This window comes from Adiantum capillus-veneris, unplaced genomic scaffold, assembly GCF_014529385.1.
Source record: "Adiantum capillus-veneris isolate H3 unplaced genomic scaffold, ASM1452938v2 Hic_scaffold_901, whole genome shotgun sequence".
NCBI lineage: Eukaryota > Viridiplantae > Streptophyta > Polypodiopsida > Polypodiales > Pteridaceae > Adiantum > Adiantum capillus-veneris.
Window position 1 is genome coordinate 1 of NW_028221868.1, and position 55,272 is coordinate 55,272.

Consider the following 55,272-nt stretch of genomic DNA (forward strand, 5'->3'; position numbering starts at 1 on the left):
TGTGAGTGCAGAGAGGGGTAAGCAATGCTCTCTATAACTAATTTGGACCCTTGTGTTTGAGTTCAAGTTACTAATGTTTGAACCCATGGGTCGATGTTCAAGGCACATGCATCTAGCAGGGAACCAATCAGATGTATCTTAAACACTATGGATGAGTGCACCATCCATTGTTGTTGTCCAGATTATGGACATGATGTGTTCCAAAGTTTATTATCTTGGAGTATTTTGGACGTGATGTGCTCACAGTTCACAAATAGGTATTCTTGGATGTAGTGGTCTACAATTCAATTTTTACAAGGCAATCGATGCTCAAGATGGCATTTTTCTAAGGTAAAAAGTTGAAGGTAGCATAACTGAGGTGTATTGAGTGGAAGGTACCTCTACTGGGTGTCCATAGTAGCTTCTTCATTGACTTGGTCTTACCATTTATGTCCACTATGAGTTGCAGAGAGGGTGTTAAAGTTATGGCATCTCAAGTGAACTACCCAATGTGATCCCCTTATTTATTTTGGCTTTTAAGTATTTATTTTACTTATTTGCCAAAGTCTTGGTAGGGAAATTTACTTAGATAGTTATAGATGCAACCCATTGCCCCCACTGTATTCATCATCAGTTATTCATTGCCAAGGTTGATTGGTTCAAAAGTCTCTCTCTCTCTCTCTCTCTCTCTCTCTCTCTCTCTCTCTCTCTCTCTCTCTCTCTCTCTGGTCTCTACACACTTTCGGATCGTCGACTTTGATAGCTATAACTATGTGTACTCTTAGTTTGTAAAATCTTTAATCTCTTATCCAAAGAAGAATTAAAAAAAGTAAAAATATTATGAGTTTGTCCATTATCGATAAGGATGCACACCTTGTGCCCATTGATATATCCATGAAGATGAATTGAATCATAAGGATCCACTGGCTTCTGCCACATGGAAGTTGTGAATAAGCATTTATATGCCTCTATGCAATGAGATACTTCCACCTGAGAGAAATTAGTGAATTCACTTGATTTTAATATTTGAACGGTGCATATAGCCTTGTCTTTTCCCATTATTGCTTCTTTATTAGTGCCCTTGGCCCTATCTCAATCAACATTGCGTTTAGAGGACACTCCCACTTGGCATGCTCATTTGATAGATATTGAGGAAAACATAAGCTCTCTTATTTTCTTGTGCATTGTGGTAGATAAAGGACTATGCACACCTTTAATCATTTTTTGTAGACTCTTGTTCAATTGAATACTCCTTGCATTTGCTGTTAGCATTAGTCAAACATCTATCAAGTGCAGGGTGTTTAACACGAAGCCCTTTCTCATTAGCATTATACCTCGATGCGTCTTAAAAGGCACCTTCCAAATTTTTAGGATGAAGAAGAGTATTTTTTGTCTTGATATTAGGATGCCATCCACATGTTTTGAAACTCAATGAGACCATCTAGCTTGAGAATTACTTCTGTATAATGAGAGATATAAATAGTGAGATGAAGTATTCATAAAAAATTCAACCATGCTTGAAAATTCTTGTCATCTTTGTTATTCAAAAATATTTCCCTGTCAAACATAGCTTGAAATTGTGTCCAACTTGTAGGCTTTTGTTCAATTTTAAGTGATATCCACCTCTTGTAGGACTTGCCTTCAAGAGCTAAGCTAGTCTTGAGATAACAAAAAGCACTTGTTGTAGCACAAAGATGGTGAATATCTATCCACTCATGCAGAAAAGTAGTAACCACATATTTATTGTGTTCTTGGGCTTCATATTTATAAACCTTTAGCTTTAGATATTTCATCCATGATGAAGTAGTTTGAATCTCGGTCCCATCAACAATGTGGATAGAAGGAGATGTTGATGATGGAGGGACTCCGTCAGACTACCTATCATGAATGGAGTCTTTGAAGCCACAAGACTAAATGTGCCACCCTCCTCCTAACCACCTCCTCTTATAGGACCTTTTGACCACTATCTATAAGAGACCCTTAAGCTTAATTTTCAATTATCCTCTTGGCCTAGGACCTTGTCCCACACTACCTTAGTCTTGACATAAACCTCTCAATCTATCAAGAAGGTCATTGTTGGGTTCAAGCCCTGTAGTCTAATCCCGTGGGAACATGCCCTTATGGCATGCAGGAAAGCTTCAGTTATTTGCATGGCTAATCTCTTTTATATGTAAGGTTTCCACAAACAATTAACAAGCATAGTGTGTTTTTCCTTTTATATTGTGTCGAAGCTCTCTCTCTCTCTCTCTCTCTCTCTCTCTCTCTCTCTCTCTCTCTCTCTCTCGTTCTTCTGCCTGCTCCCTCGCCATGGCACCTCGCCATCATCCTCCATAGGCTAAGCCTAGCACTGGTATCAGATCTTGGTGCTCTTGGCGTTGGCAAGGCAAGGCAAGGCAAGCCACAGGCTGGCTAGCATCTCAAGACACTCGCATTTTGATAGGCGTTTGCTGCAGGTGCACATGCAAGAAGTAGAAGACTCAGGTGCTCCAAGTATGCAAATTTGCATGCATATCGCCTTTGTGGCGGGCATCACAGAACCTAGGTGGGTCGGCATCTCATTGGTGAGCCTCGGAGGTGGCATTTTGATAGGCAACAGTGGCATGTACTGTGAGGCAAAGCCCTAGGTACTCCTGGCGGAAAGAAGCTCTACGACTTTTTTTTTCAAAATGTTGCCTGCCTTACAGAGGTGGACGACGATTTACAGAGCGTTTTAAAACGCTGCAGTTGCCAAGGCAAATTAGCAAGTTTGAAGACAGCTTCTCAAAAAGCCTACAGTTTTTGACTAGTCATTATCAGTAGCTCTTGGCAAAGGCGAGAGAAATTGTCCACCATTTTTGCAGCATCTTGAAAAGCTGCTTGTGAAGAAGCTTTGCCAAAGCTATAACAAAGCACGTAAAGGCTTCTTGAAGGTTTCAATATGGCATTGAAAGTCGATAAGTTTAATGGATCTGGATTCCACACATGGCAAATTAACGTAAAGGGATATCTCATGCGAAAGAATCTTTGGAGTGTGGTCAAGCCTCTGTTAATTGACGAAGCTGGCACATCGACTGTAGTTACCAGAGCATTATCTTCCAAGCAACAACACAAGGACAATCAAGCATTAGGTATTATTCCGACATCTCTCGAAGATGATTTTATTCATTATCTGGATGACATGCAATCTGCCAACGCTGCCTGGATACAGCTAGAGAAGGTTTTTGGTCCTAAAGCTAAGTATTCAATGATGAGTCTAAAGATGGAGTTGTACTCTCTTGCTATGCGTGCTGATGAAAACATTACATCTTTAGTTAACCACCTGAAGAGTATTAAAACTCAACTTGTTTATGTCGAGCCCCAATGCAAGAAGAAGATCTCATAGTTGTTTTGTTAAAAAGTTTTCCTGATAAATTCCATCAGATTGTTATCGTTTTAAAGGAGAAAGATCCGTTGCCCTCCTTGGATGGTATCATCAGTTCATTGTAGGAAGAAGAAAGAAGGGTATCTCGTACCAATTCTCCTATTATTCCTAGTGCATATACAGTCTCCAATGCAGTATCTCCCATCAGTTCTTCTGATACTTCTAGTGCCTATGCAGGCACTAATTGTGCTTCTACCTCAGCTTCATCTCGAGCATCCATTGGTACCAGATCTTGTGCCATTCGTGGATGTAACAATCACCAAACAAAGGCCTGTTTCAAGAAGAATCTTTGTGTTCAGTGTGGTAAAACAAATCATCCTTCAAATAGATGCTTTCAAAAGGGCAAAAATCAAATTCATGTGATTGAGGGAGACGCTGAATCGCCAATATTTTCTATTGACAATGATGCTTTTTAGATCAACTCTTTTCATGTTTTTCATAGTCAAAATAAATTGTACGGGTTATAGACACTGCTACACATGAGTGATAAGACCTCCCACACTATTAGTTTTTGTTCAAGTCCTACTTTGTTCTGCTTCTCATGAGGTTACTAAGTACACCTTAAACCCAAGGTTTGGCAATGAAACAAAAACTCCATTTTTGGCAGCTAATTTTTAACCTACACCCTATCTGTTCAAGGGAGCGTTTATCATCATAGCACCAGGTTATGGATACACCAAAATCCTTGGTTGTGAGAGAACCTAAAACTCACAATTGACGAGTACACCAAAAGCTCGAGGTATCATGAGAGTGGTATATCTAGTTCGGGCTTGAGGGGGGGGGTTGTTGGGTTCAAGCCCTATGGTCTAATCCCGTGGGAACATGCCCTTATGGCATGTAGGAAAGCTTCAATTATTTGCATGGCTGATCTCTTTTATATGTAAGGTTTCAGACAAACAATTAATAAGCATAGTGTGTTTTTCTTTTTATATTGTGTCAAAGCTCTCTCTCTCTCTCTCTCTCTCTCTCTCTCTCTCTCTCTTCTACCTGCTCCCTCCCCATCATCCTCCATAGGCTAAGCCTAGCACTCATCAACATGGGATATATGATAACATATTTTTATGGACAATTTGTTCAAGGCCCTATAGTCAATGCACATACAACAAGTTTTGTTTTTTGTTTGCAATAATATATGATAACATATTTTTATGGACAATTTGTTCAAGGCCCTATAGTCAATGCACATACAAAAAGTTTTGTTTTTTGCTTCGATACAACTCCATTGAATAAAAAAAAACATTTCGTTGGTTGCTCTACTGCGAGTCTCTACGCCCACCCTTTCGCTTCGCCTGCCGCCACCCTCACCCCTTATCCTCTGTCGGGCGCCTTGCCATGGACTCCAAGAGATGACGCCCTGCACAAGAAGCTCCTGAAGCACTTCTCTCTCTCTCTCTCTCTCTCTCTCTCTCTCTCTCTCTTTGTGTCTCTCTGTCTCTGCGCACTACAATCGGGACCTCCTAAGAGATTGCATGAGGAGAATCATTGTTGATTCTCCTTTTTTTTTTTTCTAAAATTGTATCCCCTACTAGGACAAGGACACTAAAAGGGAAAACTAGGACAAATGAGTCCCTTTTCTAAAAGTTCATCAATTTGTTTTTGTATTTCTTGTTGATGTAAAGGATCGTGTCTATGATGGGACTCTATGGAGGTTGAGAATTTACAATCTCTATTTTATATTCTATTCCACTTCTAGAAGGTAGGAGATAGTAGAGTCATCGACAAAGCAATCTGAATACCATGAAATAAAAGCTTAGCACTTTGGTGTAAGAGGAAAATCATTTCATTCTTAGATCATGTATTCATCATCAAAAAGAGAAACATTTTGACCTTTAAATGTGAAGTTCATTGTGTGTCTACTATAATCAATGCGTGGCCTATATTGGTGTCTAAATGGCATACCCAAAATGATGTCTTTGGATAGTGGTGGCACCGTCACAAAATCACTTTCTCATCATAAGTGTCAATGCAAATTTTCAAGTGGTTTTACTTCATGTATACCATTATATCTAGCACCTCAAAAAATCACAATTCTTTATATGATGACAATAAGATTTTTAGGTTGTGTTTTTAAAATAAGTTTTTTCAAAAATGAAATCATGTTAGCTACCGCCATCATGTAATATAGACACAATAGTATTATGAATCTTGCCTTTTTGGCAAAGCAAAACATGAACTGAGAGAGAGTGCTTTTTTTTTGCAAGCTTTTGATTTCGAGCTTTTGCAATCAAATCCAATTTTGCGAGCTTTTTGATTTTAGTTTAAAAGCCTTTTCTAACGACACAAAAATGTTAATCCAAAACAAAAACATCACTATATGATACACACCAAAAAAATGTATTATCTTGCAACAACTAGGCTTAGATTTAGAGCCTTTTTTAACAACACAAAAAAATGTTCATAAAAAAAGAGACATTACTCATACGATACACACCAAAAACATGTACAAGTTTCAAAAAGGCTTAGTTTTGAGCTTGTACATTTGGCAAGATAGATACCACAAAGCATGCTTCTATAACTAAAAGGGATTCAAAAAAATTTCAAAAGGTGGGAAAAGCAAATTCCATAGCTCATACATAAGATATGTCTCCGAAATTCTTTAAGGTTTAGGTTCACTACCCCACAAGGTTTATTTTATGGGTTTGCCCTAATACAAATGCAAGATCTATGGGAGTTAGTGGAGACTGATGAATGACCATGTGCTCTTTTGGTTGAACCCCAAGTATATGCACATACACATAGTAATGTGCTTACATGCCAAAAAAGCTTTATGTGTGGATTCTCTCTTCTGAAACTAAGCTCTACCTTAATGTGTACATCCTAAAAACTCTCTATTGTCAAAACTCGCACGTGTCATAAGAAGGCATATCGACATCCACTACGGGGATAACAAACTTAGTTTTTTTATTTAATTTCACATCCAAAGAACATTGAAACCAAGTTATTCATTCTTTGAGTTGTTTATTTATGCAGGTACTTGATCTTACCATGTGTCTTTGGTATCGTGTTGGGCATTCCGTAGCATGCTATGATAGAGAGGCAGGGAGAAAATTGTTGAGAGATTGTTTCCCGCAGACTGTAGCTACATGATGGATGATTTGGTCTTCCCCACAGAGGTTGATGGTGTTATTCTTAGAGGCGGGGCATAGAGGTCTTCTTTGTTCTTTTGGTAAAAGTAGTCCAATGTATGACATTAGCCAATGTTATAGTATATGCGCTTTTGCAATAGGTTTCTAATTGACTACTTTTTATATGGCCAGGTGGTTGCTGGCTACATTTACAGACCCTTACGACTATGTTTTGGACTTGTTCGCGGGGTGTGGTGGTTTGGACCAAGCTTGTGCGGAGGATATGAGGCATTGCATATGTCTGGAGCTAGATGATGTGCTCTATGAAAGATGTTTGTTTAGCATGGCATGTGGACCAGTGAAATGTTGATTGCGGGGTGCACACTTGGCTTAGGAAACTCTCTTCAGACATTACATTTTGATGTTTTGATTTATGTGTTTTTTGTACATGGTAGCCATATGACATGGACATGGCATTTTGGTGATTGAGTAGTATGAGATGCATGACATACTAGCACTAGTAATGTAGTTTGGTTTTGAGGGTTCTTAAGTTGATTCGGTAGGCTACTCTCTTTATGCATTGCATTTTTAGGTTTTCATTTGTGTTTGTTTTGCACATGATGGCCACATGATGTGGACATGGCCTTTTGCTAATCGTGTGAGTAAATTACGTGATTGGAGGTTTCCTATGTAGTGTAATCCATGTGGAAGCCACAAAAAGGGTGTATGGATTTTCTTTTAGAAATACGTCTCCGTAAAAAGGAGATTCTGGCAAAATTTTAAAGACTTAAATTTTATGTACAAGCTCAAAATTATATAAAAATGGTACTTTTTGTAAAGTTTCATTTTGCTTAAGCATAGAAATAAATTCATATCACATATATTTGTTTGGTAATTGAAGGAATGCACTATGCAGTGTAGACTTTTTTCATGACACAATGATTTTTAAAGATATCATTAGTGTAACGCAAGCGTTCAAAAGCTTGAAAAAATGGTTTGATTGTAAAATCTTGAAATTGAAAGCTTGCAAATATAAAATCCCCGAATTGAGATGACTTGCTTGGATCTTGTTGTGGTTTTTCATCTTATTTATTTTACTTATTTGACATTATTCTAGGTAGGGAAATTCCTGATGAGTAGTATATATAGTGCACACAAGCCCCCTTTGTATAATCATCTAATTTGTTGCCAAGCTGGTTGGTTTGAAGCAATCTCTATCATGTGCGTTCTCTCAATAACTCTACAGTTCTCCGTCGCTAGTTTTTCCATGGTTTTAGTGAATTGTGCTCTTTGATCGTGGAGAACGGCGGCTCAAAGAAAAGAAGAAGAGGGTCCTTGGTCGTTTTGCTCACTTGTAGTTGCTGGCATTTTTGTTGCCCCTTAGTAGGTGCATTTTGAAATGCTGGAGATGTGGACACCCGACTTGGCTGCTGTGAGACACCCATTGCTAGGCTTGAAGCCTTTTCCAAGTGCATTTAAAAACATTGCCAAAGACTACGAGCACAATCGGCAATTTATCTCAACGATGTTTTGACAAGCCCACATTTGCCGCCAATTGTAGGAGCATAATCATGGAAGGAAGGAGAGGCTAATCGATAGGTCTTAGGTAGGTTGTTTTGAAACGAATGATAAGCTCAAAAAACTAATAGTGTGCTTGAAGTATTCTAGTGGTTTTATAGATAAGTGTGGCCCAAAACAAGATCACAAGAAGCCAAAAAATTATTGGACAATTTTGATATTACTACAACTATACACAAGTGTATACAAAAAAGAAAAAATGCATATAGTAGGTCATCTGCAAATGTGAAAGGTTTCTACAATGGTTTTCCACTAGAGAGACGCAAGGAAGAAAATGGGGAATAATACAAGGATCAATTGTGGCTTCTTGAGACAACATCATACTTCGTATTTTCTCTCCTCCACTTCAAGTAATTCTGCTTCTTATAACCATGCAACTGCTTGCCTATGTCACTAGAAGAGCCAATGACAACCAACCATAGTGTCATAGTATGCACTTCTTGAGCCCATAAGTCTAGAAGCAAATCCAAAAACTATAAGAGCTTCTTGCTTTTCTAGAAGTATAATTTTACAAAAACTATAAGAGCTTCTTGCTTTTCTAGAAATATAATTTTATCCACTCTAGGTTGTATTCGATGCGAACCTACCACCCTTGATAGAGCCAATATTGCAAGTATGGGGAGAGTGGGTGTTTGGGAAGGCTTCCTATGGTAGATAGCTATTGTGCCTTATTAAGCTTCCCGATGTAATGGTCCAAAACTTGGTATCTCTTCAGATCCAAAAGCTTTGGATCCCTTCTCTCTTCCTAAAAACTTGTCAAGGTGGCCCATGATGTCAATCTGTGTAAAAAAAACTTCATATTAGTTAAAGGAAAACAAAGTTTCATTGGCCTCAACAATGTGCTTGCAAAATGTCTATCTTACCTTAGGGTTTTCATCATCTTCAAGAAGGTTCTCTTTCAAGAGGTCAATGAAAAAGTTTTTTTTTTGCTCTTTGCATTCTCTTAGACCTCCTTTGCCCATGTGCTCTATCTTCAATATTTTTTGAATTTGATGAAACCCTTGCTTTGTGGGAAGCCCTTGCTTTTCATACATTTGGACATTAAACATTTCCCTAACAAAACTTTGATAACTACTTGGCTTAGTAGAGTAGGTTCATCAATCTACCATCACTTATCAATGTCTATGGCTTCCAAAATCTTCCTGCTAGAAGTCTTTTCTATAAAAAGGGAGAAGCAAAAAAAAGTCATATATCAAGAAGACTCAACCATATACATCACAATTTATTCGAAAACTCCATACATATGCCCTTGTGAAAGATGCCCACCTTACACTATTTTAATATAGGTGGAAGGCTATTCAATTAGACTAAATTTGTGTAAAGACCACACACGAGGTCGGAGAAGAACACATAGAAGCATTATAATACTTACCTTGTATTTGAGAAAAAAAGTCTTCCTTATGTAAAAATACATTGCACAGAGGCTCAACCATATACATATTTTCAAGCAAAGAGGACACACTGTGAAAAGACCTGGTCAAAATCATATACTCTAAGAGATGTTCTCCCTACGCAATTTTAGTGGGCTTGACATTCGAGTACACTAAATTCACGTAGGAAAGACACAATTTCAATGGAATACACACACCACATACACATCATATTCATATTACTTACCTTGTAATTGAGAAATGTGTTGCCCTTACGGAAAAATGCATTGCATAGAGGCCGATCAGTGTAGACTATTTTCGCGCAAGCTAGACACTCTATGATGGGGAAGAAAATCCAGACCAAAATCTTGTACTTCAAGAAGTGTCCTCGCTACGCAACTAGTAAGTTCAGATGAACCTCCGGCCACACGAAATTTGCATAGAAAGGACACAATTCCAAAGAGAAAACCACATTTTGTCTAATTGACCTTTTGTAAACACCAAGTAAAAAATGAGAAAAAAAAGCACCTTTATGTCCTTTGAGTATCATTTTGATCGAAGGTAACATTTTGATCGAAGGTAACGCTCGAAAGTTCGGGCAAAATTAAGAGGATAACAAAAAAATGAGATTTAGAGGAGTTTTGGGATATCTCAATTGTGAACCTCAAAATTTGTGCACAATAGTCAAATTCATGCAAAACGATTATTTTTTGCTTCGTAATTTGCACAAAATCAAATCTTAGATATTTATGCACTACTATGTAAAGGAGAGAGTGCCCTCAAACGACATTTTTAACTTAATTTTGCTCAAGTTTTCTTTGAGCACCAATTTCTTGCTTTCGATTAAATTCTTCTATGTTTTGGGTGCTTCACATCCTACACTCTCAATCAAGCTTTACACACTCTAGCGGTTTTGACAGTGGTACCTAACTACTCTCGAATATCATCTTCAAAACCTTGGATGCTACAATTGCCAACATATAACTTGATAAGAATTTGTATTATTGTTTATATTACTATTGCATGATTTTTTAATGAATGCGTCTCCCTTACGCAAATCCAGAGTACTTGGACTACATACTCGTTTTCGCCTAAGAGGGACACTCAATCGTCTATAGCAAATTTTCTTACATTTATCCTCCTTGCATGAAAAATGAGCACTCAATCGTGTAAGGGGGACACTCACTCATTTTTTTCGTAAGGAGGACACTCAATTCTTTATAGCAACTTCTAATACATGTGTCCCCCTTACTTGAACAATGGGTACTTGGACATCATACTTGTTTTCGCGTAAGGGGGACTCTCAATCGTCTGGAGCAAATTTTAATACGTGTCCTCCTTGCACAAAAATGAGTACTCGGTCTATCCTCCAACTACTCATTTTTCGTGCAAGGAGGACATTCAATCCTTTTTAGCAACTTCTAATGCATGTGTCCCCCTTACATGAAAATGGGTACTCGAACAAACCTCCACCAACTCATTTTTCGCACAAAGAGGACACTCAATCCTTACGTAAATATCCAGAGTAGCCTTCAAACACTATGTTTTTGCATAAGGTGGACACTCATCAACACACAATAGTTTTTTTCAAGTGTATTTTTCTCTTATATTTTTGTTTAAATTTTAGTATTGACCTTTAGTTATGGCGAGACCAAACCAATTGCAAGGAAGGTCAACCAAGAAGGAGATGTCAACAAAGGAGAAGCACGTGGTGAGCCATATAAAGAGAAGAGCTCAAAGTAAGGAGAGAACTCAAAGAAAGGGAAAAGTGTTGCATCCAAAAAGGAACCACTTGAGAAGGTAGTTGCTGATATGAAGCCCCTACCTGCAAAGAAGAAGAGATTTTCTCAAAAAGTGAAAATTTTGAGGGAGATTAAGAGAGCACACAAGGCCCTTACAGTTGCAATTCCTAGGCTATCTTTTCACAAGCTTTGCAGGTAGATAATAGAACAGTTCAATATTGATATGAAGTGGACAAGAGGTGCCTTGGATTGTATGCAAGAGGCTGTCAAAGACTTCTTAATTGAGCTCTTCCAAGATGCATACATATGTGCATCTCACTCTCGTGACAGGGACAAAGATATGATTATCTTGAGGAGAGTAAGGTATAGATTCAACAAAATTCTTGAGCCGTACCTCTACAGGATGAGAAAACCTTCAACATCCTCAACACACCTCCATCAAGAAAGCCAAAAGAGCCTGAAGTGGTGATCGAGGATAATGTGGAAGGAGATGAAAGTTGATAGGGAGGAGCTAGAAACAAGTAGTTTAGGGAGATCGAAGCTCAACTCCCTTCATTGTTGAGAAGTGTCAATCCCAATGGCTTCAGGGTGGATGTCTTCTTCAAAGGAAAAGTTATGTGGCCTTGGATGTTGAGCCTGTTGACATCCTTAAATCCTTGCAAAAAGAGATCAATGACTCTAGTGTCCTAACATCTTTGAGGTTTGCCTTTCGGTGCACGAAAACGAGTGGAATTGCATTCAAATGGGATCGCCTTGTTGCTGCAATCCTTTTTTGCTTCTTGAGTGTGCTAAACTGAGGCATGTAGCATGTGGCGTGAGCATCTCTCTCTCTCTCTCTCTCTCTCTCTCTCTCTCTCTCTCTTAGGGTAGTTTAAGTGGCCTTTTTGGACACCACCTCCAAGGGCTCTACTCCCACACACAACAAGGCTTCAACACGCCATGCAAGCTCTATTGGCAAGCGGATAATTTATCCAAATGGCTTACAAAGGGAGATAAGCATAAATTCAAAGATTTTTTGTCAAGAATTTGCAAGAAGTGCTAAGCAAGGGGGAGTCTCATTGGGCTAAATTCTCGGGAGGCATTTTAAAACTTTGAATACACTCACATCCACAGAGGAAGGTCGACCAAGGGCTGCAGCTTATTGATTTTCTTGGATTTCTTTTGCATGGTATTCTCAAATTTGTTTTACAAAACATAAAGGCCACTAGTTTGGGAAAGCACGGCAAGCAAGAATTTTAAGCTCTCTCAAGCACGGATTGATTGCCTCAACTTTGGATAGGATACTTCTTTCCCAAGCCTAGGGCTTTTTTGGTGCTTGAATTTACGACTATTTCTTGTTTTGGCATCCTCTTACAAAGCTAGGTTTCATTGATTTGCTTATGCATCATAACGTTAAACATAAGAAAGGGACCTATTACATATCTAGTGGTGAGCAAAAAACCACTTGATTTGAAGGGCTTACATCAACAAATGGTGTCACCATGCGCTAATTTACACCATCTCTACTCATTCTTTGGGTTAAAGTTGGAATTAGAGCACTATTAGAAATAAAGCGCGTCCCATAAGAATGCACGAATTCAAAAGCTAGAAAGACATTGACAATGATCTCTCCAAGGCCCATTGGGCGGATCAAAGTTTGCTTATGATATTTGAATGATGCTAAAAGCCAGACAACCAATGAGAATGCTCTCTCTGTCTCTCTCTCTCTCTCTCTCTCTCTCTCTCTCTCAATGAAGACTAGCCCTTCATGTGCGTGTTACAGGTCTCAAAGACATTGGAAAAGTAGAAGAAGAAGTGCAAGAACTCTTGAAGCACATGGGTATTTCTGAACGCACACACACACACAAGTGCTTGGAGATTTGGCAAGAAGGGAATTGATGAGAAAGTAAGGCCCAATCAAAAAGCACTCATTATATATTTCCCTACACTGGAAGCTAGGAAGGAAGTCCTGAAGAAGAGACCAACACTCAAGCGAATTGTGATATTTTTGGATGATGACCTCACTCCAACACAAGTAGCACACATGCAAGAGCTGATGCCGGAGATCAAGGTGGCGAGGGAGAAAGGGAAAATTGCTTTCTACAGGGGAGGGAGAGTAGTGGTGTTGGAAAAGCGCACCGCATGACAATGTGAGACACCTATGGAACCAGCCTTAAAATGGCAGCATGGAATAGTAATGGCTTAATGAAGCTAGATGTAGGTGCATTTGAGTATAGCTTTAGTGGAAGAGACATTATTTTTTACTCAGAGACGCATCAGACTCCTGGCAGCACATTACCTAGAGTGATCGGATACCACTGGGAGACTACTTGTAGGTAGGTTGTGAGAACAATGCATAGAAGACGGGGTTGGGAGGTGTGGCAATCCTATTTAGGCAAGCCATATATATGTGGGTAAGAGTGAGAGAGGAGATAGGGAGGCCAGCTACATTGCAATATGCTATTTTGCCCCCAACACATCTCATTATGCATTGCCTAAGGGGCAGTCACCCTAGATACTATTGGATTAGGACATATGGGAGTTCTCTAGGGATGGAGATCTTTGAGAGACTTTAATGCCATGACAGGCCAATCTCAGACAGCTTTCTATGATACCTCAAAGGAAATGTTGAGAAAATTGGATGTCCATGATATGGGATTGGCCAGGTGTTCGTAGGATGAAAAGCACACTGAATATGGGGGATATTTGACAGATTTGGGGATTGCACATGGACTTGCCATCTTGAATGGCCTCCAAAATTTTCCAGCATTGAGTGGGTTCACTTGTTTTCCTCATAGACATGGGGCTAGCACAATGGATTATGTTTTGGCTCAGCCCAGTTTCATACCCTCTATACAGGACTTTATGAGGAGTGCAGAGACATGAGAGATGAGGGCCCGACTTCAGAGGGAGGTACTTTTAGGAGTCATTACTCACAGACAGTCACGGATTTCTTCTCGCGTTTGGTGCAATGAAAGAGGCGTTTCTAGCTCGAGTAGAGCAAGATTCATATCAGTTATTTTTGAGCGAGGATTCATGTCAGGTATGAAGACTCTTCCATGAGCACTCTCCCCCACTAGTCATCATTTCTACGGAGGTATGCATGTGCTTTCTTTACCACGGAGATGGTAAAGAAAGCCATTGACAGGATGAAGGCCAAGAGAGCATATGCTCATGATGGCCTGGTAGCATAACATCTTATACATGCCAAATATCTGCTTTCAAAGCTCCTAGCAGTGATGTTCAACCGTGCCATGCATGAGAGCCTACCTGATACTTCGAGTTTGTCCACTATCGTACCTATCTTCAAGTCAAGGAATCCTCTATGAAGCCTGGGAACTACCACACTATCATGATTGGACACACATTGTCATGGTTGTACGCATCCATCCTTGAGCAGCAGTTGAGTAGATGGGTACAGAGAGAGGGTGTACGGGCATCATGACAGGGGGGCTTCAGTAGAGGTTTCTCTACTTTTGATCATATTCTGACACTCAGAGCCATTATTGAGGGGAGATCACGTGGGAGACGACTTTATTGTTGCTTTTGGATTTCCGCAAAGCATTCAATATAGTGCCCAAAGCATGATTGATGCGCAGACTGTAGGAGATGGGGTACCCAAAGAGTTGATTTGGGGGATCATGGCTGGCTCTATACAAGTTGGTAGTGGGGCATGTACGCACTCCAGAGGTGATTTTTGATTCGGTTCACTCCACAATTGGGGTGAAACAGGGCTGCCCGCTATCGCCTACACTATTTTGCATGTATGTGGATGAGGTTGCTAACTACATTGAGAGGGATGGTGATAGAGGAGCACACATCGCAGGGACATAGACCCCACTATTGTTGTATGCTAATGATATCGGGTTGGCTTCTGATTCACTGGAGGAGATGCAACGTCATTTAGATGCTTTGCACACAGTTGCCCACGATAGTGGATTGTCTGTTAACCTGAGGAAAACCAATGTTATGGTGTTTAACACCACACCACAGTGGGTCAGCACCCACTTTTACATATGGCGAGGAGACGGTGGAGTATACAAATGCATACACCTATCTTGGGGTAGTCTTCAGTGGACCGGTGTTTTCATTGAGCAGAGCAGTAGAAACTAGATTGACAAGAGGTTACGTAGCCTTGGGAGGATAGGAGAAGATGTATGTATAGTTCAATTTCAGGAACCTCGAACAAAGTTGTGACTTTTTGACACTAGTGGCTTCAACTATGCTTGGGAACCCTCGGTGGACCACCATGGCAGATCTGGTAGCACTGATGGATAGAGATGTATAAATAGGCCTTTAGTCTCTATGATCTCTCGGATGATTCGCGCTAAGGCCTCGATGCCACATGAGATTATTTGAGCCGAGCTAGCAGTCCCTCCTCGTGGTCGAGACACTTACTAGATCAATATCCTTCATGCATAGTTTATGGGACCTCCCTAGAGACAGATATGCTCGACTAGCCCTTCAGTCATCCTGACAGCTAACGCTACAAGGGGACATAACATGCTGGTATGGGCGGATGACATCATGGTTTCAGTCACATAGTTTCGTCATGGATAGATTGTCTTTGTTCCACTACTCCTTGGATGCACCCTCCCTATCTCTCACACATGTAGAGATCACTACACTCATATGTCACAATTTGATTCAGCTAGATACCAGGAGCACATAGATACAGCCGACACAAGAGTTGGGCACGAAGATGGCTTTCTATAGAGCTTCTACTCCGACTAACAGAAGACATATATGTGATCAAACTGGACTATATGGACACTCACTTATCCTATGGGATACGATGTGCTATTGGTCAAATGCACACATCATCGCATCAGCTAGAGATTGAGATTGACACTGGCAGATTAAGGAAAATACCAACAGAGGCCAGGATATGCCACTTGTGTCATATAGAGCCAAAGACAGAGTATCATCACATTTGTCATTGAGGATCGGGATCAGAGATGCCTCGGGTTGTTTTCGCTAGAGCTACACAGACACAGGGAGAGTCTCTTAAGGAGATCAAGCAATGGGAGACATTCACAGAGGGAGATTATTGACTTCTTCAGAGCAAGGACTCAACAGCCAGATGAGCATGCTTCACAATAAACTTCAGAGCCCACTTATACCAGAGGTATATTAGTTGACAGAGCCATTGAGCTCGAGAGAGCTAGACGCCCACGTCTACGAGGACGACCATGACATCGACGGAGGCTCCATCAGAAGATCAAGACTATTCTAGCATGACATGGGAGACGCACAGTAAGACTATTTACAGAGACGGACATTGACGAAGCTCTTTAGCGACCAATGCGATATTTTCTTGGACAACGTCCAATGCCGGGCATCCTCGGGCAGTGATGACGACGATGATGATTTTAGTCTTTCACTTTACTTTACTTTACTTTACTTAATTTTTATTTTTGTACCCAGACATTGGATTAGATCCACCATTAATGTATCAATTTGGTCTCATAGGTCATATTTACTGTAACAGCTAATGGACTTCTGTGTAGTAGAAAATAGCATGAACATAGTGGGCATTTCATTAGAATAGATTCCTAATGAGCACAACAAGAGTGCTTGGGTGGAGAGAGAGCAACAAAAAGTATAACACCTAGTTAGATAGCATGAACAATACTTCAAAAGAGAGAGAAATTAAGCAATTGACAACAGTTGAGGACCGGATTTGCATGGAGCCGGTCCCCCCTCCAAAAGACTTTGTATTATGGTTTCTCCTATCAAGAGAGACATTTTACAATACAATTCTTTGTGTTCCTTCAATACTAGCTAGTGCAATGAAGATGGAAACTTCAAGCACTAAGCAAAATACTTATCAAACACAACATCAATTCCCTCACGGTCTCAGATCCAAGACCTCACACACCTTCGAAGATGGTGAGAGTTAGCGAGGTATGAGAGTAGATTGAGAGGAAGGAGGAGTAATCTTACAAGAAAGATGTACATCTCCTCACATAATCACTCATATTAGCATAGCTTAGCTTAGTAATTAGCACGGTAGAGGGGATGAGCATGCATTGAAGCTTGCCTCTTGCTTGGATTTGCATCACAAAGCCAAAAGTTCTTGGTGTAGGCCTCCCTTGTCACAAGCTTGGAGTAGGTGACAAGCTTTCCAGTAAAGCTTAAGAAGAGAGAGAGAGAGAGTCTTCTTACTCTACACATGAGCTTGTGTGAGTGTGTGGATAATTTTCCTTTAAAAATCAGCCCCCCCTCTCTCTTGGTCCACCCATCTTGCTATTTGCTCTTGCTAGCACCTCATTGGACCTCTCCCAGCTTAGCCAATAGGATTTCACGAGCATAAGTGATAGCCTTCTGACATGTGTCCCCCTTTCCCCTTTTATGAGAGCTTTAGGTAATTAATAAATGCAATTAAACTCTCATTGGACCCCTTTGCCTCTTCGCCAATAGGAATCAGGCAAGCCATTGGACTGTTGAATGCTCATTGGACCCCTTGGGAGACCGTCCAATAGTCTTCTAGAGAGCTTAATTCTTATTGGTTCTTTTATTAAGTGTTTAAATTAATTAAACTAGATTTACTCGCCTAATTCTCATTGGTTCACCTCCAAAGCCATCCAATATTTGAGTACATCTTGCGGGCAACTGGCCTAGGGAGCTGACATGTGTCCCTCTTTCCCCTCGTGTACTAAGGAAGCTTGTGAGTGTGTGTGTGTGTGTGTGTGTGTGTTTCTCTCTCATCCCCTACTTCTTGGGCTCGCCCCCTCATATGTAGGAGTTTTGTGAAGACTTTTTGGCACACACACAAAGAATCCAATTTCCTAAGCCTTTGACCATTGGACACAACCTTTGAATTTTGAAACCTTAGCATTTTGGAAGTCTTAATGGACTGAACCCTAAGGTCTTTAAAGCCCATTGTTGCACATAGCTCTTTTTCAGACGGTCCCCTCTTTGGATCCCTATTTTCCCTCCTTTGGATCCCTACTGTGGCCGCTCTACCAGCTTAATCAATATCTACCTTTTTTTTCCCCTATCACTTTCCCATATTAAATGATTAGTTTAACATGAGAAAATCATTTAGAAGAATTATTTACGAGAATTTGGTCATATTTACTGTAACATTTAATGGCCTAGTAACTTGTGTGTAGTGGAAAATAGCATGAACATAGTGGGCATTTCATTAGAATAGATTCCTAATGAGCATAACAAGAGTGCTTGGGTGGAGAGAGAGCAACAAAAAGTATAGACCTAGTCAGACAGCATGAACAATACTTCAAAAGAGAGAGAAATTAAGCAATTGACAAGAGTTGAGGACCGGATTTGCATGGAGCCGATTCCCCCTCCAAAAGACTTTGTATTATGGTTTCTCCTATCAAGAGAGACATTTTACAATACAATTCTTTGTGTTCCTTCAATACTAGCTAATGCAATGAAGATGGAAACTTCAAGCACTAGAAAAATACTTATCAAACACAACATCGATTCCCGCACGTTCTCAGACCCAAGATCTCATACACCTTTGAAGATGGTGAGAGCTAGCGGGGTATGAGAGTAGATTGAGAGGAAGGAGGAGTAATCTTACGAGAAAGATGTACATCTACTCACATAATCACTCATATTAGCATTGCTTAGCTTGGTAATTAGCATGGTAGAGGAGATGAGCATGCATTGAAGCTTGGCTCTTGGTTGGATTTGCATCACAAAGCCAAAAGTTGTTGGTGTAGGCCTCTATCCTCACAAGCTTGGAGTAGGTGATAAGCTTTCCATTAAAGCTCGAGAAGAGAGAGAGAGAGTCTTCTTACTCTACACATGAGCTTGTGTGAGTGTGTGGATAATTTTCCTTGAAAAATCAACCCCCTCTCTCTCTTGGTCGACCCCTCTTGCTATTTGCTCTTGCTAGCACCTCATTGGACCTCTCCCAACTTAGCCAAAAGGATTTCAGGAGCATAAGTGATAGCCTTCTGACATGTGTCCCCCTTTCCCCTTTTGTGAGAGCTTTAGGTAATTAATAAATGCAATTAAACTTTCATTGGACCCCTTTGCCTCTTGGCCAATAAGAATCAGGCAAGCCATTGGACTGTTGAATGCTCATTGGACCCCTTGGGAGACCGTCCAATAGTCTTCTAGAGAGCTTAATTCTTATTGGTTCTTTTATTAAGTGTTTAAATTAATTAAACTAGATTTACTCGCCTAATTCTCATTGGTTCACCTCCAAAGCCATCCAATATTTGAGTACATCTTGCGGGCAACTGGCCTAGGGAGCTGACATGTGTCCCTCTTTCCCCTCGTGTACTAAGGAAGCTTGTGAGTGTGTGTGTGTGTGTGTGTGTGTGTTTCTCTCTCATCCCCTACTTCTTGGGCTCGCCCCCTCATATGTAGGAGTTTTGTGAACACTTTTTGGCACACACACAAAGAATCCAATTTCCTAAGCCTTTGACCATTGGACACAACCTTCGAATTTTGGAACCTTAGCATTTTGGAAGTCTTAATCAGTTGAACCCTAAGGTCTTTGGAGCCCATTGTTGCACATAGCTCTTTTTCAGATGGTCCCCCCTTTGGATCCTTATTTTCCCTCCTTTGGATCCCTACTATGGCCGCTCTACCAGCTTAACCAATATCTACCTTTTTTTTCCCCTATCACTTCCCCATATTAAATGATCTATTTAACATAAGAAATCATTTAGGAAAATTAGATATTAGTTATTATGACATTTAACTTTTTGAAGACGTTTAATATAACATTTCATTTCATTTCTCTCTCTCTCTCTCTCTCTCTCTCTCGCCCACACATGCACATGCACGCGCGCTTGTATTCGCAAACATGGCCAACTTACATTTTGTGTATGAGCCAACCACCAATCCTCCTGTGATAACAGTAATCCCCTTTTTCAATTAGCTCTCTACATTAAAAAACAGATGAAAGTAAATAATTGATTTCATCCCTGCACGTTTTTGTCCTTTCTTGGTCTGTATGTAGACAAGAAACTGGGTAAACCATGGCCCGAACACAATTACCCTCTCAAGCTTTCAACAAGCAATATGTAGCTCATTTCAACATTCCAAAATTATCTACTGATCATAGGGTACATGAAGTGATAAGGAAAAATGGAGCTTATATCATTTCTTTGCATCTATCTCCATAATATTTTTGACTTTGGGAGCATATAGAGAGTACACTATAGCTTGCCTCTTTGCCACATCCAGTAATCCCCTGCCCTCTGAGAAAGCCGTTGCTGCAACTTCAGGACTTGACACATGTTGGTGCTGGTGAAATCCTTGCCTCGAGCGCCGTTTCACATACTCACGTATATTGTAATCTGAGAATTTGCGAGCCTCACGAAGTAAAGCCCGAAACAGAGCCTTCACTTCTGTTGCACTGGGGGAAGTTGCCGCCATTTTGCCTGCGAAGTACCAGATAATCAGTTTCAATATTCCTAACTTCAAAACTATAACAAGAATGCCATGCATCTCAAGCTAAAGCATGTCGCATGCCACATTGAATAATTGAGCAACATAGACTTTCAATACAAAAGTGTGCACGTGCGTGTGGTTGTGAAGGGGGGCTGGGGGGGTGAGTTCGCTATGAGACCCAAAAGATAGTCCAACCTACATCCGACGCCTCTACCTGATGGTGTCTGGTTGCCCTAAAAAAGCAAGAAAGGCCACTCCAAAAAAATGCTAGGGGGCTGCCCACTATGGGGCGCCCTATCTGGATGGACAACACAGCCAAGAGGCCTCCCCTGCCCCTGCTTATATAGGCACCAACTGGTGCTGCCGGACCCACACCTCCAGCCCCAGGAAATAAAAATAGGAGGGAAAAAAGTGGAAAAAAGGGGAAAATGGGCAGCAGAGGCCCTAGGGGCCCGGAGGAAACATCGGCAAGGCTAGGGAAAAATACTCCTGGTCTGCTGGAGCCTTAATGGCCATGGAAGGAGCCAAAACCCAAGGCTACACTTGGCTGGGAAAATCTCGACATGAGAGAACTACCTCCTTCCACCTCAGGTTTGCCACCGACAGGTCCCCCCTTCTCCCGCTCCGCCTCTCCATCACTACCACCTCTCCCCATCCCCTTGTTCCCGCACCTACCATCCAATCCTCTAGCCCCTTGCTCTGTCATCTACTCCCTCTCCTACCTCACAGGTCTCTTGGCAGGGCTTTTGCCATGAGCTGCATGGCACGAGAGGAGCAGCCATTCCTGCGGACTCTCTTGTTGGTGCAGATGTCACCTTTTGCAGTAGTCCCTCGAGGACTGACTAGTTTCGACATCCGTCGCCGGTGGGACTTTTTGGCTTACAACTTCACATGATTCCTCTGCAACTCCTCTCTCGAGCTTGATGCGGCTTGCTTCAGAGTCCACGTACTGATTCTAGTAGCTAGAGGGGCAGAAGCCCTGGACATAGCAACTGGTTTCTCCTTCCCACTGTGAGGCAGGGATCACACAGAGTTGACTTTGGATTCAATGGACTGGCTTCAGGTTCAAGCTCTAGAGTTCTCTTATCACACGGGAGACTTGGGGGTGACAGATTTGATATAGACTCTTTGGCACATTGTGGTACACTTTTTTGCTGACACGCAGAGTACACCTTGCAATGTATATGTACATGGACAGAGGTGGTAGCCCGATGGACTGCACGCTCTTCCTAGGCCTGGGTGGACAGTTTCTACAGTCACGACTCTCTCGGGGTCGCTCAGATGCGGATTCATGGCAGCAGGCCATTGTGGGCAGAGGTATTATTGTGCCAGGCAGGTATGCAGCAGGTTCATGGTTGCCTCATGGGCTTCCTCAACATCTATGCGCCCAATGTGGCAAGTGCACGAGCTGAGTTCTGGTCACATATTGTAGAATCGTTGTTGCATGCAGAGCAGTGATGTGTCGGGGGAGACTTCAACATGTTGGAGGACTTGTCACAAACCGGTGACGACACACTCTCAATGGCTGGCAGCAGGGTACAGGCCTGCAAAGAGCGCCAACAGGTTGACGTGGTAGGATGTACGAACTGCTATACGACATTTCCTGAATTTGCACCGCAAAATACGTTGGCAGGCTGTACCTCAGGAAGATTGAGGGGCACTCTGCATTCAGAGCCGGAGGTGCTGTTGATGCAGAAGGAGCTTTGATAGCTCAAGGAGACAACAAGAAAGGTAAAGGTAAGAAGAAGAAAAAGAAGAAGAACAAGGACATTGAATGTTACAAATGCCACAAGAAAGGGCACAAAGAATCAGAATGCAGAAAGAAGAAGCGAGACGAGGCCAACATGGAGAAACAGACAGCCTCGACATAAGTTATGCCTCTCACGAGATGACGGGGACCACTCTTGTCGCGACGACGGACCACACTCTTGCTACATCGTAGTGGAGCCACCACTCACATGACTCCCCAACAGTCTTGGTTTAGCTCTCTCAGGGAGACTCATGGACAGACCGTCACTATGGGTGACAAACCATGAGTGTCACGATTGTGACTATGTTAACAGCAATACATCTACTCCTAGTTGCAGATACGCGAAGTGCCATGCTAAGGAGGATCCCTGTGCTTGGATGGTCACACCCCTTCGCCCAAAGGACGTGTCTCTTCGCCAAAAGCCACACTCCTTCGACGACTGGTCACACCCCTTCGCTCTACGGGTGCGACTCTTCACCCAATGGTTGCAGCTCTTCACCGAAAGGATGTGTCTTTACATCTAAAGTTGCGTCTCTTCACCATGAGACGTGTCTTTTCATTTATGTCTCTTCGTCTCCTATATAAGGAGTCCTTGTATCACACGATCAATCAATCAAACACAGAGTCTTCTAAGTCTTGTCTCGAGTACAATTCAAGTTTCTTAAGTCTTAATCATGAGTTTAAGTACTTAATTAAGGATTAGCACCTAGAATCCTTACAGTGGTATCAGAGCAAATTTTTTCCCGATACCCGAAGGTTGTGAGCCTCTCACCCTCACCGCTACCCTCTTCCCCACCCCTTTTCCCGGAGTTGCATGGAAGCAGAAGAAAGATGGAATTCAACTTCTTCGCCAATGGTCTGAGGTAACTGATTCAATTCTACGCATATAAAAGCAGCATAAATAGAACGGGACAGCAATGTGTGCGAGTGTGTGGTGTACCCAGAGTATGTATATGTAACCGGCCTGTACTTTCAAAAAGGGCGGTAGACTTTAAACTTAAACCTTATTTGCTTTCACCCATTTAATTTGTCGTCCACTTTACCTGTACTTTCAAGACACAACAAAGGGGAGAGGGATACAGGCTGCTAGATTGCACCTGTATGAGTAGACCGACACCAGATTGGCCCCTAACTTAGGCGCCCCTTTCGGTATTTCTTTATTGTTCAACAGAGGGAATAAACGCTGTGGTTCCCTACAAGCTGCCCCGCACACACTTGGCTGAATTTCAACTGTTCAGGCCCGATTTCGGCAACATAACTGTACTAGGACCCTTCACAGTCAGTATTCCCACGCATTGACCGACTTTCCCGACGCATACGGGCACTTTGCAAAACCTGGCGAGAATCTGCAGCACGCTGAATTCTCTGTTTTCAGCCCCCAAAATGCGCCAGATCACTTGTACAGCGGTCCCCTCGCGTCCCCGAACCTCCTGGGGGTATTAGGGACCGTTTAGGGCCAAAACCCTAAACCTGCAAAAATACACAGCAGGCTGTAATTTACTGTTTCGGGCTCCGTTTCGCGTGCTGGTCGCATCCGTAGCAAGTCCTCGAGCTCCCGCACTTGTAGGGCTACTTGCCCTTTGAATCGGACGAGATTTCTTGCGTGAAACCTCTCCGAATTCACCTGTACCTGCGGGGGATTAGCTGCTAGCTAATCCAGTACCTGTGCAAGAGGCTCTTGCCTCGGCAATCACGCATGAACCCACACAACTGTACATTGGTCAAATGAAAAGCCCACTGGAGGGGCATAACATACTGCCATAGGGGAGAGAGAGGGCAGTGCGTAGCGTGCAGGACATCACTCCTGGCACCGCACTGTACATAGGAGGGAAAGCAAGCACTCCATAGCTCTTAACCTGTGACAGACTGAAAATGAGCCCTTCTCCTCTCTAAAATCAGCGCCCCCTTCTCTTGCATGAGGAAAGTGCACCAGAAGGTGCCACTTGGCACATTTATAAGCATTTTCCTGTTTTGGGGTTGCCGCCTAAAAATCTCCCAATCGGTCGCCCAATTGACTTCACGACAGAGTAAGAAAATGTTCTCCTTGTCATTCCGGAGGTAATGACGCAAACACATTTTCAAGTCCCAAAATAGCAGTTCCCTAAATTTTAGGAGATGCTACCATTGTATCTCTCTAGGTCATCCGACCCTCTTTGTACACTGCAGCCACACCCAGAACTGAAATGTATCCTCTGTAGCAAAGGATTCCACTTTGGCTAGTCAATGACCCCACTTTGGCTAACCATAGTCCTTGTCCAACCTTAGTGCTCTCTTGCCCTCGGGCCTGGACTCCCTCTGGACAGTTCCACACTAGCTATGCAATGCAGGGCAGTTAGATTTCCAGAGGGGTGTTTCCAAAAAGTGAAAGTAAATAGATAATAATAAAGAAATCAACAAAAAGGATAGATAGTAGTCACACGCTGGTGACATACCCCCCTCTTGAAATCTCAAACGTCCTCGTTTGCATCTATGTCGTACATGCTCACGGTCAACACTGATGTATTCAACACCTGTCGACACATGTACGACACATACATGCTCATTGTCAACCCTGGTGTATTCAACACCTCGTCGACTCATGTATTGCCTGCGTGTGAACCCTGTCCCAATGACATAGTGGTAGCTTCGCACTCTGCCATTGCTTTGAGTCACTAACTTTCCAATGACAAAATGGTAGCTGCACATTTTGCCACTGTCTTATAGTACACGTTGGATCCCGTAACACTTTCAAGCATACCCAAACCGACAGTTTAAGAATGCTGTTACACATGTACTCTTTAATAGAAGCAATTACTGTATCCTTGACAAACTGACAAGAAATACGCACTTCTATAGCACTAACCAAACTTTTGGACATTCCATAAGAGCAATTGCCAAACTGACAATCTGTACAGCTCTAACATTCATGTAACAGGTATTTCATTTAAGCTCACTTTAAATACCATGTACATCATTTGTTTCAGAAGCCATTGTCACATTGACAATCCATGTAGCTTTGAAACTCAAGGGGTCAAGGTAGGTTGCAAATCGAAGGCTTCCAGGTAAAGTGATAACACAGTTGGTGACTCTGCAAGTTCACCTTCTTCCATCCACTTAGCATCCATTGGTGGATAGTTTCTGAACTTTACCAAGTAACGCCTAGCAACCTTGCCTTTCACTTTTCTTTCCTTATGTGCCAAAATCTGTTCGGGGACCAAGATCTCGTCAAGTTCCTCGACTTCCGGCTGATCTTCAGCTGACATATCCTCTGGCACATCACCCACATAGGGTCTGAGAAGACTCACATGAAACGCATTGTGAATCTTCCAACTGTCAGGCAATTTCAGCCTATATGCAACATCACTGATTATGTCGCACACTTGAAAAGGCCCATAGTAACGCATGCTGAGCTTTGGAAACAGTCTTTCCTTGCCCTTCATCTTCTTTAACCTTGACTTTTCAAAGCGCAAAAGCACCCAATCACCAAGTGAATATACCACTTCACGACGGTGACGATCAGCTGCTTTCTTTTGCTTTGCCTGAGTCTTTTCTAAGGCCACTTTGACCTTCTTGTACATTTCATCCATGTCTTGAACATACTTATCTGCTTCAAATATCTTGTCCTTTGTATGCAGTATGGGAGGAACTTTCTTGCCACCTTCAACTATCTCAAAAGGTGCCTTGCCAGTTGATGAATGCACTGTATTATTGTATGCATACTCCACCAATGGCAAATACTGCTCCCACTTTCCTTTATGCTCTGACACATAACACTTCAGCAGATCTAGGATAGTAGAATTTGCCTCTTCTGACTGCCTATCTGTTTGAGGATGAAATGACGAAGAGAATTTGAGCGTTGTGCCCATATTCTCAAACAAGCCTCTCCAGAACAAACTTGTCATGCGTGGATCACGATCGCTAACAATCGACTGTGGCATGCCATGATACTTGAAAATATTGCTCATAAACAAGCGTGCCATCTGATCTGGCTTTATCTTCTTCCTAACAGGAATAAAATGAGCCTGCTTGCTGAATCTGCAAATAATAGTCCAAATACCATCGTTTCCTGTCTGCGTTCTCGGAAGATCAAAGATAAAATCCATAGCAATACTTTCCCATGGTTTATCTGGAATAGGTAGTGGTTGCAATAACCCTGGTGCCTTTCGCCTGTCAAACTTGACCTTCTGGCAAATTAGGCATTCTCGCACAAAGGCATCCACATCCCTTCTCAATGTAGGCCAATAGAAGAATGTCTCAACCGCTTTAAGTGTAGCATCGATACCACGATGCCCTGCATACGGTGGGACATGACTTTCTTCCATAACTTTGCATCGCAATGGCTTTGTGACACACAATCTGCCATGCATCATCATGAACCCCTCTTTAAGAAGATAGTGTTCATGATGTTGTCCATCCATTAGTTGCTCGAAGACCCTTGCAAAATCTTCATCATTTGTATACTTTTCTCTCATATCATCAAGTTCACGATGATAAGGAATTGACACAGCTGAAATTTGTGGCTTCCTTGACAAGGCATCAGCCACAACGTTCTTCTTGCCTTCCACATGCACAATCTGAAAATGAAACATGGACAAGATATTTGCCCATCGCATATGCTTCTCAGATAACTTTGTATGTGTCAAGAAGTATCGCAAGGTCTGATGGTCCGTTTGGACAACGAAATCTGCACCTAGCAGGTAGTGTTTCCAATTTAAGAGCGCATAAATCACAGCCAGTAACTCTTTCTCATAGACCTGCATGGTCATCTCTGGCCCTTGCAAAATTCTGCTCTCATGGGCTACTACCCTGCCATCTTGCATTAGCACTGCACCAATGCTACTACCACAGGCGTCACACTGGACCACAAATGATTTCCTAAGATCTGGCAACACAATGACTGGATCTGAAGTCATCTTTTCCTTTAAGAGATTAAAAGCTGAAATCTCTTTCTGTGTCCATCTAAAGGTGACTGCCTTCTTTTGAAGAGCATGTAAAGGTGAAGCAATCTCAACGAAATTTCGGATAAACCTTCTGTAATAGGAGCATAGTCCCAAGAAGCTTCGGACATCATGCACCGTCTTCAAATCTAGCCATGACTTGATCGCTTCAACTTTTGCAGGATCCATTCTGACACCATCCTTTGAGACAATGTGTCCCAGAAAGTGAATCTCTTCTAGAAAAAATTCACTTTTCTTTGCATTGATGAGCAACCTATGACTGCGTAGCTCTTTGAACACAATGGCAAAGTGATGCCTATGCTCCTCTTCATTCTTTGAGTAGACTATCATGTCATCAAAGAATGTACCAACAAACTGCTGGTGTGGACGGAAAATTCTGTCCATAATCCCATTGAACGTAGCATGAGCATTTGTGAGACCAAAGGGCATCACTAAAAATTCGTAAAGGCCAAACGTTGTTCTAAAAGCAGTCTTGTGCACATCCTCCGATCTAATGCGGATCTGATGGTACCCACTCTTTAGACCTATCCTGCTAAACATAGCTGCTCCTTCTAAATTGTCCAGAATATCATCAATAAATCTATCGCATGGTCCTCGGGTCTCTCTGGCGGTAATTGAGACGGTAATGAATCGGAAAAACAGTCACTATACTGTTGTAGAAACATTGACCTTTCTTTATCTAGCACAGATAAATTTGATTCATCACAATCTGACACTTCACGTGCAAAAACCAAGTACGCAGAAAGATGCTTTTTCATTATAGAAGTAATAGCAGAAGCTGATACAGTGGGAATAGACTCCCCTTTAAGCTTTACATCCAGAATGTGAGTCTTTCCCCTGCTCTGTACAGTGATCTTTTTGTTGTAGGCATCCATGATTCCCTGTACACGAAACAACCAAGGAATACCTAACAACACATCACATCCGTCCAGTGGCATGATGTAAAATTCTTCAGCATCTACATAGGACTGGATATGTAGGCGCAACTTTCCAATGATGGGTGTCACAGCCTCTGTATGGCCAGGACATGCCAAACCTGCCTCTGCTGTATACCCCATCTCTTCACGTCTGATTCCCAACTTTAAAGCCAATTCGGGGGAAATGAAGTTGGCTTTGGCACTTGGATCAAAGAAGATAAGCACTGTTTGATCCCTGACCTTTCCCCATGCTCTGCAAAGCTCACTTGCATCTGAATTTGGCTTATCGCCCACCATATCTGGCACTAGACCAGCCATGGGCTTCTTTCCTTTCCTGTCCTCCTTGTCTTCAGAATCAGCTGGCCTTTTCTTTGTAGGACAGTTGTAAGCAATGTGGCCAGGCTGCTCACAGATAAAGCATTTGTTCTCTGACCTCAAGATCTTCTTTTGCTCTTCCGACTTGCGAGGAAAACGTCTTTTCCATTTCTTCGTTGGTCCCTTTTCTGATTCAGCCGTAGCTTTGTCTTTCCCTGCATTGGCTGGCTCCTGAGTCACTTTCGGAGCCTCCTTGGGAACATACTTCTTCGCTGAATTTTTCTTGGCTCATCCTTCCTTGACGCCAGTATTGAATTCACAATCTTCTCCCTTGAGCAAACCATTGCCAGTGTTTGCTACCTCGATGAGCTGCGTCAAAGTAGTGACTTTAGTCTTCGTACAATACTTTCTCAATCCTTTGGGTAGGCCACAATAGTATTTTTCAATCTGTTCTGTCAATGGCACAAACCTATAGGAAGTTACTGGAAGTAGAGCTTTCCAAAACTTCCAATTGTAGTCATCCAGATTCTTGCAAGTCGCAGCATTAAGCTGGTGCCATTCTGTCATGACATCTGCTTCAAAGTCATCAGATAACCATGCTGCTGCAAAAATCTGCTTGAAGTAAATCCATGTGGACGGAGCTTGCCCTTGAAGCAATAAAGTTGTCCACCATTGTCCCGCATTCCCTGTCAAGAAAGTGGCTACCTTGCGGACTTTTGAAGCCTCTGTAAAGTTTCCCACTGCATAGGCCTTGTCAAACTGCTGGAGGAATGAAAGAGCCTTCTTCCTGTCATCAAACCCTGTAAAGGTCGTGAATGTCACACCTTTGCCACCTTCTTTGTATGGAGTTGGCCTCTCCAGCGGCGTAAATGGTCATATGGAAGTGACTGAAACATGGGAACACTGTTAGGGTTCATTTGTGTTCCCTGACCGCAATTAAGTTGACCTCGAAATGCCATATTTGGCTGCTGATTTGTAATTCCTGTCATCAAACCCTGTAAAGGTCGTGAATGTCACACCTTTGCCACCTTCTTTGTATGGAGTTGGCCTCTCCAGCGGCGTAAATGGTCATATGGAAGTGACTGAAACATGGGAACACTGTTAGGGTTCATTTGTGTTCCCTGACCGCAATTAAGTTGACCTGGAAATGCCATATTTGGCTGCTGATTTGTAATTCCAGCCATACCAAAATTTGCTTGTGGCATCCCAAATTGGCCCTGAGTGCTCTGAAACCCTGGTAGCATGCCCGTGACACCATACATGGGGTTAGACATCATCGTTTGAGCACCCCCGAACACTGTTCCTGGCGTGTAAAACTGATTTCCAGGTGCATGACCAGCCATGCTCTGGAATACCGATCCACCTCCAAAATAGCGAGTGTACTGAAGGTGGTGGGAAGACCTATTGCATAGCTTGTAGGTTGCTTCCCTGCCCATTAGAACTAGCTATAGGCTGCTGAAAGGTGGCGGGCTGAACTGGTACAGCTTGAAAGACTGGCATCTCAACCACCTGTTCTTGCATCTTAGGCACAGGTTGTGGAGATTGCATGTTCTCCGTCAAGTGTATAGGTGTTTCCATTGATTGTGCAGTATGAATCACCTGTGCTTGAGCCTTAACGGGGTTCTGAATACGATCCAGTGACCCAACTTGCTGAGACGGAAGAGGAGGTTGCAGAAAGGCTAATAACCTCGGGTTCTGCATTACTTGCGTGAACAGAGCCATAGCAGTAGCCAACTGGGTCCTAAATATATCATCATCCGTCTGTGGTGGTCTTGAAGACTCACCCACTTCATGTGTCTGTTGGCCCTGTGAAGAGGAAACCTCTTTAGTCACATCATCTGGTCTGTCAGCCATAATTGCTATTTCCTGTGTCTCGTCTATGATCCCTTGTGTCTTCAAGCCCAAACTGACCAAGGCTCACTTCTATGGGAAAAAGTGATTTGATCCCGGCAATGGAACCATGAAATCGGCCTGTTCAATCCAAAAAGGGCGGTAGACTTTAAACTTAAACCTTATTTGCTTTCACCCATTTAATTTGTCGTCCACTTTACCTGTACTTTCAAGACACAACAAAGAGGAGAGGGATACAGGTTGCTAGATTGCACCTGTATGAGTAGACCGACACTAGATTGGCCCCTAACTTAGGCGCCCCTTTCGGTATTTCTTTATTGTTCAACAGAGGGAATAAACGTTGTGGTTCCCTACAAGCTGCCCCGCACACACTTGGCTGAATTTCAACTGTTCCGGCCCGATTTCGGTAACATAACTGTACTAGGACCCTTCACAGTCAGTATTCCCACGCATTGACCGACTTTCCCGACGCATACGGGCACTTTGCAAAACCTGGCGAGAATCTGCAGCACGCTGAATTCTCTGTTTTCAGCCCCGAAAATGCGCCAGATCACTTGTACAGCGGTCCCCTCGCGTCCCAGAACCTCCTGGGGGTATTAGGGACCGTTTAGGGCCAAAACCCTAAACCTGCAAAAATACACAGCAGGCTGTAATTTACTGTTTCGGGCTCCGTTTCGCGTGCCGGTCGCATCCGTAGCAAGTCCTCGAGCTCCCGCACTTGTAGGGCTACTTGCCCTTTGAATCGGACGAGATTTCTGGCGTGAAACCTCTCCGAATTCACCTGTACCTGCGGGGGATTAGCCGCTAGCTAATCCAGTACCTGTGCAAGAGGCTCTTGCCTCGGCAATCGCGCATGAACCCACACAACTGTACATTGGTCAAATGAAAAGCCCACTAGAGGGGCATAACATACTGCCATAGGGGGGAGAGAGGGCAGTGCGTAGCGTGCAGGGCATCACTCTTGGCACCGCACTGTACATAGGTGGGAAAGCAAGCACTCCATAGCTCTTAACCTGTGACAGACTGAAAATGAGCCCTTCTCCTCTCTAAAATCAGCGCCCCCTTCTCTTGCATGAGGAAAGTGCACCAGAAGGTGCCACTTGGCACATTTATAAGCATTTTCCTGTTTTGGGGTTGCCGCCTAAAAATCTCCCAATCGGTCGCCCAGTTGACTTCACGGCAGAGTAAGAAAATGTTCTCCTTGTCATTCCGGAGGTAATGACGCAAACACATTTTCAAGTCCCAAAATAGCAGTTCCCTAAATTTTAGGAGATGCTGCCATTGTATCTCTCTAGGTCATCCGACCCTCTTTGTACACTACAGCCACACCCAGAACTGAAATGTAGCCTCTGTAGCAAAGGATTCCACTTTGGCTAGTAAATGACCCCACTTTGGCTAACCATAGTCCTTGTCCAACCTTAGTGCTCTCTTGCCCTCAGGCCTGGACTCCCTCTGGACAGTTCCACACTAGCTATGCAATGCAGGGCAGTTAGATTTCCCGAGGGGTGTTTCCAAAAAGTGAAAGTAAATAGATAATAATAAAGAAATCAACAAAAAGGATAGATAGTAGTCACACGCTGGTGACAGTATACCTAGATGAATCTAGGATAAGCCCAGATTCACCCTTGAAGGAAAGTGCAAGGTATAGACCCCCACAAGACAATATAACCATCAGCTCCATCATGCATAGTGTGTGGCGTACCCGGTGAATTTCGGGACAACTTCTGCTGGAGCGCCCTTTCCTCGGGTAGTACCCCTTCAAACCCGTCGCACCCCTTCATGCGAAAGGGTACCACGCTGGTAGGCGGCCACCTCTTCCCAATGCTCGAACCCTTGGAAGTGCCCCTTTGTGCGTCCTTTTTCCAAATTCTGCCAAGACTGCATATGCTTAAATGCTGGGCTTATTCTGCAAACGTTGGGCTGCATATGCTGCAAACGTTGGGCTGAGTATGTTTCGCTGGCAACTCTTCGCTGAAGGTGCATGAAACTTTTCGTTGGCTACTGAAAACTCAACGTTGGGTTTTTTTTTACGTGACCAGCATGCCAATGTTGGCTATTAAAATATACCCAATTTACTCACATTAAGTGGCCGGTTGGCTTGCTCCAAATTTACCCAAGAGTGAACATTGTTAATTCTCCAGACCCAGCCAGCATTTAAACAAAAAAACGTCAGCCAGCTTTCCACGCTACCCCTTTTCTCCCCTCCAGCGCTGGCTCTTTGCTGCTCCTCTACGTGCTGTCGGAACCACCACCATGGCTGTTGATCACACTTAAATACCTTTTCCGTATTTACATAGATGAAGTTCCAACAGAGATTTCGCCCGCTACCAGCAAACCCTCTTGAACGCGAATTGCTCATTATATCGGATACTCGAGCTCCGAAGTCATCATAATTCCATATTCGCAAGATTCGTCAGAGCCTGAAGCCATTTGGAAGGAGTTTTCGCTCGGAGCACCCGTCCCAGAACCTGTTAAAGGAAATTGCACGTATTCGAGTTCCTTTTGAGATGTAACCATGCCGAATTCTCAGGACGGAGGTGGTCAATCTGACGATGCCCTTACTCTTATCAAGGAGCAGATGGCCACACTTTCCATAAGCCTTGCATCACTTCACACTCGCTTGGATGAGATGCACACGGAAAACACTTCTCGAAGTCGACCTGTTGTTTCTCGAACTACAAATGCAGCATCTTCAACACCTTCTTCCGAAGCTTCAATGGACGAACCAAACGAACCAGATCCAACTGAAGAGGTAGACAATCGCGAACTTCAATTACTTTACAAAATTTTTAATGTTGCACAGAAGAAGAAGCTTGATGTTAAATTGCCGGAACCATACACTGGTCGCCGCGACAAGCGCGTGCTGGACCAATGGCTGTTCAAAATGGAGATTTACTTATCGAACACAAACTTGGTCGAGAGTAAAAAAGTTGCACGTGCTAGTTCTCTACTCAAGGACACAGCATTTCTTTGGTGGCAACGACGGGTTGCTGATGGTAAACACACACCTTCTTGGGATAAATTCCGACGTGCTATTCACAAGGCGTTCAAACCTGCCAATGCGGATTTTCATGCCCGGTCCTCTCTTCGCCGCCTGAGCCAGACAGGTTCCTTGGCCGCATACATCACAGAGTTCCGAAGGCTAACTTTGGAGATAGAGACCCTTAGTTCCTCTGATAAACTTCACAGCTTTATTGACGGACTCAAACCCAACCTGAAGGATGATGTGCACAAATACAACCCTACCACCTTGGATGCTGCAATTGCCTATGTGGAGTGTGTTGGCGATAATCGGCGTCCTACACGGAATTTTCCCCCTGGTGACAGATCTTCAAACAACGCTCGCTTTTCACAACGTGATCGCAAAGACAACTATAGCCAAAGTCAACAACATCAGTCTCAGTTCAGACAGCAAGCAACGCAACCTTATTCAACCTCAAGGTTCTATTCTCAAGATCGACAATATGAAAGCATATCTTCTTCACATGTTCCTCCACTTGATGTGGTAAAGGACGTGATTTTTCTCAAGATCGGCATTCCAATACTCAGCAAGGCTCTTCGTCAAATGGATCTTCGACTTCAAAGAAGGAAGGATTATGTACAATTTGCAGTGGTGACCATAGATGGTATCAATGTCCAAAGAGACCAAATCCATCTAATTCGAAAAGAAATTCCAACGCGGAAATATCATCGAATTTTGAACAACCAAACTTTGCTAAGGATAAAGGAAAATCTGTGGTCAATACGATTCGTGTCTCTGAGGATACGACTATTCTTATGAAGCATGCTAAGTGCAATTCTTCAGTTTTGGAACCTCTCTCAAAGCAAGTTTTGAGCCTTCTTGGAACACTCAATGGTCACTCCATCAATATTTTGGTGGGCAGCGGATGCTCGAATAATTTCGTCAACACTCAAATAGTTCAATAGATTGGCTTACCAACTCAGAAGACATCTCACTTATATGATGTGGAATTAGCAGATGGATCAATTTTGACTTGTGATCAGATAGTTCGACAGTTGCAGTTCGAGATTCAAACTTATGCAGATCAACTGGATTTTGAAGTCATGCCTTTATCTTATTACGACATGATTCTTGGTCAACATTGGTTATTTCAATATGATCCAGCAATTAGCTTTCGAGGACATACTATCAATTTGTTCAAAGATGGACGTGAATTAACTTTACACGAGCTTTCTCATGCGGAAAGAGTGATTCAAGCCTCACGTGTACTAGTCAAGCGACATGATATAGTGGATTATGAAGAGAATATGATTTCCGATACAGATGCACATATTATTATTGATGAATTTTTAAATTCATTAACTTCTCATGAATCAATTGATGAAGACAAAGATAAAGATATAGTTGCAGATTCCAAGTCTGAAGACGACTATGCTTTCTTTGATTCTTTACTAGATGATGATATGCCAATTACAAGTCATGAAGTTACAGTTCCAGAAGATGATTCTGAAGAATTTTGGGATTCATTCTTGGAAGCTGATTACAGTCTCAAGCCAAAATCCTCTCCAGTGATTACTAAAGTTGAAGTTACCCGATCTGAAGAGTACCTTGAGAAGATTTCCTCTTCCCCAAATATTTCGCAGTTACTGGAAGATTTTGAACCAGAAATCTTACATTGCATAAAGGATTTTGAAGATCAACCTCTTGTTGTAGTCAACCTGATTATGGCAGATTCTACTAAAAAGTCTTTGAATAATGCAATGACATGGGATTTAGCAGTTAAAGCAAAAAGGTTTCACAAGAAGCAAAGGTTCAAGACAAAGGTTTCCGACAACTCAAAGATTGAAGATTTTCGAAGATTCAATGCTTTTCCAGAGTTCTATCAACATCAGAAGTCATTTCTTTGACATGAGCTCTCATTTTAAATGGGAGGGAATGTCACGATTGTGACTATGTTAACAACAATACATCTACTCCTAATTGCAGATGCGCGAAGTGCCATGCCAAGGAGGACCCTTGCGCTTGGATGGTCACACCCCTTCGCCCAAAGGACGTGTCTCTTCGCCAAAAGCCACACTCCTTCGACGACTGGTCACACCCCTTCGCTCTACGGGTGCGACTCTTCGCCCAATGGTTACACCTCTTCGCCGAAAGGATGTGTCTTTACGTCTAAAGTTGCATCACTTCACCATGAGACGTGTCTTTTCATTTATGTCTCTTCGTCTCCTATATAAGGAGCCCTTGTATCACACAATCAATCAATCAAACACAAAGTCTTCTAAGTCTTGTCTCAAGTACAGTTAAAGTTTCTTAAATCTTAATCATGAGTTTTAAGTACTTAATTAAGAATTAGCACCTAGAATCCTTACAATGAGATTCCAGTGTCAAGCACAAGCCAGATTACCCTCTTTCAATCTACCTCAGACCCGAAGTTCAGTTCAATGGAGGCGCTTTACGTTCCGGACATGGCCTTTAACCTCCTCTTTGTGTCGAGTTTGGACTCTAAGGGAGCTGACATACACTTTGGGAGTGGCACAGTGACCATTTCTGATTCTACGATAGGTACTATCCTTGCACGCGGTGAGTGCGATGGTTCCCTATACCGCCTCACTACTCTTCTGTCTAGGACCACGGAGTCTTCTTCTCTATAGCATGCACGATTTGGACATCTATGTTATCAACAACTTCAACACACTGCTAGGACCTCTATGGTGGAGGGTTTACCAACGATACGCTCCTCATCAGGCGTATGTGAGGCTTGCCAGATGGGCAAGCAACACAGGGTTGCCTTTCCAAAGCAGGCATCCAACAGAGCTTCGGCACCACTCGCACTGGTTCACATTGATCTATGTAGCCCGATGAGCACTCCTTCATTTTCTGGCTCATAGTTTTTGCTTGTGCTTGTGGATGATTTCAACAGGTACACTTGAGCTTCGCTCTTAAAGCTCAAATCGAAGGCTTTCAATTTCATTTGAAATTGGAAGATGATGGTTGAAAAGGAGGACTTTGCACGTCAAATGAATTCGCTCAAACAGAGGGGGTGAGTTCACCTCGAAGGACTTTGTACAGTGGTGCAAGTCTGAGGGCATCCAACGCCAGTTGACTACTCCCTACACTCCTTCCCAGAATGGAGTTATTGGGCGGAAGAATCGGACTATCATGGAGATGGCTCGTGCGATGCTTGCGCATGCTTCTTTGCCCCGGGTTTACTGAGCAAAGGCGTGCAACACGGCGGTTTACATCCAGAACCGTTCTCCTACCCATGCTTTGCAGGACATGACTCATTATCACGCTTACTACCGGCGCAAGCCCTCGGTCTCACACCTTCGAGTTTTTGGGTGTCCGGCTTTTGTCCATGTGCCAAAGGAGAAGCGACAGAAGTTAAGACTTCAAGGCGAAGAAGCTCATCTTCCTCGGCTATTCACGAGAGTCTGATGGATACCGGCTTCATGATCTTGACGCCGAGACCACCACAGTTAGCCGTGATGTGACTTTCATGGAGCTTTTCAGCACAAGCCTATACCTTCCCTACCTCCTCCTCGTCCACCTCCTACACCTGATCCTACCCCTATCCCTGTTCCTGTACCCTCTACACCGTAGCCAGTTACTTCACCCGATCATGCCATGTTAGATTCCAATTCTGATGTGAATGATGGTTCTCCTTTGGTGGAGGCGGTCCCACCTCGAAGGAGAAGTTAGTACCTAGTTGGCTCTACTCTATGGTTTCTTCCTCTGGAGTCACGAAGTTACCAGACTCGCCAAACCCTGGACAGCCTCAATGTTCTACATGCCTCAGGGAGAGGCAAGTTTATGATGGGACAGAGTTCGTGAACTTTGCACTCATGTCTCAGATTCAAGCTTCACCAGTTGAGCCTTCCTCGGTGGAGGAAGCACTCTAGTATGATTGCTGGAAGCGTGCCATGCAGACAGAGCTGGACGCTATCGAGCCGAATAAAACCTAGACTTTGGTTCCCAGGCCCAACAAGCGGAATGTGGTTTCTACGAAATGGATTTTCAAGACAAAGTACAAGGCCAATGGCTCCCTCGACAAACACAAGGTGAGACTTGTTGCTCGGGGTTTCACACAGCGACCAGGCAAGGACTTTGATGAGACCTTTTCTCCCACCGCTCGCATGACTGCCATAAGCATAGTGTTTGCTCTCGCAGCCAACTTTGGCTGGCCTATCGTCCAGATGGACAACAGTGGTACCTTACACTTGACCAGTTTCTCATGAAGCTGGGGTTACGGTGTACCTCATCAGATTCCAATTGTTATGTTGTCTTTGATGGTTCTTTGGTTGCGATAGTGATTGTCTATGAGGACAATCTCATTTTCACAGGCTCATGGACCAGCAGGATCAAGTCGATCATGAAAGCTATGGAGACACGTTTCGAGATGAGTGATCTTGGGCTTCAACAGTATTTTCTTGGATTCGAGAATTTTCAGACACCAGACGACATCTTCTTTTCTCAGCAAACGTATGCGAAGGCTATCCTGGAGAGATTCCATATGACAAGCTGCAGACTGATTGACACTCCTCTTGAGCCCAGAAAGAACATATCGCTTCACAATCCTTCCCCACGGATTGACTTGGAGCAGTACAGGAATGTTGTTGGCTGCCTCGTATGGCTGACTTATTCCCGACTAGACATCTGTTACACAGTTGCTGTCCTCAATTCCTTCAACACCCGACCTCGTCAACGACATTGGGCGTGTGTCCAGCGTACTTTGTGGTACATCAGCAACACCTTGAACTATGGTGTGTTCTATGGTCGCTCCAAGGGTTGCACCTTATTTGATTGGTGCGATTTAGATTGGGCACGAAATCCACATACTCACGCTCTACTAAAGGAGTAGTTTTCACACTCGCTTTCCCACCATTGCGCTATCTTCCATAGAGGCGGAGTACAGAGCAGCTTGCTATGCTGCTTGTGAGGCCATATGGCTACGGAGATTACTAGGAGAGTTGTGTTTCCCCCAGACTGCTACGACTCGTCTTTTGTGCGACAATCAAAGTTGCATTGCTATTGTCGAGAACCCTATCTTTCACGCTCGGACAAAGCACATTGAGGTGCACTACCACTATGTTCGGGAGCAGGTTTTGGCTGGAGATCTTCATTTGAAGTATGTCCCTACAACGGACAATGCAGCAGACATCTTCACGAAGGTTGTACCTTAGCGGACCTTGGCTTCTCACCTTTGACTCGTATGTGTTGTTTCAACATCCGGTGCTGAGAGGGAGTGTTAGAGTTACACCACCGTTGCTTCGCCATTTTGTATGGCTAGTGTGTCACTGACACATCCAACCCTATGTGTCCGTGGACAAGCTACAGCATGATCAGGGTTCAGTTCAGTCAAGTCAATCTAGAATAGGAAGTGATCTCGCACTTTTGTGAGTCTGTTCGCAGACCGTGCATGACCAATCACTTAGATTAGATGCATATCCTCTGGTTGCACACAGCATGATCATAAGCATTCCCATCAGAATCCTTCAGGGGTGCATTTAGCCTATTTTCCCTATTTTTGACATTTTTCACTTATTATTTTTAAGTGACTTTTGTTGGAAAGTAGGTAGGGCAAATTGAGTAAGTTTGTATATAAGCAAACCTAGGCTAGCACTAATTGGCAGAAGAGGCAACAGGAGCACACACTCAACAGGCAACTTCTCAGCAGAACCCCCAAGAGGCCTAGCGTTTTTGCTCCACATCATCAACCTAGCGTTTTGGACCAAATCAGCCAGCGTTTTTGGATCTTGCAGATTCCTGGTGATAGCAAGAAGCAGATCAGCCCTAGCGTTAGCAGATTTCCACGGCAGGACAATTTTCAGCCCTAGCGTTTTTGCATCTGCAAGACAACTCGGCGTTTTTGCACATCTTCACGACGGAACCTCATTAAGCATCAGCGTTTTCAGTTTTCAGCAGTCATAACCGCAGTAGAGCCCCCAAACCTCGCAAATCTCACCTTTCCGCAACAGATCCTCGCCGCACGGTCAATTTTCGCAAGGTTTATAGTTTCAGCCTGGAAAACGCAGATTTCAACATCTGCGTTTTCAGCGCGTCGTCATCGCATCGTCGCCATCGACATCGTCACCGAAAATAGTCATAATTTAGTAGATACCAGATTTGCACATTTCAGCCCATCTCGTTGTCGTCCTCATCGTCGTCGACATCGTCGGCAAGTCCAAGCATTGTAGAGATTTGTGCAATCATCAGTAGACCGCTCTCGCCATAGAGAGTGCGGCCTTCGGAGGAGGGTTTTACGTCGTCTCTGGTGTAGTATTCTCTTCTCTCTCTATCTCTCAGTCTCATACACTTTCACGCACAATGTCCATTCACTTTGTTTGTTTCCATTGCACTCTCTCATTAAGAACAGAAGGCTCTACCTTCCATAAGAACGAAAAGGAACCTTGAGCACAGTTTGGAGCACTCATCTTGAGCAAAGTTCAAACATTCATTCCGCTGCACCTAACATTGGTATCAGAGCTTTGGCAGTGTTCTGTATCACTCAAGGAAAGAACCACAAGAACCACAAATTTTTTTTGCTTGTTGCGGTCGCACGAACCCAAGTTCACTTGGGCGTGTCGATTCCTAATCGTGTTTTTGAAGAGTGACAAGAATTCCAGGAAAGAAGGGCTTGTCCAACCTCCCTTTGTGCCTCTTTTCACTCATTGCGAGCGGACCGTGCACTTAGCTGTTAGGTGCAGCGGAATGAATGTTTGAACGTTGCTCAAGATGAGTGCTCCAAACTATGCTCAAGGTTCCTTTTGTTTCTTATGGAAGGGAGAGCCTTCCGTTCTTAATGAGAGAGTGCAATGATCACTAACAAAGTGATGGACACTGTGCGTGCAAGTGTATGAGACTGAGAGATAGAGTGAGAATACGACACCAGAGACGTAAAACCCTCCTCCAAAGGCCCCACTCTCTATGGCGAGAGCGGTATACTTATGATTGCACAAATCTCTACAATGCTTGGACTTGCCGACGATGTCGACGAAGATGAGGACGACGACGAGACAGGCTGAAATCTGAAAACGCTAAGGGCTGAAATCTGCAAATCTCTATCTGCTGAATTCTGACTCTATGTCGATGACGACGATGCGATGACGACACGATGACAACGCAGATGCTAAAATCTGCGTTTTCCGGGCTGAATCTGTAAACTTCGATGGATCTCACCGTGCGCGAGGAACTGCTACGGGAAGGTGAGGTCTGCGAGGTTCAGGACTTGATCTGTGGTGTCTAAGGGCTGAAAACTGAAAACGCTGATGGTTCTTGAGTTTCCGTCGCGGAGAATCTGCAAAACGCTAGGGTGTGAAGCAGATGCAAAAACACTAGGGCTGAAAATCTCAAAATCTGTCGCCGGTTGTCTTGCTAGGCAAAACGCTAGGCTGATCTACTGTTCTATTGCAAAAACGCTAAGGCTCTTGCTGTCTTATGGTAGCCGAGGCTGATCTGCTGAGCAAAAACGCCAGGCTAGTCTTGATGAAAAAACGCTAGGCCTTCTGATGGGGTTCTGCTAAGAAGTTGCCTGTTGAGCAAGGTGCTCCTACTGCCTCTTCTGCCAATTAGTGCTAGCCTAGGTTTGCTTATATACAAACTTACTCAATTTGCCTTACATACTTTCCAGCAAAAGTCACTTAAAAATAATAAGTGAAAAATGTCAAAAATAGGTAAAATAGGTTAAATGCACTGGGAAATTCCCCTGAAGAATTCTGATGGATTCTAATGGTCATACTGTATGCAACCAGAGGATATGCGTCTGCGAACAGACTCACAAAAGTGCCAGATCACTTCCTATTCTAGACTGACTTGACTGAACTGAACCCTTGTCATGTTGTAGCTTGTCCACGGACACATAGGGTTGGATGTGTCACGTGACATCCCCTCCTTTTCAAAGTGAGGTACTGGTACCGAACTCTATCGCGTCAAGGGAGAGCGCCAATAACATCCGGAATCCGAGAAGGAACTCTTCGCCGGCCACTCTGATGTGTGGGTCTTGCGGTACTTAAACTTCATAAATGTCTGCAATGCCTGCTTCTTTGGGCCGCGTCGAAAGTGACACAAAGTCTTTTGTGGCTCCTTCGATGCTTCAACTTCTTCTTTAGTCATGCTTCTTTCTTCTTCAAGAATCTCCATGGCTGAAAATTCCTGAAACCACTTCCAACACAAAAACATGAACATACCCATTCCATGTAAAGTGACTGGAAAAAATCTTTTCTTCCTCAAAGACTGTGCATGCAATGTAGATGAACAAATAGACGGAGTGTCAAACCGTTCACCACACACACGCAAACCAAGAGATCGAATCTTTCTCTGCGGATCTAAAGCAATCAACTGTGGCAATTCACAACGGAAATGCCCATGCTTGGTGCTCATACTTTCATGTACTCTTTCTACAACTATGTCGTGCCAAGGAAGAGACATAAAATGTGACTTCTGTAAATGCATACTTTTCAGCTTTTCATGAGAAATCCGCATACATCCGTGCTCATTCATGAGTGAAACGTGCTCAACATACAATATGTCATGCCTAGAAAAAGGAATCACATAAAGACACTGACGAAAATACAAGAAACAATCACGAATGAAACACTCGAACAATGCGTGCTGATGAATCATTCGAACACACAGTACTTCCTGTAAGGGTTCTTTGGACCTAGGCTCGAGAGCCAAGATCGGTTCTTCGTGATTGATCGAATCTGCAATGAGGTTAGCTTCACTAGAGAAAGTATCAACTAACACATCATCCTTGTGAACAATCACATCATCTTCATGTAACTCATCATGCTTGTGAGAAATCACATTTTGATCATGCAAATCATCATGCTTGTCAGTGTCATCCAAATCATCATGCAAATCATTGGCATTCAAATCATCATGCTCATCATTATCATTCAAATCAGCATGCTTATCATGATGCAAATCCTGTGTGTCATGCTTGGGAGAAGAAGCGACTGAGAGAGTCTCCGTCTCCTGAATCTCTTGCATCTGTGCATGCACTTGAGAAAAGAGTCGCAAGAACTCTTTCATGTGTTGGTCGCTCTTTTCTTTTCTTGCTTGGTTCTCGCGATCAAATTTGGCTTGACTATCTTTTTCTTCCAAGTCGTACTTACGCTCTATGGTTGCCATTTCTTCTTCATAGGCCTTTCTATCTGCTTCTCTTTCTGCTTTTCGTGCTTCGCGGTCTAACTTCATGTCCATCACCATCTTGTCGAAAGCCTCCATAGGAGTTAGTGCAATCCTTGACGTAGATAGGGAAGGAGGAGGGTCGGGAAAACCTCCTGGTGGGAAAATTTTTCTTCGCCTCTCTCATGCTCATCACCTCCAAGCGAAGTATCCATTCCGCTTTGAGTGATGACTATCTACTAAAGTCTTGGGTTCTTGTGGTCTTGGGTTCTTAAGTTCACGAGGAACTTGGGTTCTTGGGGTTCTTGGGTTCTTAAGTTCACGAGGAACTTGGGTTCTTGGGGGTCTTGGTTCTTGCGGTTCTTGAGGTTCTTCTTTCGCTTGCAATCTGTGTTAGAGAAGGATCTTCTCTTCACCCGAGTTCTGTTCTTTTTCGCGGGTGCACCCCTTGGCGGCCTTGCGCTCACACCAAGGTTGCTTTTTCACACCTCACGTCGATTGGCCGGCCGCTAAGTGCACGCTCTGCTCTCAATGAGTGAAAAGAGGCACAAGGGGAGGCTGGACAAGCCCTTCTTTCTTGGGATTCCTGTCCCTCTTCAAAAGCACGATTAGGAATCGACACGCCCAAGCGAACTTGGGTTCGTGCGACCGCAACAAGCAAAAAAAATTATGTGGTTCTTGTGGTTCTTTCCTTGAGTTATATAGAATACTGCCAAAGCTCTGATACCAATGTTAGGTGCAGCGGAATGAATGTTTGAACTTTGCTCAAGATGAGTGCTTCGAGCTGTGCTCAAGGTTCCTTTTGTTTCTTATGGAAGGGAGAGCCTTCCGTTCTTAATGAGAGAGTGCAATGATCACTAACAAAGTGAATGGACACTGTGCATGCAAGTGTATGAGACTGAGAGATAGAGAGAGAATATGACACCAGAGACGTTGTAAAACCCTCCTCTGAAGGCCCCACTCTCTATGGCGAGAGCGGTCTACTTATGATTGCACAAATCTCTACAATGCTTGGACTTGCCGACGATGTCGACGACGATGAGGACGACGACGAGACGGGCTGAAATCTAAAAACGCGAAGGGCTGAAATCTGCAAATCTCTATCTGCTGAATTTTGACTCTATGTCCGGGACGATGTCGATGACGACGATGCGACGACGACGTGCTGAAAACGCAGATGCTGAAATCTGCGTTTTCCAGGCTGAATATGTAAACTTCGATGGATCCCACCATGTGGCGAGGAACTGTTGCGGGAAGGTGAGATCTGCGAGGTTCGGGACTTGATCTGCGGTGTCTAAGGGCTGGAAACTGAAAACGCTGATGGTTCTTGAGTTTCCGTCTCGGAGAATCTGCAAAACGCTAGGGTGTGAAGCACATGCAAAAACGCTAGGGCTGAAAATCTGGAAATCTGTCACCGGTTGGTTGTCTTGCTAGGCAAAACGCTAGGCTGATCTGTTGTTCTATTGCAAAAACGCTAAGGCTCTTGTTGTCTTGTGGTAGCCGAGGCTGATCTGCTGAGCAAAAACGCCAGGCTAGTCTTGATGAAAAACGCTAGGTCCTGCAATCTGCAAAACGCTAGGCCTTCTGATGGGGTTCTGCTGAGAAGTTGCCTGTTGAGCAAGGTGCTCCTGCTGCCTCTTCTGCCAATTAGTGCTAGCCTAGGTTTGCTTATATACAAACTTACTCAATTTGCCCTACCTACTTTCCAACAAAAGTCACTTAAAAATAATAAGTGAAAAATGTCAAAAATAGGTAAAATAGGTTAAATGCACTGGAAATCCCCCTGAAGGATTCTGATGGTCATGCTGTGTGCAACCAGAGGATATGCATCTAATCAAAGTGTCTGGACATGCACGGTCTGCGAACAGACTCACAAAAGTGCCAGATCACTTCCTATTCTAGACTGACTTGACTAAACTGAACCCTTGTTGTGTTGTAGCTTGTCCACGGACACATAGGGTTGGAAGTGTCACGTGACGTTAGCAGCCGGCCAATCAACATGAGGTGGGAAAAAGCAACCTTGGTGTGAGCGCAAGGCCGCCAAGGGGTGCGCCGGTGGAAAAGAGCAGAACTCGGGTGAAGAGAAGATCCTTCTCGAACACAGATTGCAAGCGAAAGAAGAACCTCAAGAACTCAAGACCCACAAGAACCTAAGTTACTCGTGAACTTAAGAACCCAAGACCACAAGAACCCCCAACTTCAATGGATGGTCTATCACTCGAAGCGAAATGGATACTTCGCTTGGAGGTGATGAGCATGAGAGAGGCGAAGAAGAATTTTCCCCACCAGGAGGTTTTTCCGACCCTCCCCCTTCCCCATCTACGTCAAGTATTGCACTAACTCCTATGGAGGCTTTGGACCAGATGTTTATGGAAAGGAAGTTAGAACGCGAAGCAAGACAAGCAAAAAGAATAGCAGAATTTGATCGTGAATGCAAAGAAAGAAAAGCAAAAATGGATCGCAGACACGCAGAAAGAAAAGCAAAAAAAGAAGCAGAAAGAAAGGCAGCCATAGAGCATGAGCATGAGCAAGCGCGACACATGCAAGAGTTCTTGCAACTCTTTTCTCAAATACAGGCACAAATGCAAGAGATTCGGGAAAAGGATACTCTCTCATTTTCTTCTTCTCCAAATCATGACACACAGGATTTGCATGATGATTTGAATGACAATAATAAGCATGATGATTTGGATGATAATGATGAGCATGATGATTTAGATGACAGTGACAAGCATGATGAGTTGCATGAAGATGATGTGATTGTTCACAAGGATGATGTGTTAGTTGATACTTTCTCTAGTGAAGCTAACCTCATTGCAGATTATCACGAAGGATCGATCTTGGCTCTCGAGCCTCGGTCCAAAGAACCCTCACAGGAAGTATTATGTGTTCGCATGCTTAGTACACACGCATTGTACGAGTGTTTCATTCGTGATCGTTTCCTGTATTTTAATCAGCCTCTTTATGTGGTCCCTTTTCCTCGGCATGACATATTGTACGTTGAGCACGTTTCACTCATGAATGAGCACGAATGTATGCGGATTGTTCATGAAAAGCTGAAAAGTATACATTTAAGGAAGTCACATTCCATGTCTCTTCCTTGGCATGACACAGTACCCGAAAGAGCACAAGAAAGATTGAGCACCAAGCATGGGTATTTCTGTTGTGAATTGCCACAGTTGATTGCTTTAGATCATAAGAGAAAGATTCGATCTTATTGTTTGCGTGTGTGTGGTGAACCCGGATGCTATTGGCGATCTCCCTCGACGCCATACAGTTCGGTACCAATACCTCACTTTGAAAAGGAGGGGATGTCACGTGACACATCCAACTCTATGTGTCCGTGGGCAAGCTACAACATGATCAGGGTTTAATTCAGTCAAATCAGTCTAGAATAGGAAGTGATCTGGCACTTTTGTGAGTCTGTTCGCAGACCGTGCATGACAAGTCACTTAGATTAGATGCATATCCTCTGGTTGCACACAGCATGATCATAAGCATTCCCATCAGAATCCTTCAGGGGTGCATTTAGCCTATTTTTCCTATTTTTGACATTTTTCACTTATTATTTTTAAGTGACTTTTGTTCGAAAGTAGGTAGGGCAACTTGAGTAAATTTGTATATAAGCAAACTTAGGCTAGCACTAATTGGCAGAAGAGGCAGTAGGAGCACACGCTCAACAGGCAACTTCTCAGCAGAACCCCCAAGGGGCCTAGCGTTTTGCTCCACAGCATCAACCTAGCGTTTTGGACCAAATCAGCCAGCATTTTTGGATCTTGCAGATTCCTAGCGATAGCAAGAAGCAGATCAGCCCTAGCGTTTGCAGATTTCCACAGCAGGACAATTTTCAGCCCTAGCTTTTTTGCATTTGCAAGACAACTCAGCGTTTTTGCAGATCTTTGCGACGGAACCTCATTAAGCATCAGCGTTTTCAGTTTTCAGCAATCAATAACCGCAGTAGAACCCCCGAACCTCGTAGATCTCACCTTTCCGCAGCAGATCCTCGCCGCACGGTCAGTTTTCGCAAGGTTTACAGTTTCAGCCCGGAAAACACAGATTTCAGCATCTGCGTTTTCGGCACGCCGTCGTCGCATCGTCGCCATCGACATCATCACTGACATAGAGTCAGAATTTAGCAGATACCAGATTTGCAGATTTCAGCCCTTAGAGTTTTCAGATTTCAGCCCGTCTCGTCGTCGTCGACATCGTCGGCAAGTCCAAGCCTTGTAGAGATTTGTGCAATCATAAGTAGACCGCTCTCGCCATAGAGAGTGGGGCCTTTGGAGGAGGGTTTTACGTCGTCTCTGGTGTCGTATTCTCTTCTCTCTCTATCTCTCAGTCTCAGACACTTTCACGCACAGTGTCCATTCACTTTGTTTGTATCCATTGCACTCTCTCATTAAGAATGGAAGGCTCTACCTTCCATAAGAACGAAAAGGAACCTTGAGCACAGTTCGGAGCACTCATCTTGAGCAAAGTTCAAACATTCATTCCGCTGCACCTTACATAGTGATTGTCTTGGGTTGGCCACCCATTGCACATCATGTAGATTGCATGGGCAGACACTTTAGCACGTGTCCGGCCGGTCATTTTTTGAGTCAGGCTGGGTTGGGTGCACACAGTTTTAGCCATTTTTGGGTTCTTGCACCAGTTACACATTTTGCCCTACCTCAACCTAGCATTCTATAAATAGAATGGTTAGGGTCTTGTAGTCATTCAAATTGTGTATTGAGAGCATCATTTGTAGAGCACTTGTGTTCTCTCTCTCTCTCTCTCTCTCTCTCTCTCTCTCTCTCTCTCTCTCTCTCTCTCTCTCTCTCTCTCTCCACACGCCCATGACTGCGGAGGACTACACAGCATCGACGGAGGCTGCATCAGAGGATTCGGATCACTTTGGCTCGACATGCACGACGCCTGGTCAGACTACTGACCATGGAGGAGATTGATGAGATCCGCCAGCGACCGATGCTGGATCTCTTGTGATCTAGATATCCCAGCTAGCTGCTGTTCACACCTAGTAGTTTAGGATTCCATAGTATTTTATTGTGACATTTGTCATTTCATTTTTGTCATTGTTGTCATCTTGTTACTCTGACTCTGACTGTGTATCAGATCCACCACATTGTAACTTTCTGGTCTCATAGGTCACTTTGGCCTTTTGAAGATGTTAATATAACATTTCATTTCATTTTCTCTAGTGTTTTCGACTCACGTGGCTTACACCCTCTCCGCTGCTCACTCTCACAGTTGCTACACCGACTCGTCCCCCATACGGCTGGCCCTTGGAGCCGGTCCATTAGGTGGATTTTTACAGAGATGTGCCCTATTGGCACGAGCAGGAGTTTGGATTTGTTGTGAGCCTGCTTAGCTGAGGGGCCTGGAGCAGCACTCGCCCACTTGGTTGGTAGCAGGCCTCATGTTTCTTGGGGTCCCACGGCAAAGGGTCCAACCCGCACTCTCGGTGACTAGCTACAATTTTCAGGCCTTCCCGAGGAGGCTGTTTTTAGCAAAATGCAAAGCTAGGGTGACTCTCCAAAAATGTGATTATCCATACTTGCGTTCTTAAGGCATGTTGCATCATGCAAGACATAGATTTCATCAAAAATTCACGATGAGATCTGTAGTCAAGAACTACTGAAAAACATTGTCTGGCTTTGGAAACATCATTAGACATATATGCCAAGTGTGGTGTACTTTTGAGAGAGAGAGAGAGAGAGAGAGAGAGAGAGAGAGGGGTTAATTTTCAACAACTGCTCACATTGAAGTATCCTCATTTCTTGGTAAAAGCTCATTAGCAAGTTTTTCTTTGCGATGAGACAGCAGGCGATTGCGCGCGCGCACGCGCACACACACAGAGGTCAGTACCCCACATGTTTTTCGAGGTTTAGGAAGAGGGTCGTCTGCACAGTCTCAGTTGAGGCGCCACACGTTGCAGAGTGCTGCTTTCAGAGGATCTGTGTTGTGGGCATCTGTGGGAGGACTTGTGTCATAGATCTTGGTCCAACAGATCTTGAGACAGTACACTGACGGCTTTGGGAGAGCCGTCCTCCTGTACGAGTGCAGTGCGACCCGGGCCAGTGGTTTTGGCAGGATCCTTTCTCCTCAGCCAATCACCCAAGAACGCCTTTTTTCCAGTACACAGCTCGCTTAGGGAGACACATATTGGCAGCATGGAGTGAGGCTCACCGTGCTGAAGCACTTCATTGGCAAGAGGAAGGTCTTAGAGCACAGTTTTTCACCAGGCTGTGGCAACCACTAACCTTAATTGTTGGTTTCTTTCCCTTGATTTTTATATAATTTTTGCGACCCTCTTTTTGAAGTCACAACTGGCCGGACATTGTGTGGCCAGTGTGAAATGGCCGATGGTCGAGAGTTTCACTCACAATTGGGAAGGGCAGGTCGCCACGAGATGCTCGGGCCAAGCAACACTGGAATCCGAGTAGTAAAACGATGTCTAGGCTCAGTGCAAAGTCGTTTAGGCCCCTAGCGATACTTATACGTTGGTGGGTACTAGGAAATTAACTCAAAAGAGGTATACGGACACGTGGCGGCTCCATATGATCTTGCGAGATCTGCATGAAGAGGGGGACGCCCAAATTGAGAAAAGGGGCTGATTTGCTTCATGGTGAGACTACAGTGTAAGTGTGAGTAGTGGGTGCAAGTGATCACAGCTTTAATGGAAAGCTTGCCTTCTCCATTACTCTATGTAGCGCAATGATTTGCTCTCGGGCATCTCTCTCTCCCCCCTTTGCACATATGGTAATGCTCCACTAGCTGGGCTTCTCAGATGACCATGTATAGTTCTTGGGGTTTTATGCGCGCTTGCCAAGGCAAGAGCCTTCTGTACAGGAACCGGATTAGCTAATTGCTAATCCCCTACAGGTACGCACAGTTCCATCGTGAAGGATTGAGAAAACGGAGAGATTCTTGCGTGAAAACTCGTCTGTTTCAAAAGGGAACTGTCCCATTGTGTACTTCGGTATGCAGATCCGCAATGCATTTCCAAGTTCGTAGCGAACGCCTTTGCGCAATTTCAGCTAGCCAGTTGGAGATATAGAGTCAAGCGTTGACTTTTAGATGGGTAGTGAAGTCCATCCATCTTACACCATCTAGACTTCATTGCACTCACACAGGCACCATTTGTCTAATGCATTTCAATAACAAACATTCCAAAAGTTACCCTGCCTCTACTGATCCAATAACTCCACCCTAGCTGGGAACCGCAGTCATCCACTACTTATCACCAATCCGTTCCCCCCAGAAAAAAGGCAAATGCAGCTGCCCCCTGTGTTACCAGATATACACAGCTTTTGGAGTCATACCAGAAAAGACAAAATCTGAAAATGCAGACTTGGTAACGCTCGTTCTCCCTTGACAATTCACTTTACACAAAGACATTGATATAACCTACAGGTGCAATATACAAAGGCGTAACAAATCATGGAAAAACCCTAGCTTTCAAAAAATGCACCTTCCTAGCAGCTCACTTGACAACCCCTTTTTCCCATAGGGCAAGCCATGAGACAAGTGGGTCTTTTTTTCATGCGGATAATAACATCTTGAGTTTGAAATACATGGCCAATGGAAATCGTGACCAGCTAATCCATAGAAGCAATCCAGCTCTTGATCAGGTGAGTATTACAACACAAGTGCCACGGTCTCAGGCAAAGATCCCCCACAACAAGCCCTTGGGCAGCAAATCAGGGAAAAAACAGGCTTGGGACGGCAGGTCTAAGACACTATCAACTCGTTGCACATACATACATAAAATTCATACTCCAACCTCATGTACATGCCGAACAAATATGATAACCAACTACTCCTCTAATTAACCACACATCTCCCCACGTCTTCCAACCAATTAAGATACATTTTTCACACAACTCATAGAAGAAAACACAACAAATTCCCATGAAGCGAGAAATAACTCTTACACATCTTCCACCCAAACCCAATAAACGTTATTACACATACCAGCCCAAAACATTGATAAGTTTAATTCAATCCCAGACACTGCTACAAACTACAAACATGGACTCCATTAACTTCACTTCACACTATCAAACAATTGGCACATTATTGACATGTGCGTGCAACGGAATTGAAAATTAAGACTACACATGCTCATTTCCCAAACCATGTGACTAGAAACAAAACCAAGACCATGATAACGTACCTTGTTGTAAATGGCCTTGTCTACCTTCCTTTCAAATACTTGCAAAAACCTGCATAAAAAATAGTTTAACAATCTGAGGAAACTCAACTTTTTCCAATGAAGAAAAAGGCGTCACTTTGATACTTCATGACAGATAGAGAAAACGAGGGAGGGAGAGGAAGAGGCAGATAAACACAACCAATCAGCACTTCGTAGGCTTGTTAGCACAAAAACAGACACGTAACTCCCCTCGAGACACAAAAGTCAAGCCAAAAATGTTCCCTAGTTTCCCTACTAATAACCTGGATTGACCACTTTGAGAACATCACTGAATATCGTGGTTGGGATTCAGAACGCAAAACACTGGAGATTTGTGCATTGCTCGAACAAATTGCTATGACGTGGTTTATGCAACAAAATAACCAGCTGAAGTACTCATGACCCCTGATTAAACAACTCCTAACTCAAAATTTTGCACAACAGATTATTACGCAGAGTGTCATGCAGCAATTACACCAGTCGAAACAGCAACCTGTATCCCTCTCCCGCAAGATCCGAAATCAAGATCCAGCCTCCTATCACGAAGCCATGATGATAGCCCAAAGAATCAATCAAGCTACTTTCACTTCTCTAGGACCAACCCCACACAGAATTCCCGTTCCGGAATCTTATCTCTTGCCAACAGCCATGGACATTAACACAATATGGGAGCAGACACAGACTGCCGGTTCGAAATACACAGGAATGACTGAGATGCCATGCATGTAACATGTAAGGTCACATTACAAGACACTGTAGAATGTCAGTTTCCTTAATAGGGTAGAAACATTAGGAGGTGTGTTTTCCCACTACAGGTGCCATGACAAACGCAGAGAGAGAGAGAGAGAGAGAGAGAGAGAGAGAGAGAGAGAGAGAGAGAGAGAAGCTTTGCCATTGGAATGGAAGATTTCCTCCATGCACCGTTGCTCATGACAAGGTACGTCTCAAGAGCTTGCCCCTGTGCATGTATGATCAACTTCGAAAATGCAAACACGCACTCTCAAACGAAGCTGAAATCTGCCTCACTCGAGTATGGCCGGTATATGAGAAGCTGCATTGCCATTCATTTATTGTACATCGCTTGATCATCTTCACGACTGCTAGAAGCTGAGAAGGTATCGCCTATGGTTTTGCATGTTACCTTAAAGAGCTAGCAAGAAGTTGTAACCTCTGTCAATCAGTAATTTCTCAAGAATGCAGTTGTTTTTCAAGAAGGAGATTTTGTTTTCCCTCTTCTCAAGACTTCTATGTTTAGGTCCTTGACAACATATCTCGGGAGTACGTACTTCCTAGTAATATGGGACCTCTATTGCATGTGTATGTATTTTTGCACATCAACAAACCGTCAGGAGCCAGGGCCCAGGAAGATGAAATGAATCGGAGTCTCTTAAACCATTTTGAACGTCCATAAGAACAATTTGATCTAACCAGCATTTTCCTGCGTCATAGAGCCAACAGATTTTGATACCGGCCCGTAGACTCGCTACAGGGCGGTAGACTTTAGCTTGCGCCCGATCTTTACTTGAACTTTACGACACAAAGGAAATACTTGAATAAACTTGTAGCTGGAATGTAACACTTCAAATAAACAGCTAGAGTGCTTCCAAGCAGACAGTGAATGGCGCCGCTTTCACTATTTCTTTATTCAATTAACTTTGGAGAAAAACATGTAATCCCCTACGTGCTGTCCCACTTTTATTGGGCTGAAAATGGCCTATTCTAGCCCAATTTCAGTAGCATAACTGCGGTAGGAGGCTTCGCACACAAAATTCCCATGACAACTTCCCTAAACCTGGCATGAAATTACAGCACGCTGAATTCTCTGTTTTCGGCCTCAAAAATGCACCAGAACACGTGTACAACAATCCCCTAGCTTCCTCAAAGCTCTTGGGGGACTATTAGGGATCAAAAGGGTCAAAACCCTAAACCTGCAAAAATACAAATCAGGCTGTAATTTCCTGTTTCGGGTTGTGTTTTGCGTGCCGATCGCATCCGTAGCAAGCCCTTGAGCTCTCACACCTGTAGGGCTACTTGCCCTTTGATTCAAACGAGATTTCTCGGGTGAAATCTCTCCGAATCAACCTGTACCTACGGAAAGATTAGCAATTAGCTAATCTAGTACCTGTGCAAGAGGCTCTTGCCTCAACGATCGCGCATGAACCCACAAAATTGTACATACATATGAGTAGCCCTTGAGCTAAGCATCATGTTTCTATATTCAAAAGGGGAGAGAGGTGCACGAGAGGGGAATCATCGTGCTACATAGAACATAGGAGAAGGCAAGTTTTCCATTAAAGTTGTAAACCTGAACCCACTACTCACACACACAATGTATGATCACAATGAAGAAGAAGCACCAAATCGATTTCTCTCAAAACTGGGCGCCCCCATATGATGTGGCTTGCAGAATAGCTCTCAGACCGCCATGTGTCTAGTTTGCCTCTTTTGAGTTAAATTCCTAGTACCCACCAACTTATAAAGTGTCATGTGGGGCCTAAATGACCTTGAACTGAGCCTAGCCACCCTTTTGCTGCTAGGATTTCAATGCCGATTGGCCCGACCAACTCGTGGCGACCTGGCCTTCACTACTGCGAGTGAAGCTCTCAGCCGTCGGCCGTTTCACATTGGCCATACAATGCCTAGTCATTTCTAACTTCAAAAAGAGGGTCCCAAAATTTTTTTTAAAATCAAGGGAAAGAAACCAACAACTAAAAGATAGTGGTTGTCACAGCCTCGTGGCATACCCCCCTCTTGAAATCGCAAATTCCATCGGTTGCATGTCAGATATACATACCATAAATGATTTGGTGTGGTTAGCACCCTTTTATCTTCAAGAGTTGGCGTTTCCGTTTTTCTTTACATGTGTTTCCTTGAACATCAGGTACTGAATTTGATGGAGGAGGAGGAGGCTCTTTCTTCAATTGAGGGCAATCTATGGCCTTTCTCGCCACAATAAAAGCATTTGCCTTCTTCAATATAAGCCTTTAACAGAGAAACTTGCTTTTCTTCGTTCCCTTAGGCTTAGAATCTTTGCTTACGATTTTGAAACTGTGACCACTTTCGAGAAGAGAATTCTCCTTGATTCTTCATGATAAGCGTTGTGCTCCTGCTTACGAGGAGTCCCCTCTGAATGGAGTCCTTCAACAATTAGTGCCAACTCCATCTTAGTCTGCAGAGTATCATGAGGATATAGCTTTTGTAACAAACTTGGACAACCCGAGTCTAGAATCTGTCACAACACAAGAGAGATTCACTTCAAAAACTTTACAAATTTAATTCACAGATCAATTGAGTCGACATGGCCCAGCGTAGTTCCGTGCCCAGAGAGATTGGCCCCAAAGACTGGCGCCCCTTTTGGTATTTCTTTTTGTATTAACAATTCAGCAAGTATAAGTGCCCTAGACTCTCCTCTGCTCACCAGCTCGTCAGCTCTATGTCTGCCAGAGAGAGCCCTAGGGTCTTATTTAAAGTTTAAACTTTGAAGGCCCTTGGCCTTGGAAAAGCAGTTTACATGAAAAGCTTCTATTCAAAAAGCATTTGGTGCCAAAAGCTAGCGCCCAGAACAGCCAACATGATTTGCGGACTTCCGTACAGATGCCACGTCAGTAGCGCAGTTCGCAGGCGTCTGTATAGCCAGCCACGTCAGTTGCTTCGCAATTTTTTTTGTCTTTTGTCACTTTGGCCCCCGACGGCCGTTGCCCATAAGTTGGAACAACTTTTAATTAGGAAATCTTTTATTTTAATGTCCACAGGTCATGCCACATCATCAATTTGTGACATACTCCCCTCTTGAAAGAATTGTAATCGCCCTCGATTACGCCTCCAAAACAGACAGAGGCCATAAACCAATTTAGTAGACATTGACTCTAAGTAACGACGCACTAGACCAACACAAATCTAGCACGTGCACAAAGACGCCACAGTCAATGCACATTCACATCAAATCAATCACACAAAAATTGATTCCAAATCCAAGACCGTGACTCTTGGCAACGTATTTAGCAATCGCATCTAGGTCTATCCGAGACCTCACTGATGTCGGATTAGCTAATTCTTATTGTGATGATGTCTATAGATTTTCAAGACCGACATGCTACAATCGTTTCTTCTTTCAGTTCTTGCACTCAAACAAATCACATGAGGGAGTACACATCATTCACATTCAATTTCGGGAATTCCCATTTTCATTGTTCATAAAGTCATATAATAGAATACTGTCAGCACAGCAGTATCCATGAAATCCAAAGGGAAATCAATGACTCTAGTCCATCCACGTAATCTGTGACAAAGGAGCGGAGTGACTCCCCCCTTGTGAAGTCCCGTCCGCACCAAATTCAACCCTGCTGATCTGCGGGATCTTTCATAGTAGACGCAGCTAAACCAAAAGCCTCAATGTAAAGTTCCAAAAAGGAGTATTTGCTAGGTCCTCCTCCTCCATTTACTTCGCATCCAATGCCGCATAGTTCCTAAATTTCACTAAAAACTGCCAAATCACTTTACCTTTCACTTTTCTTTCCTTATGTGCCAGAATCTGTTCTGGAACGAGTATCTCCTCACTCTCTTCCACTTCGGGTTGCTCATCAAGTTCCCCATCAACTGGCAACTCACCCTTGAAGGGTTTCAATAGACTCACATAAAATGCATTGTGAATCTTCCAAGTATCTGACAACGTGAGTTTGAAGGATACATCATTTATCTTTTTTTTAATCTGGAAAGGGCCATAATA

The 55,272-nt window shown here is 43.5% G+C and overlaps 1 protein-coding gene across 1 annotated transcript; it reads right to left on the reverse strand.

Annotated features, from left to right (window-relative positions):
* Positions 1-19,953: 19,953 nt before the first annotated feature.
* On the reverse strand, positions 19,954-50,686 carry LOC147416496 (uncharacterized). Its single transcript, XM_086508311.1, has 2 exons — positions 50,529-50,686; positions 19,954-20,484 (listed from the first exon to the last, which is right to left on the reverse strand). Exon 2 carries the CDS (start codon positions 20,477-20,479, stop codon positions 20,201-20,203), a length of 279 nt encoding a protein of 92 aa, XP_086364437.1. The 5' UTR covers positions 20,480-20,484; positions 50,529-50,686; the 3' UTR covers positions 19,954-20,200.
* Between the last annotated feature and the right edge of the window lie 4,586 nt (positions 50,687-55,272).

Bases quoted from the DNA above. Each gene is read 5' to 3' on its own strand.
- LOC147416496 (XM_086508311.1), bottom strand. From the start codon at position 20,479: ATGGCGGCAACTTCCCCCAGTGCAACAGAAGTGAAGGCTCTGTTTCGG.